The following is a 72,089-nucleotide window of genomic DNA, read 5'->3' as shown; positions in this document are numbered from 1 at the left end:
AAAATAATCATAGGTTCCCATTAACAATGTTTCAGGAAATTCCACTGTCTGAATAAGAATATGTAGCTAGATATAAAAATATCTGTTTCCTGTTTAAAGACTCAGTACTACGGGGAAATCAGTATCGGCTCCCCGGCTCGACACGGGGTCAGCTAACCTGTGGGTGCCCTCACAAAGCTGCTCTCCTTTCTCCACGGCTTGCTGTAAGTATTACGCACTTTGACCCAAAGTGAAAGTGTCCCACCACTTCAGTCAACTACAATGAATTGCGAACTTTCAGTCACTCATAATAGGTATGATGCCTCCCCGTCAGAGCCGGCCCAAGGCATAAGCGTACTAAGCGCTTGCTTAGGGCCCCGCGGCCACCAGGGGGCCCCCAAAAGCAATTAACAAAAATTTCTTATTTTTTGCATGTACGAGTCTGACTGATGATTTCTAAATGATCAAAGATATATTATTGTACAAAAACACAATTTTAGGTCAACAGAGTGCTGCTGCTGATCTAGGCCTAGTGATTCTTCCTGCCTCTCTTTAAATGTAAAACTGCCTCTGCTGCACCTGTGACGTTTGCCGCCCGCCGTGCAATGCCAGTGCGCACTGGGCATCAAAAGCGCAGATAGAGGCAAAACAATGTCACAAAAAAGGACATATCCTTCAGGTGCAGAAAAAAGGAAGAAGAAGAAAGTGGAAGAGGAGAAAAAATGCCATGATAAAGGTATGTTTGCATGACTTGGTAATAAAAAGTTTATCAAAGAGATTTGTAGCTGTAATTAGCTTTAGCTAGGTGACGTTAGCTAGCTAGCAATATGTTTTTAGCATCAGGTGCTAGCAATATGTTTTTAGCATCAGGTTACTAGTGAGATATGTTGTTTGCACAAATTGTTTGCAGCAGAGCACGGTAATTTATTTGAGTAAAATAAACATTATTTTTTACATCAACTCATAAGTTATGTGAAACTTCCCCAGGAGCATTGTTAAAATACTTTGGAGGCTCAGAATCAGCCCAGAGCCAGTCCACATCCTCAGGCTCAACTGTGAGTGATGAATCAGGTGAGGAAAAGACTGTCACGGTATACATTTAATTTCTTAGTATAAACATTACACTTGAAGGGAAATTAATATAGTCAAAGTATCTCATTAATATGTGTGCCTATATGTATGTATGTATGTATTTCATCTTAGGTCCATCTCCATCCTCTACAGTGCTCTCTCACACACCTCCACCCTCTGTGCCCACTGTCCCCTCCATGTCTGAAACCACAGCTGATTTATCTAGTAAGTTAACTGCAAAACACCCTTTGTAATTGCTCATTGTACTGCAGAACATTCTGAGATTAATAATTATGTCCAACAGTGCAATTTAATGACCTTATAGGTCCTTCTTTTTTAGTCATTGTCTTTCTTTGGTCACTTCCTCAGCAACTTCCACCACAACGTCCCCTTCACATCATGGACCATCATCAGCTCCGCCAGTTGACCCAGCTGAGTGGCCTTCTTTCCTCTCAGATTCAGACAGGACTGAGCAGGTGATCAGAGGACCACTGTCTATTAAGGAGAACTTTTCATTCCCCAAATGGCATGATGGCCGAAGTTTTCATTATCATTATACCTACAGACAGCTAGTCAATGGAGAAAAAGTCAAGCGTAGCTGGCTGACTTATTCAAGAAGTAAAGATGCAGTCTATTGCTTTTGCTGCAAATTATTTTCCAAAAAGTCCTAAAAACTGGCAGCCGAGGGACAGCTGGATTGGGTCAACATAGGTGCACTGCTGAAACAGCATGAAAACAGTGAAGATCATTGTAGCAACATGGTGAAATGGAAGGAATTTCCCTTGCGTCTTTCAAAGGGGAAAACTATTGAGAATTTAACTTCAGTAGACTGCGCTCTCTTTGTACAAAGTAAACATTAAATATGAACAATTAACTAAAAATATAAACTAGTAATTAAAGACTAATATGTACAAGACTGATGAGACAAGATGACACTTTTACCGTAAATGCAAAGCTTTATCACTTGGACTGTTCAACCCCAGGCCACTCTTGTAGCTGAATGTTTTCTACATTTTAAGATTAGGAACCATATGTGGCACTCTGGACATCATTCGTTCATTCATTGGTATTATTTATGTTATAAACTGGGCCACCCCCATATCTTTATAAATGACATGTCATTTGTAAAGACATGCCAGGCTGACAATAGGATAATGTAAACAACACTGCCAGAGCCGCAATGAGTTTATAGTAGGTGTGTGAATGATCAATCAATATTATTGGCAGAAATAGAGGGCCCCAAAATCTAATTTTGCTTAGGGCCCCATGGAGGCTTGGGCCGGCACTGCTCCCCGTCACGCACCTACATGGAAAACGGAACAGGATTTTCTTTCCAGTATGCTTCAGGAAACGTCTGACATGTTTAGTAACTTTCCCAGTGGCAGTAGCTAGACAAAGATGGCGGTGCGTAGCTAGCAACCTGGATGTGACACTCACAGACTTTCTAATTGGTTAAAACGGTGGAGGACGGGAGATCAAAATTAAAACAATAACAACATTTCGGGGCTGTAAATCTAATTTTGAAATGAGCATATCCCGGCTGAACTACTCTTATCAGTTATAAAGGTATTCGAAAATAACATGATTTATTAATGCCTTTTGACATACCGTATTTTCTTGAATTAGCGCACCGGCGGTAATTAATTTAAAACCTTTTCTCACTCCGGCGCTTACCAAAGGCATGCGGTAAATTTAGGCATGCGCTTATAAATTTGAGTGTGATGTAAGGATAATCATGACATCGCTTAATGCCGCAATAAAATTTAAAGCGGGAGTTCTTTTTGTTTGGGTCTGAAAAGGCAATTATAACGTGAAACTCTTTATTTTTACAAGGGGTCATCCAACAATTACGTACGCATTTTTCTCCAGGATTTTGACCCCACGCAAAATTTACTATACAAATGATGGTACTTTACCTTTATGCGATTTTAAATTATTTAAATTAGCCTCCTCCATTTTGAAAATGATGCCTTGAATGGTGATGTGTAACTCGTGACATGTCACTCGTTTTGTACTGTATACCAGTGCAAAAAATACGCTGAACGAACATTTGCAATACCGCGAACTGCCGGGTAGCGCTAAAAACGTAGTAGGTACCTGACTTACCCGGCGGTAATTCTAGGCATGCGCTAATTATTTTGCGAAACGAGTTTGACCCTGCGGTAAATCGAGGCATGCGCATACTATACACCCGGCGGCAATTCAAGGAAATACGGTATCAGTGCCATTTAATGATGACTTTACATGCAATTCTTACATATGGCTCCTTTAATGCATGTTATGCTAGGACTTGCACTTCTGCATTTACTAGTGTATAATATGTACAGTACTGGAGAGATAAGAGTTCCTTGTGGGGCTCCTGTAGAGATGGTAAGTGATGTGCTGAGATGACCTTGACCCTGACCTTTGACTCTGACCCTTTGATGTCTTCCTGTTAAAAAGGATAGGACCCAAAAAATCTGGTGTGGGTTAACCTCCATCTGAAGCAGCTTATGTCCCATCAGATGAAGTTGCACAATGTTGAATGCATTGGAGAAATCCACAAACACCGAGACAAGCGACATGGGCTTCTCAAGGTGGATGTAGGCTCCATGTTGGCGCGTCAGCACAGCATCATCCACGCCCCTGTGCTGCTTGTAAGCAAACTGGAGTGGGTCAGCGTGTGTGCTTGTATCACTTCGAGGGTCGTAGAGGACAGACCTCTCAAGAGCCTTTAATGATCAAAGATGTTAGTGCAACAGGACGATAATCGTTATTGCAGGTGAGGTTGTTATTTTTGGCATATGACTGAATATTTCCACAAAGAAGGGGATTGAGTGCTTAGTTAGAAATTGATTGAACAGAGGACAAAACACATCTGCCAGCTGACTCGACCAAGCCCTCAGCAAGCATCCACAGATTTGGATCACAGGATCCTTGTTGGTTTTAGTCCTCGTCGCGCCCTCGACCTCCTGTGGACTCAACTAAATATTTGAGGTGATGACATCTGGGGTGTGGAATGCAAAAGTTCAGTCACATTTTTCTAGCAGATATTTTTATCACATTTAGCTCACTTTTCTCACATTTAACACACTTATCTCACATCTAGCTCATTTTCATCACATTGAAGTTTAAATTAAATGTTGACTCTAAATGTTAAATCTAAATGTTTAATCGAAGTCTAAATGTTCATTCTAAATCTAAATGTTAACTCTAAACCTGAATCTTAAATATTAATCTAAATGTTAAATCTAAAGCTAAATGTTAAATCTAAATCTAGATCTTAAATCTAAATGTGAATGCTAAACGTTAAATGTAAACCTAAATGTTAAATCGAAATGCTAAATCACTGGCCAAGCGTAAAGATATTATATTTTTAGAATGTCAATATTCCACCAATCTGAGGTCTCTCGCCCACATCTCTGCCTCTCAGTGCACAACACTACTACAACTTTCTTACTACAGAAGAATGAAACATGACAGATGATTAATGCCAATAAAGTTGCATATTGTTAAAAATGTTGGCTCCAGACATGGGAGTTTGCATGTGTAATCACCCTGAGAAGGGAGATGTTTGAGTATACAGATACGAGGACACAACATCGTTCTGCTCACGTCTGTATTGACTGCCAACAAATCAAACACCAACCATGTACAAGTACACGGTATTGTAACAAACATAAAAATGCACTCCAGTATTATCATACAGATTTTACATTCAAATAATCGAGTAGGTTTTCCTGTTCTTTGCACTAATAGACTTTACCTTAGTGTAACAGTATTTGAAGATGTCTCAACAAGTAACTACAAAGGTTCACCCACTACAGTAAGCCTATATTGTTTTAGTAACAAAAGTCACTTATCATTACTTAAGATTCAACAAACTACACTGAATTAGTTCCAGAAACTGTAAGATGTCTCAACAAGTAAATACACATTTCATCAGCAATATACACAGATTAATAATTAACTACGCACAGTACCTTTCTATATATTTAACACTGTTGATGCAGTTAGAATCTGCTTCGTCATCGGCAGTGCTATTAGCTTTAGCATTAGCTTGGTCATGTATAAAGCCTTGTCGACTGAAAAGACACATATCATAAAAATACACTCTTTCAAACATGTTTAAACTCTATAAAGATACATTCGGGGGTAAAACTATTTACATAAAGACACTTGTACCTGAGAAGGGAGATGTTTGAGTATACAGATAAGAGGACACAACTTCGTTCTGCTCACATCTGTATTGACTGCAAGCAGGAAGTCAGGTGTCCTCTAGTATAGCTCCCAGCACAACGCGCCCCCTGCTGGAGCCGTCCAGTACTACAATGGCTCTTATTAATGCTGGCATTACAATAACATTAGCTCCATATTCTACAAATAACGGTGCTTTACTGTTGTCATTAACAGTGTTGGGTACAGTTACTAGTTACTTCATTTCAAAAGTAACTCAGTTACTAACTCAGTTACTTACACCAAAAAGTAATGCGTTACTGTGAAAAGTAACTATTTAGTTACTTCTTTTTTTCTTCTTTTTTTTTTTTTAAAGCTCCCATTAATGCCCTTTTAGCCTTCATTTCAGTACTGTTATTGCACTGGAGAATAATACAATCTGTTGATCAACTTGACATGCATTTGCATCACTGAACTCTGCTAAGCAATGTGCTCTACATGCAACACACAAAGACAAAGATATGTTACAAAGGCCAATTTGTTTCTGGCCAGAACAAATTGACAAAACTATTTTAAATAGCTGCAACATAACGTACATAAGTAACAAACAGCATAATAACAGCATAGATGTAAACCAAGAAAGGCACACGCTACATACACAAAGCCTAACCAGGCATTTTCTTTACTGAGCAAAACTCTTTATTGTCGGCCATAAACACATCACCAAAACATTAGTAAAAAAAATGATATCTAGCAAAAGTGGTAATTTTCTGCAGTACAAACCAGACCAAAAGCTACTTTGTTATCTCAACAGCAGCCACTCGCTCTTTCTCACGTGTGCCAACACTTGCACATATGGGACTTAGCCAGTGATGCGTTTACAGCCACACAAAAAGTCGGACAACTCCAACACCACACATAAAGTGTAATTCCAGGTCGTTACACTATGATTTACCAATCAAATGTGTGCTTATTCTAGTGTCATTTATTAGGAAGCTTAATTTATAAATATTAATCACTAAATGCTGTTAGTATATTAAATAAATACTAATAAAAATATATTTTTTACAAACAGGAAGTTGCAGGAATGTACACATGATCCCCTGCTTACATCTCATTGTGCAACATGTGAATGTTTTAATGGGAACTAAATGAAAGGGGTACAAATTATTTCCAATGCAGGACCTCCACCCAGACAAACAATACAAGTACACAGTTCATGAAAAACAATATTTGTTGTTATTGTCATTGTAAGTGGGCCTAGACACTTATATTAGAAATGGAAATGACTGCTGTCATTTGATTATAATAATAAGAGAATGTTGTCTGTGTATCTGTGTTGGCCCTGTGATGAGGTGGGGACTTGTCCAGGGTGTACCCTGCCTTCCGCCCGAATGCACCTGAGATAGGCTCCAGCGACCCCGAAAGAGACAAGCGGTAGAAAATGGATGGATGGATGGAGATTGAACTTGTTATTTAGTCAGGTTTGGGACAGGTGTGCTGCTGGTGTAGCCACAGTGTGCACGTCTAAAGTTGCTCACATGGGCTCCACTCAATGCTCAGGGAGTTTTTGCGTTTGCTCACACACATGAACAATTAGAGGGAACATTGATTGACAGAGTGTGTACCTTCAGCGGTGAATGATGATGAGCAGAGGCAGAGTTAATCCTTAAGTGGTGGAGGTGAAGTGGCATCAGAGTCTCTGTCTCTCTTTACTAGCTTCGTCAAAGCATGTTGCTATGTAGCTTGTTTCAGCAGATTTGAATTGCTGTTTTGGGCAGTAGATGGGATCTTTGATCCAAAGCACAATTTACATTTAACTAAAATGTTCTTTTCTTTGTGCTCGACAAAAGAAAAGTAGTGAAAATATCTCCATGTTAGCAAACTGGACTTCTGGCTCCGACATGATCAGACACGCCCCCCTCCCCTCCCTCCCTCTCTTCCCTCCCCACACACCCACACAGAGCGCACGTCTCTCTTCTCCGGCTTGTGACACAAGAAGAATCAGAACGATGACACAGCAGCGCTCCGATAAAACACACTTTATACTACATTTATAACATAAAATAACGCAGTAACGCATCATGTAGTAACGGTAACTGAGTTACTGAATATAAAAAATAACGCGTTAGATTACTAGTTACCGCCGAAACTAACGGCGTTACAGTAACGCGTTACTTTGTAACGCGTTAGTCCCAACACTGGTCATTAACAATAAACATTTTTAAGTTGCGAATATAAAATGACATAGTAATACAACTCAAGAGCTTACTTTGCTACTTACAATCACTGTATTCTACTAGTAACTAAATTTACATCCTGTCACACATGGTGTGCTGCATAAAGATATATCTGAAATCAAAACGCTGAAACAATTGATCCCTTCACTTCCACGTTTGACAATTAATGGAATTGATTCTTACACCGAGGCAGTCTGCATGAATACAGTTATTTGTATTTGTGTCTTTCATCATTTCGCTGCGCTGTTGCCTCATGATTGTGTCTCATATGAACATTACTTTGCTGTAAACAACAGTTTCTGCAGCAGCCAGTTCACACGCTCGCTTTGCATCCGTTCGAAAGAATATGTATTAATTGTGAGCTAAATGGTCAAATCAAGATCGTAGTGAGTGTGATCTGGCGCATGCTCTCATGCACATTTTGTCCAATCAGAAGCCTGGAAAAAGCAGCTACAGATGACTTGGTGGCATTACACCTGTGTTATTATGTTTATTTTGATATACTAGATGCACAATGGCATGTACATGATCTTTAAAACCAGCCTGCACTTACACAGAGCCCTGGAAACATTATGAATCTTTTTTTTTTTTTGGTGTTCAAAGCGCGCATACGTGCTGCTGAAACCCAACACTCGTGGACTTATAACAAGTTTAATCAGCAACATGGTGATATATTACATGTGCAGTGAAGTGTACATTATTTCTAAAATCAGCACACACTAACAAGGAGTCAAGGAAACTTCTTGTCTGTTTAAGTGCCTAAAGCCCACAAACATGTGTGCCGCTGCAAAACTCTTGTGGAATTATAATGCATTTATTCAGCAATATAGTGTTACTTGTACAAATTAAGTGTATATTGTCTTTAACATCAGGTTTTTTTTTAACCAACACATGTAAGTTAACTTCATGATCTGTTGTTAAATAAGGATTAAAAACATGAGATAATGTTGCACCTTTCTTATGGCACAAAGCAAAAAGTCTTGCTGGTCGAAGTTTTCCATCAGCTCGAGGTCCGACAGCAATCTTATCCAAAACAACTGACTGTCATAGGTGCTGGCGGGAGTGTCGAAACGTCTTTCAAACTCCATTTGCTGCGCTTTTTCATCAATGTTGAGTGAAAATAGCAGTCTGTTTAAGTTCAAACATGCAGTAAGTCCTTTTGTAGGAAAGAACACAAGGACAGAGCTCAACACAATTGTGTCTCTTTACCTCACTTGCCACTCCCAATGACATCTTGTTTCGTAATGTGGAAAAGTTATGGCAACTTGATGTTTTGCCTTTCAGGAACGAAAAGATGGTTGTTCGCTGTGTTGTCAGAATGCTACGAGCTAACATCTCCCTGTTAAGGATAGCATTGCTGCTGCTAATGTGGCTAGCTCACATGCCATTGTGAAAATGCAATATATTATGTCTCTAGTACTTAACTTTGAGCATATATATAGGCATATATATTTATATTGTTGTTTAGTTAAATGACATAAATGTTGATGGGTGTTTGCTTGTGGTTTACAGATACTAAATAAATGAACCTAAACCAATATGCACCATTAAAGTTGGTGGAGTCCAAATGATGACTGTGTGTTCTCTGACCGGAACCCCAACGTGGTCAATATCCGAAAAAAACAGTCGCATAGTTTAATACTCAACAGTGTGTTTAAATCTAGCAAAGCAGTGTTGTTGAGCTTTGAGCCATTTTCTACAGCTTGTCCTGCTTGGGGTTGCGGGGGTGGCTGGAGCCTATCCCAGCTGCATTCAGGCAGAAGGAAGGGTTCAAGTTCATGAATATAAGACACCAGCACAAATACATCTCTTTAAAATATTTAGAATCACTGCAATTAAACAGATAACAAAGACAAAAGAGTATTTTCGTGGCGTTCCTGTGTAATATTACCCAGAGGTGATTATACATTAAAATTCATATACAGTGCCCTCCAAAGGTATTGAAACAGTGAGGCCAATTCCTTTATTTTTGTTGTAGACTAAAAACATTTGAGTTTAACATCAAAAGATGAATATGAGACAAGAGATCAACATTTCAGCTTTTATTTTCAGGTATTTACATCTGGATCTGATACACAACTTAGAAGATAACATTAATTGTAATGGAACACAACATTTTTAGGTGAGCAAAAGTATTGGAACATATAAACTTCAAATAGATTAAAGTGAATAAGACTTAATATTTAGTTGCAAATCCTTTGCTTTCAATAAGGGCATCAAGCCTGTGAGCCATTGACATCACCAAACTGTTGCATTCTTCTTTTGTGATGCTTTTCCAGGCTTTCACCGCAGCCTCTTTCAGTTGTTGTTTGTTTTGGGGGGTTACTCCATTCAGTCTCCTCTTCAGCAGGTAAAATGGATGCTCTATTGGGTTTAAGTCTGGAGACTGATTTGGCCAGTCTAAAACCTTCCACTTCTTGCCCCTGATCAACTCCTTTGTTGTTTTGGCAGTGTGTTTTGGGTCGTTATCTTGCTGCATGACAAAGGATCTCCCAATCAGTTTGGTTGCATCTTTCTTTAAAGTAGCAGACAAAATGTTTCTGTAGACTTCTGAGTTCATTTTGCTGCTGCCATCATGTGTTACATCATCAATGAAGATGAAAGAGCCCGTCCCAGAAGAAGCCATGCAAGCCCAAGCCATGACATTACCTCTGCCGTGTTTCACAGATGAGCTTGTATGTTTGGGATCATGAGCAGATCCTTTCTTTCTCCAAACTTTCACCTTTCCATCACTTTGGAAGAAGTTAATCTTTGTCTCATCAGTCCATAAAACTTTTTCCCAGAATTTTTGAGGCTCATCTCTGTACCTTTTGGCAAATTCCAGCCTGGCCTTCCTGTTCTTCTTGCTAATGAGTGGTTTGCATCTTCTGGTGTAGCCTCTGTACTTCTGTTCATGAAGTCTCCTGCGAACAGTAGATTGGGATACCTTCATTCCTGCCCTCTGGAGGTTGTTGCTGATGTCACTAACAGTTGTTTTAGGGTCTTTCTTTATAGCTCTCACAATGTTTCTGTCATCAAGTGCTGATGTTTTCCTTGGTCTACCTGTTCCATGTCTGTTGCTTAGTACACCAATGGTTTCTTTCTTCTTGAGGACATTCCAAATGCTTGTATTGGCTATGGCCAATGTTTGTGCAATGGCTCTGATTGATTGTCCATCTTCTCTCAGATTCACAATTGCTTCTTTTTCACCCATAGACAGCTCTCTCTTTTTCATGTTGGTTCCACCTCTAAATGCAGTCTACACAGGTAAAACCTATCCTACCCAATCTGAAACTGAGCTCAGACATTCAGTGATATTTATTGTTTGAATAATCAATGTAATTGGGAGACACCTGGGCAACAAAACACACCTGTCAGTCACATGTTCCAATACTTTTGATCTGATGAAAAATGGGTAGTTTCAAACAAAATGTGCTATCTTCTAAGTTGTGTATCAGATCCAGATGTAAATACCTGGAAATAAAAGCTGAAATGTTGATCTCTTGTCCCATTGTCATCTTTTGATGTCAAACCCAAACAAAAATAAACAAATTGGACTCACTGTTCCAATACTTTTGGAGGGCACTGTATATTCACTGTTACAAGCGGCCGTCTCAGAGCAGCTACAACTGCGATGTGGCCCTAAATGAAAACGTGTTTGACACCCCTGCTTGAAATGGTGCAGGAACTCACATGCTCTAACACGGGGGTTGGCAATCCGCGGCTCTAATGCGGCTCTTTAGCGCCAGCCTCGTGGCCCTCTGGAGCTTTTTCAAAAATGTATGAAAATAGAAAAAAAATTAGGAAAAAATATATTTTTTGTTTTAATATGGTTTGTTTTTAAATGGTTTCAGGAACCCCTAAGCGTCGTGGAACACCACCTGGCTCCAACAACATTTGCAGTCGCCCACTGAGTGCATAGTCAATTCTATTTTTCTTTCTTACTTTGCACCTACCCATGTGATCACAGCACTAGTGCCTTGTGGATTGGAATGGTGCCTGGTCCCTCCCAGATAAGAACTCTTATTGTAAGAGTTCAAACATGGACAAGTGTTGCTTGCAAAGGAAGGTTGCTTTGGAGGGTTAGGATTTCAAGAGCAGATGTTTTTTTATGACTCGCTCCAGGGACGGACTGGGACGAAACATTATGGGCCTGGACTTTTTCACCTAGACCTACCAAGGCCGCCTCATTGTCACATACAGAAAAAAAATAGACTAATAGGTATCTCTTTATATATTGCAATAATGGCAATACGAGAAACTATAATATTGTTACTACAAATGTACAGTTCATTCACTAACTGTACTACAAATAAAGGTCAGTGTTAAGATAATCCACAGTGCTTGGTAAAAACAAAACCTTAATTCCTAAAATCACTAATATCACTGATGTGGTACACTTTCAAACAGCTACATTTATGCACAAAGCAAACAATACCTGGCTGCTACCCAAAAATGTAAAACTCCTTTTAAACTCCTATATATATATATATATATATATATATATATATATATATATATATATATATATATATATATTTATATATATATATATACATATAGTCATGGTCAAAAGTTTACATACACTTGTAAAGGACATAATGTCATGGCTGTTTGAGTTTCCAATAATTTCTACAACTCTTATTTTTTTGTGATAGAGTGACTGGCACAAATACTTGTTTGTCACAAAAAACATTCATGAAGTTTGGTTCTTTTATGAATTTATTATGGGTCTACTGAAAATGTGACCAAATCTGCTGGGTCAAAAGTATACATACAGCAATGTTAATAATTGGTTACATGTCCCTTGGCAAGTTTCACTGCAATAAGGCGCTTTTGGTAGCCATCTACAAGCTTCTGGTTGAATTTTTGACCACTCCTTTTGACACAATTGGTGCATATCAGCTAAATGTGTTGGTTTTCTGACATGGACTTGTTTCTTCAGCATTGTCCACACGTTTAAGTCAGGAAGGCCATTCTAAAACCTTAATTCTAGCCTGATTTAGCCATTCCTTTACCACTTTTGACGTGTGTTTGGAGTCATTGTCCTGTTGGAACACCCAACTGCGCCCAAGACCCAACCTCCGGGCTGATGACTTTAGGTTGTCCTGAAGAATTTGGAGGTAATACTCCGTTTTCATTGTCCCATTTACTCTCTGTAAAGCACCAGTTCCATTGGCAGCAAAACAGGCCCAGAGCATAATCCTACCACCACCATGCTTGACGGTAGGATGGTGTTCCTGGGATTAAAGACCTCACCTTTTCTCCTCCAAACATATTGCTGGGTATTATGGCCAAACAGCTCAATTTTTGTTTCATCTGACCACAGAACTTTCCTCCAGAAGGTCTTATCTTTGTCCATGTGATCAGCAACAAACTTTAAACGAGCCTTAAGGTGTCGCTTCTGGAGCAAGGGCTTCCTTCTTGCATGGTAGCCTCTCAGTCCATGGCGATGCAAAACACAGTTGACTGTGGACACTGACACCTGTGTTCCAGCAGCTTCCAATTCATTGCAGACCTGCTTTTGGTGGTTCTCGGTTGACTCTTGATCATCCTGACCAATTTTCTGTCAGCAGCAGGTGATAGCTTGCGTTTTCTTACTAATCGTGGCAGTGACAAAACTGTGCCATGCACTTTATACTTACAAACAATTGTCTGCACAGTTGCTCTTGGGACCTTAAGCTGCTTTGAAATGGCTCCAAGTGACTTTCCTGACTTGTTCAAGTCAGTGATTCATTTTTTCAGATCTGTGCTGAGTTCCTCTGTCTTTCCCATTGTCCTGTTTGTAACCGAGTCTAATGACTGCATCACATGAGCCCTTTTTAAATGGGCTCAGAGAAGTCAACAGGTGTCGTCAATCATAATCACTCACATGAAGTACAAACCCCGTTTCCATGTGAGTTGGGAAATTGTGTTAGATGTAAATATAAAAGGACTACTGTCAATACGTGGACTATGGTATGGTTGTTTTCCCGAGATGCAAGTGAACTTGGACCGGACATGGCGTGAAGGTAATGACATCTTTATTTTAACACTAATAAAAGGAATAAACAAAAGGCGCGCACAAGGGCGGAAGTACAAAACTTGGCTACAAAAACAAAACTAGTACAAAGGCAGAACTATGGACAAAAAACAAAAGACACTAACTGTGGCATTAATAAACAAAACTTACTTGCGATGACGTGAACAGGGCAGCATGGACTATGAAACAAGCAGCGTGAACTAAGCATGAAACCGTAAACATGACATGAAGCAGAGTGATGTCGCCAGAAAGACAGCCTGGCAACAATGGGTTTAAATAATACAGACATGATTGACAACAGGTGCGCGAGTGCAAAACGTGAAACAGGTGAAACTAATGGTCGCTATGGTGACAAAACAAACAAGAGTGCCCAAAGTGTCCAAAAACTAAACTGAGCATAACCAAAACAAAACATGATCACACAGACATAACAAATACAATGATTTGCAAATCCTTTTCAACCCATATTCAATTGAATGTACTACAAAGACAAGATATTTGATGTTCAAACTTATAAGCTTTTTTTTTTTTTTTTGCAAATAATAATTAACTTAGAATTTCATGGCTGCAACACATGCCAAAGTAGTTGGGAAAGTGCATGTTCACCACTGTGTTACATCACCTTTTCTTTTAACAACACTCAATAAACGATTGGGAACTGAGGAAACTAATTGTTGAAGCTTTGAAAGTGGAATTCTTTCCCAGTCTTGTTTTATGTAGAGCTTCAGTCATTCAACAGTCCGGGGTCTCCGCTGTCGTATTTTACGCTCCATAATGCGCCACACATGTTCGATGGGAGACAGGTCTGGACTGTAGGCGAACCAGGAAAGTACCCGCACTCTTTTTTTACGAAGCCACGCTGTTGTAACACGTGCTGAATGTGGCTTGGCATTGTCTTGCTGAAATAAGCAGGGGTGTCCATGAAAAAGACGACGCTTAGATGGCAGCATATGTTGTTCCAAAACCTGTATGTACCTTTCAGCATTAATGGTGCCTTCACAGATGTGTAAGTTACCCATGCCTTGGGCACTAATGCACCCCCATACCATCACAGATGCTGGCTTTTCAACTTTGCATCAATAACAGTTTGGATGGTTAGCTTCCCCTTTGGTCCGGATGACACGATGTCGAATATTTCCAAAAACAATTTGAAATGTGGACTCGTCAGACCACAGAACACTTTTCCACTTTGCATGAGTCCATCTTAGATGATCTCGGGCCCAGAGAAGCCGGCGGCGTTTCTGGATGTTGTTGATAAATGGCTTTTACTTTGCATAGTAGAGCTGGCACTCAGCATCAAGGGTTGGAATTGGGGGTTAAATCACCAAAAATTATTCCCGGGCGCGGCCACCGCTGCTGCTCACAGTTTCCCTCACGTCCCAGGGGGTGATCAAGGGTGATGGGTCAAATGCAGAGAATAATTTCGACACACCTAGTGTGTGTTTGTGACTATCATTGGTACTTTAACTTGTACTTACATATGTAGTGACAAACTGTATTTAGTGACAGTGGTTTTCTGAAGTGTTCCTGAGCCCATGTGGTGATATCCTTTAGAGATTGATGTCGGTTTTTGATACAGTGCCGTCTGAGGGATCGAAGGTCATGGTCATTCAAGCCGCTTACGTGGAGTGATTTCTCCAGATTCTCTGAACCTTTTGATGATATTATGAACCGTAGATGTTGAAATCCCTAAATTTCTTGCAATTGCACTTTGAGAAACGTTGTTCTTAAACTGTTTGACTATTTGCTCACGCAGTTGTGGACAAAGGGGTGTACCTCGCCCCATCCTTTCTTGTGAAAGACTGAGCATTTTTTGGGAAGCTGCTTATACCCAATCATGGCACCCACCTGTTCCCAATTAGCCTGCACACCTGTGGGACGTTCTAAATAAGTGTTTGATGAGCATCCCTCAACTTTATCAGTATTTATTTCCACCTTTCCCAACTTCTTTGTCACGTGTTGCTGGCATCAAATTCTAAAGTTAATGATTATTTGCAAAAAAAAAAAACGTTTATCAGTTTGAACATCAAATATGTTGTCTTTGTAGCATATTCAACTGAATATGGGTTGAAAATGATTTGCAAATCATTGTATTCCGTTTATATTTACATCTAACACAATTTCCCAACTCATATGGAAACAGGGTTTGTAAAAAGGCCATGCAATGAAGCTAATTTGATTTGATTGTAACTTTTCTACATCACCAAAATTGATAATGTATGTTGCTGTATGTATAGTTTTGACCCAGCAGATATGGTCACATTATGAGTAGACCCATAATAAATTTATAAAAGAACCAAACTTCATGAATATTTTTTGTGACAAACAAGTATGTGCTCCAATCACTCTATTACAAAAAAATAAGATTTATAGAAAATATTGGAAACTCAAGACCGCCATGACATTATGTTCTTTACAAATGTATGTAAACTTTTGACCACGACTGTGTACATATATATATATATATATATATATATATATATATATATATATATATATATATATATATATATATATATATATGTATATATTTGTGAATGTATGATTGTTTGTATATAGCTATGTAGAAGTATGTGTATGTATGTCTATGTATATGTATGTATGTATTTGTGTGTGTATATATGTGTAACTATATGTATATATGAATATATATGTTTGTGTATGTGTGTATGCGGATATATATGTATATGTGTATGCACTGTATGTGTGTGTGTGTATATGCATGTGTACATATATACTGTATATATATATAATTATAATTTTTTGGGGGGGTGCACTTGGGGCCTGGTTGCCTGGCGGGTGCCAGGCTGGCACCTAGGTCCCGCCGCCTATCCACTTCCCGATGCCCGTCTTGGTTGGGTCCTACTGAGTCTGCATCTATCGTGGGACCTCGTGCGTTGCATGGAATTCTGCGGTGTTGCATAGCGGCCAGCTGCTGTTGTAGTGACCTTGTGTGTCGGTGTGTCTGTGATCTACTTCTTTCCTTTCCTCCTTTTTTTAACCTTTCTTTTCTCTTTCCTCAGAGAGAGGATCCACCAGGGTTGTTGCTGGATGTTCCATCTCCATAGTTGGGGTCCCTGCAGGTGGGGCGAGTGGTTCCCGTGGCCTCATACTGGGCGGTCCTGCTGCGGTCGACTTGAGTGAGGCGCCTTGGAGCGGGCCCCGCCGTCGTCTCCTGGGGGGATGGGCTTGTGGGGGCCCAGTTACTTGAGGGCGGGGAGGTCTTACCGTCCGACTGGGTAGAGTTTCTGGGCCTAGGCGTAACGTCTTTCTGGCCACGTGGGGTGTCGTCTGTGTCTTGTCCTCGGCATTAAATACATCCATTTAATAAAGTCAAATACTAATAGAGCAACAAGAGAAGTATCCAACACTTCTCTTTTGTAAAGCATTTATGTACAACAGATATGGGCTGTACAGGACTCTGATGCAAACCTTAACCTTAGGCCAAGCCTAAGTAATAATAAACAAAACTAATTTGAGGTTTTTACTATAAGGTCTTTTACTCCACTATCCCTCCATCGAGCTGTTATCTATTGCCACTCTGGGCCTTATTCAGACTTTATCAGCAAATTCTCCAAGTTTATTACTGACCTAGTGTATGGAAGTATTATTGTAGCAAAATTATTTGCAAATGTTTATCTCAGTCTAATCCAATTTGTGTGTGTGAGTGTACTAATTTGTGTCTCTGTATATCACTTTGAATTTGTGTATTCAGATCAGCGTACATGTGTTTCAGATCTGCGTACTAGTGTTTTAAGTTGTCCGTCTGTCCCTAATCAGAAAGAACCCTCCAACCCGATATGCTGTCTACTGTGGTTGGTTAAATGTAGGCACAGTGGATTAATAGCTTGGTCTGGGATTGGTTATTTCGATCTGTCTATACAGCGATATGAACGTGTAAAAAGAGTTGTTTGTGTGGAACTCACCCTTGCCTTTCCATATACTCACCACTAGTCAGTGCCTTGCAGCCACTGATCATGTTATTCTGCGTTGAACTCAACAACAATGAACCACACTCAAACACTTGCTCAGAGCTGACAAACTTTAGGCTTTGAGCGTGACCGTCACGTAATATATAACCCTTTCTCACGTGACACGCCACACTTGACATTTCTCACGCTTATATTCTCCATTCAAAACTCTATAATTTTTTCAAAATAATTATCTTAGGTTTTTGCAGATGGCCGTATTTCGAGTAACTCTGATTGCTTGATCGAAATAACCAATCCCAGACCAAGCCATCAGAATCAGAATCAGAATAGTTTTTATTGCCATTGTTTGAGAACGGGTTTACAAACTAGGAATTTTTCTTGGTGCCATCGTGCAAAATAAAACATATAACACGGAATAGGTAATACAATGAGCTGTAACTGAGCTATCAGATCTTGTTATTGTTCATTAGGGATGGCGTGGCGCAGTGGAAGAGTGGCCGTGCACGACCCGAGGGTTCCTGGTTCAATCCCCACCTAGTACCAACCTCGTCATGTCCGTTGTGTCCTGAGCAAGACACTTCACCCTTGCTCCTGATGGGTGCTGGTTATCGCCTTGCATGGCAGCTCCCTCCATCAGTGTGTGAATGTGTGTGTGAATGGGTAAATGTGGAAGTAGTGTCAAAGCGCTTTGAGTACCTTGAAGGTAGAAAAGCGCTATACAAGTACAACCCATTTATTTATGTGCCTGATGGCCGAGGGGAAAAAACTGTTCAGGTGGCGGGAGGTGTGGGTCTGGATGGATTGTAGTCTCCTGCCTGTGCCATTGGTTTAAATTGCGTGGTGTTTTCCGTGGTTGGTTAATGTAGGCACTTGGGAATGCACACGCACACATTGTATTACACGCTCGTACACGGCAGAAGTATAGCAAAAGTCATGTGTAAGTAGACAGCGTATTGAGGGTTCTTTCTGATTAGGGACTGATACACAACTTAAAACACATGTACGCGGATCTAAAACACGTATGCGGATCTAAAACACACATACTTGGATCTAATTACACACACTCGGACTGATATACAGGCACACAAATTAGTACACTTGCACGCGCACAGATTGAGACATACGTTTGCAAATAATTTTGCTACAATAATACTTCCATACTAGTGACTCATGCAGATAATATAGATAATATGGGAATTTTTTTACTCAAATATTACATGAACCCACACATCTCAAAGTTATTAAGATATATCTAGTCCTAGTCAGGGGTGTTAATGCCTCTAAAGGTTTGGTACTGCTGTACACCAAAGTAATGTCTGATCGCTACCTAATAAAATGTGAAGTTCTGACCTATTGTCAACGTACGAGAAAAAACAAAGCTTTGTTGCTGTTACAACTAAGGCTCTCTCTGACCTATTGCCCTCAGTAATGGCACTGTTCCCTAATTATGTTTGTCTCATTTTGTCCACCAACATTTTCATGCTGTGCGTGAATGCACAAAAGTGCGCTTTGTTGATGTTATTGACTTGTTGGAGTGCTAATCAGGCATATTTGGTCAGTACTTTTCATTTTTTGCGGATCCAGACAGATTGTTTTTTGTATTTTTGGTCCAATATGGCTCTTTCAACGTTTTGGGTTGCCACGGCCCGAGCGCACCCCTGTGCGCATTCATCTTCCCCTGTACACACGTAACAGTACGTTCTGGCGAATAAATTAGGAACCAGACGGCACAGAGCCCCTTTTCTCGACCCCCCACGGGGTGTATAGACATTGTGAATTGCCCCGACCTGGCGGAGTGTATCTCTCCGACCAGCAAAAGAAAAAATGTTTTGCAAAATTGAAGGCAGACTCGCTGCCAATTTGGTATTCCTCAGAAGACGAAGAGGAGGAATCATGGAACTCCTTGGTGCCCGATCCCCGCGACTCTGACTGCGGAAATGTACCCGGAATGTGGTGTACGTTGGACGCGATAATGGCGGAGACCCTCAGCTATTCACCCGAAGAGCTGGAGAAGATGATGTGGGGCCACGAAGGTTTGCTGGTCGCCATCGACTCTGTCTGGCCCGGGAACATCGCCTCACGACCGTGCCGGTCGCGCCGGCGAGGACAAAGACATTTCAGTGTGGTGGGGTAGCACAGCTGCGGCCAGCAAAACGGATACCCCCTGCTTGACCGTCTCTGGCTCCGACGAGGAGGACGATGCCATCCCCCTTGTCTCCAGCATTGTCGTCCCCGCGACCTCCAGCTGGCCGGCCGCACAGGCGGTCATCAGGCTTAAGCTTGTTCAGGATCTAAGCACTATATGGAACAGCACATTTCATATGATTTATTTTTAAATAAAATACTGGAAAGGATAGAAATGTAGTTTGTCTCTTTTATCCGATTATTAATCGATTAATCGAAGTAATAATCAACAGATTAATCAATTATCAAATTTGTTGTTAGTTGCAGCCCTACCTGAAATATGTGTTCAGTGCTGTCTGCCAAGACGGGCTCTGTCTGCATCCCAAGAAATGGCACTTGTTCCAATTAGAGACAGCCTTCTTGGGAAACATTATCAATGCCAAGGGGAGGGCCACCCGAAGGGCACATATAAGACCCCAACCCCCTGCAATGCCATCAGATGAGAGCACCCAAAGAGCGGGTGGCTGTTGACATCCTGAGTGAATTCCTGGTCAACAGCTCCATCCTCCGGGCAATCGACTACTTCACCAAATGGCCCAAAGCCTATGTTGTTCCAAACTATGGTGTCATCAACACTGCATAATACCTGGGTAATTAGATGTTCTGCAGGTTTGGTATGCGGGAGAAACGCCACAGTGACCAAGGCCCAGGTCTTGACGACATTCATAGGTGGGCAGTTGTGGGTCTACTCCCCACAAAGGAAGAAGGAACTGTCGCCCAAGCTGATGAACCACTGGGTGGGACCGTGCACGGTCTTCTCTGACGTGATGTTCCGGCTGTGGCTGCAGCCACGGAACAGGGTGATGGCCATCTATCGCTATCGTCTGACCCCATACCAACCCCTGATGATGGCCGAGCAGGAGGCGCGGCTGGCAGGTCCGTTCTCAGGCATGCCAATATACCCAATGGTGGTCAGGAGGTCGCCGGTTTCAATGACTGTGTTGCTGGCGACAGGTAACCAGCTTGGTGGATGCTATGTAGCAGTGCTGGGTGGGGTTCCTTCTGCATTCCCATCTTGACTTGCCGCGTATATTATTAGGCAACTGCTATGTCAGCGTTATTTGTCTTTTTGTGTGTGTTAAGTGCGCTTAGTTGCTTTGTTACAACTTTGCGTCAGTTTAAGTGTACCCCAATACCTTTTATGTGGTTATTTCCTGTCACATGTGTTCCTTTATGCTTTGTGTTGCACTGGGACATTGGTGTTCTGTGTGATGACCCTCCTGTCATGTCCCATTGTGTGTCACGCTTCCTGTTGTGTAGTGTCAGCATTGCTGTAATAAAGCTTGCATATATGTTCAAGCCAAATAAAATTGCTTCTGTGAAATCTCTAATGGCTAGCCAGTGCCACAATAATGAATCTAGTTCCATTTTTAAACTAATTATAGTTTCAAAATCTTTTTGTAATATTATTTTCCACAGGGAATTCTTGTTAAAAATACACAAAGTTTTTAAAAGTTATTGTCATTGTGATTTTTCTTTGATCTGACCCAGAAAATCTAGCCCAAAACCACACCAAGAGTTATTATGCTCAACGAAAGATTTAATAGCTTATTGACTCTTATTCATTGTGTAATGGACCCGAGTGGTGGAATATTAAAATCTAATACAATTTTGCTTAAAACAAATGTAAATATTAAGAACCCAATGTAGTGAGAGCAGCCGTCCAAAATAAGGGAAGATGATTATGCTTGTTCGCACTTTATTATAATCCAAATTACAGCCACGACAGGAGAAGTGAGTCAATGTCCTGGCTCCGCCCACTTCCACGGCATCCTCCTGCGCACAGAATTAAAACGGAGGCAGGCCACGAGGAAAAAATATTCTAAAACCACGGAGACGCTATCCGAGCTGACGTCACACTTACACGCAAGGCAGGGTTCCCCCTGCCTCTGCTGTAGTTCCGCGTCGAAGTATTGGGTACGCCCACTCTCCTCACCAGTCTCTTGTGGGACCTACGTGGCCGTACTCGTCCCGTCTTGCCCCGCCTCTTGGTCGCTCCCGGGGGTCACTGCAGGTCTGTGGGTCCAGATCGCCCCTGTCCACAGGACCACACAGCCAGCGCACAACGCACGAGCCAGCAAGCCCACAGCCCAAGGCAGTTGGATGCCCCCACAGATCCACAATACACGACACTTACTTCGGAGGCAGAGTTTCCTCTACCCCTGCGTGTTGTGGGCTTCTTGGGGTTCGCTCCGGTAGCCTGCGGGGTTTGCTGTGTAGTCCGGTGTTGTGCCGGAAAACGCACCCCTGTTCTCTCCTTTTAAATGTGCAGTCCTAATGCTCCACAGGTGCGTCTAATTTCAGGTGCCGTTCGATTGGGCACCTTGGTTGCTAGGGGCAACAAACTAAAAGGGGCAACGTCTTAAAATGCCAGCAAAGTCCACAAGGAGTAAAAACATGCAATTAAAAATAGAGTCAAAGTCCGCAAAGTGTAAAAACATGCAATTAAAAATACAATCAAATTCCACAGCAATAAAACATGCAATTCAAATCCACAGCAATAAAAACACTAAGACATGCATGGCAATGAAACATAAAAAAATAAAATCCCCTACTTGTGTCCCATCACAATTGTGTCAACAAAAATACATTTTGAAGTTCATATCGGGCAAAAAAAAACCAATTCATGGCACATGGAAAGGCCTGGATGCTGCATTTTGTCCGTGAGAAAAGAGGTGGGGAGTATTTATAAGGGCTGTATGTCTGCTGAAACAGTTAGTCTAGGCAGGAACTCCGCAGGAGGAGCACATCAGCTAGTACGTGAGACCACATTAACGCCACATGACTGACCTGCCAGCAGAGCCCTATGTTTGGAGTGAAACTGAATATATAAGAATAATCGCTTTTCTTCAATGTGTGTGACAGAGGATTTGTTTTTCATTGCTAAACACTTACCAGATGACCATCCTTGTGCAAACCCTGACTCAGAGCAAGGTTAAGGTAGGTGAGAACGTCTCTCATGTTTCAAGCATGTTTTCGCTGCGCTCAAATGTATTTGACGATCATGCATGTGGTTTGATGCATCATGTCTTTGCTGAACAAACTTATGAACAACAGACTGAATGGACAAGACACAACATGAGATTGGTGACATTACATCATGTGCTTCTTCATTTGCCACATCATTAGCTGCATTATATTAAAACAATCTAATTTATTAGTCACTAAGAAGGATCTTAGTGTCTATTTTATTTCTAGAGTTGGGCTCTTTGATGTGTTTTTCCTGCTTTAAAAAGTAAATCTTAGTTTGAATGGTTATAATTTAAAAAAAAAATTTATTTCTACTATTTAAGTATTGCCGGTTAAAATTGGCTCAATAGAATAATAGTACATTTTTGCACTGGACATGCATGAAGGTAATTAAAAACAAACAAAAAACAACAAGTAGTAAAAGTGTAAAAGTTGATTTGTGCTTAACAAAACATGAAAAAAAAAGACTGTTTCTTTTTACTGTTGGCTTTCAAAATAATCTTCTTTTATGTTGTAATGCATGTCATATGTTGACCTGGCTTCAAATAAGTCATGGTTATTGTTTTGTATTGAGTTCTGTTTGTCTGCCTCCCTTGTTGTTGGTGCAAAAACTCCATGAATGTTGCTGGTTATGTGGGTTGCAGTGGTGATTATTGTGGAAAACTTTTAAAAGCAGAATTTGTGTGTGGCACATGTTCTTGTCCTCATGTTCTAACCGTGAGCTTGACAGATTAGGTCCATATGGTGCCAATTTCAGTTGCACTTTACGAAAAGCATTTGGTGGCAGGCTTCATTGGGAACAAAAAGATGTATATTTTGCTTCGAAACAGACAGCACGGTTTGACCACAACTCCTGGAAAATCTATTGCCAAGTTAGGTTAGTTGAGGTCATGAACCATTAAACATCATTCACTGGTAGCCTTCCAGTGGACCCTAGAATGGGTCGAGCAATTCTATGGAACATTTTAGTTGGAAAAAACACTAGTTTTTATTATTTTAAATCCCCTGTTGAAGCTCCGAGACACATTGGTGTTTTCACATCCCATCTCTCTAATACAGGAGTCCCCAAACTATGGCCCTTTTCTTTTCTGTCCCGTACAGCCGCTCAAGCAAATCATATCGTTGATATAGATGCCCATATCTGCTGTACAGAGTTACTTTAGAAAAAAAAGGCTACTTCTCTTGTTGCCTTATTTGTATTTGACTTCATTAAATGTTTAGATATATGTTTATTTAGCGTCTGGCACAGCTGGACCAGAGCAAGAAGGAATAAAAAGAAGAATAAAAGAAGACAGAGGGACAAACTGTGGGGACAAGACGGGAAAAAATACATGTATATATATATATATATATATATATATATATATATATATATATATATATATATATATATATATATATATATATATATATATATACATACAGTATATATTATATTATATTATATATTATATTATCGGTTATTATAAATGGATAAAGATGAATCACAGTGTTTGTTTTGACCGCCAGAAGGTGGTACACGTTGCACAGGCAATTAGTTAGAGCAATGTGCTCTGATGCCCTTCAAAACAACCTCTGACATGAAATTTTGAAAAAATGTAGGTAATAAGTAGGATCGTGGGAAAAAATTGATTCGAATTCGAATCGCGATTCTCACATTGTGCGATTCAGAATCGATTCTCATTTTTAAAAAATAGATTTTTTTATTTTTATTTTTTTATTTTTTTTTAAATAATCAATCCAACAAAACAATACACAGCAATACCATAACAATGTAATCCAATTCCAAAACCAAACCCGACCCAGCAACACTCAGAACAGCAATAAACAGAGCAAATGAGAGACACAAACACGACACAGAACAAACCAAAAGTAGTGAAACAAAAATGAATACTATCAACAACAGTATCAATATTAGTTACAATTTCAACATAGCAGTGATTAAAAATCCCTCATTGACATTATCATTAGACATTTATAAAAAAAAATTAAAAAAAGAACAATAGTGTCACAGTGGCTTACACTTGCATCCCATCTCATAAGCTTGACAACACACTGTGTCCAATATTTTACAAAGATAAAATAAGTCATATTTTTGGTTCATTTAATAGTTAAAACACATTTACATTATTGCAATCAGTTGATAAACCATTGTCCTTTACAAATATAAAAGCTTTTTACAAAAATCTACTACTCTGCTTGCATGTCAGCAGACTGGGGTAGATCCTGCTGAAATTCTATGTATTGAATGAATAGAGAATCGTTTTGAATCGGGGAAAAAAATCGTTTTTGAATCGAGAATCGCGATGAATCAAAAAAAATCGATTTTGAATCGAATCGTGACCCCAAGAATCGACATTGAATTGAATTGTGGGACAACCAAAGATTCGCAGCCCTAGTAATTACTATTAGAGCGACAAACTTTCTGATCATCACCGCACATAACGTTTAAAATAGGATCTTAATGTACCAGTAGAGTGGAAAAACAAGTTGCCTCTGTATTGAAACTATTATCATATATATCTGATGTATGACACCGAAAGACTTCCAAAGTGTTGCGAGTAAATACAAAACGGCAGCAACACATTCCAAAAAAGTTGGCACAGGGGCCTTTTTACCACGGTGTTTCATGGCCTTTCCTATTAACAACACTCTGTAAACGTTTGGGAACTGAGAAGACCAATTTTTGAAGCTTTCCCGGTGGAATCCTTTCCCATTCTTGCTGGATGTACAGCTTAAGTTCAGTTTTTCAACAGTCCGGCGTCTCCGTTGTCGCATTTTACGCTTTATAATGTGCCACACATTTTCAATGGGAGACAGGTCTGGGCTACAGGCAGGCCAGTTTAGTACCCACACTCTTTTACTATGAAGCCACGCTGTTGTAACACGTGCAGAATGTGGCTTGGCATGGTCTTGCTGAAATAAGCATGAAAAAAACGTTGCTTGGATGGCAACATACACTATATTGCCAAAAGTATTTGGCCACCTGCCTTGAATCACATATGAACTTGAAGTGCCATCCCATTCCTAACCCATGTTGGTCCACCTTTTGCAGCTATTACAGCTTCAACTCTTCTGTGAAGGCTGTCCACAAGGTTGCGGAGTGTGTTTATAGGAATTTTCGACCATTCTTCCAAAAGCGCATTGGTGAGGTCGCACATTGATGTTGGTGGAGAAGGCCTGGCTCTCAGTCTCTGTTCTAATTCATCCCAAAGGTGTTCAATTGGGTTCAGGTCAGGACTCTGTGCAGGCCAGTCAAGTTAATCCACACCAGACTCTGTCATCCATGTCTTTATGGACCTTGCTTTGTGCACTGGTGCACAGTCATGTTGGAAGAGGAAGGGGTCCGCTCCAAACAGTTCCCACAAGGTTGGGAGCATGGAATTTTCCAAATGTTTTGGTATCCTGGAGCATTCAAAGTTCCTTTCACTGGAACTAAGGGGCCAAGCCCAACTCCTAAAAAACAACCCCACGCCATAATTCCTCCTCCACTAAATTTCACACTCAGCACAATGCAGTCTGAAATGTACCGTTCTCCTGGCAACCTCCAAACCCAGACTCGTCCATCAGATTGCCAGATGGAAAAGCGTGATTCATCACTCCAGAGAACATGTCGCCACTGCTCTAGAGTCCAGTGGCAACGTGCTTTACATCACTGCATCTTTGAATTGGACTCGGTGATGTATGGCTTAGATAGAGCTGCACGGCCATGGAAACCCATTCCATGAAGCTCTCTGCGTACTGTACGTGGGCTAATTGGAAGGTCACATGAAGTTTGGAGCTCATTAGCAACTGACTGTGCAGAAGGTCGGCGACCTCTTTGCACTATGCGCTTCAGCATCCACTGACCCCTCTCTTTCAGTTTACGTGGCCTACCACTTCGTGGCTGAGTTACTGTTGTTCCCAAACTCTTCCATTTTCTTATAATGAAGCCGACAGTTGACTTTGGAATATTTAGGAGCGAGGAAATTTCATGACTAGATTTGTTGCACAGGTGGTATCCTATGACAGTTACACGCTGGAAATCACTGAGCTCGTGAGAGCGGCTCATTCTTTCACAAATGTTTGTAGAAACAGTCTCCATGCCTAAGTGCTTGATTTTATACACCTGTGGCCGGGCCAGGTGATTAGGACACCTGATTCTGATCATTTGGATGGGTGGCCAAATATTTTTGGTAATATAGTGTACGTTGCTCCAAAACCTGTATGTACCTTTCAGCATTAATGGCGCCTTCACAGATGTGTAAGTTACCCATGTCTTGGGCACTAATACACCCCCATACCATCACAGATGCTGGCTTTTGAACTTTGCGCCTGTAACAGTCTGGATGGTTTGTTCTTTTCCTCTTTGGTCCGGAGGACACGACGTCCACAGTTTCCAAAAACAATTTGAAATGTGGACACGTCAGACCACAGAACACTTTTCAACTTTGCATCAGTTCATCTTAGATGAACTCGGGCCCAGCGAAGCCGGCGGCGTTTCTGGGTGTTGTTGATAAAAGGCTTTCACTTTGCATAGTAGAGTTTTAACTTGCACTTACAGATGTAGCAACCAACTGTAGTTACTTAAGTGTTTCTGAGCCCATGTGGTGATATCCTTTACACACTGATGTCACTTTTTGATGCAATACCGCCTAAGGGATCGAAAGTCATGGGCTTGCCGCTTACGTGCAGTGATTTCTCCAGATTCTCTGAACCTTTTGATGATATTACGGACCATAGATGGTCAAATCCCTAAATTCCTTGCAATAGCTCGTTGAGAAATGTTGTTCTTAAACTGTTGGACAATTCGCTCACGCATTTGTTGACAAAGTGGTGACCCTCGCCCCATCCTTGTTTGTGAATGACTGAGCATTTCATGGAATCTACTTTTATACCCAATCATGGCACCCACCTGATCCCAATTTGCCTGCCCACCTGTGGGATGTTCCAAATAAGTGTTTGATGAGCATTCCTCAACTTTCTCGATCTTTTTTGACACTCGTGCCAGCTTTTTGTGTGACTATCAGTGATACTTTAACTTTTTTTAAACATGTTGCAGGCATCAAATTCCAAATTAGCTAATATTTGCAAAAAAATAACAAAGTTTACTTGTTGGAACATTAAGTATCTTGACTTTGCAGTGTATTCAATTGAATATACCTGTAGGTTGAAAAGGATTTGTAAATCATTGTATTCTGTTTTTATTTACCATTTGCACAATGGGCCAACTTCACTGGTTTTGGGTTTTGTACACGAATGGTTACAAAAGTTGCTACTGACACTATCTTCTGTTGTAGAGTGTTCGTCTCCATCTCCTGGTATGAATTGAATGTCACAGATGAACAACATTTAGATTAATCGCTAAATTCTCCTATTATCCAGATGTGACGCTTGATTTATAATCTACAATACTTTTGACGAGTCGAGACGCGATGCAGCAGTTGCAGAAACATCAGCAAACAAGACATCGCTGGCTCAAAGCTGCAGTGCTGCGTAAGCTTTTTCTTCTTCAAAGTTTTACGGCAGTTTGCATCCTAATATGTTGCATTACTGTCATCTTCAGTTTCATTTTATAATTATATTAAAGTCCCTCCCTGCGTCCAATGCAGCATAAACAATAGTTAGCTCTCGGTTATCCATCCATCCATCCATTTTCTACCGCTTGTCCCTTTCGGGGTTGCAGGGGTACTGGAGCCTATCTCAGCTACAATCGGGCGGAAGGCGGGGTACACCCTGGACAAGTCGCCACCTCATCACATAGATAGACAGACAACATTCACACTCATATTCACACACTAGGGCCAATTTAGTGTTGCCAATCAACCTAGCTCTCGGTTATCAATGCTAAAAATACTTTGTCTGCGTTAGCGCTTACAATAACAACATTACTAATATTTGGTTAATATTCAGGTCACGATATGTAAATAGAGTATTGTTTGCGGGTTTGGGTGGTTATTTAGAATTTTGTGGGCAAAATAGAGAGCCCCTATTGATTCCATTGTTATATTAGCTGACTTTTTAAAAATGTATTTATTTATTCATGACTTAGAATGCATTAAAAATGCAAAACATATGATTTCATGTCTTATATAGAGATTATAAATGACAGACAGCACATCTCTTTTTACATGTCTTTCTAATTTTTGCATATTTCCATTATGACTGATCTGACTATATGGTCAGAGTGCAGAAGTGTTCCTCCAGAGATGTCAATCTCCGGAATAGCCGAAGGCCTTCAGAGCAGAATATTTAAAATGGCTGACTGAATTTGTGGCACTTTGTGACGTTACGACAGTATGTTCAAATACTTTGCGGGTTGTACACACAATCAGATATGGTTTAATGGATAATATGAAACACAATTAGGCATATAAAGTCAACTTGTTTTTCAACTCTACTGGTAGTTTAAAGCCAAACATGAACGTTAGGAGGGCGTCGCTAGTATGAATGCTACATGGAAAATATACAATGTTAGTGGCAGTTTATCTGCGTTAACCACAGATGCATGTAAGTTAACACAAGTACAGTCTTTTCTAAATGAACGCCGCTTGCAGTGCTTGGAGACCTTTTTTTGTGAACAAATCAAGGGACTTTTTCCGGTGTTATTAGAGACTTTGACACACAGCAGTACTGTCCTCAACGAGCAGTGCTGCTGTGAGTCTCTCCCCCATTCCAAAGCACTCACAGGCGACCAGCGGTGTTCCTGCTGTGCGAGCAGAGCGGAGACCCTCACAGGACAGGAATTGCAGCGGTTCGCGCATTCGCAAATTATTTGCAGTCTGGACTTTCATGGTGCGTTCCATATGACATATGTACTTAGTTTGCTGTATTATTGCAAATATTTTCAAAATGTACGCTAAATTCTTAATGTACTTACCGTATTTTCCGCACCATAAGGCGCCCTGGGTTAAAAGCCGCGCCTTCAATGAACGGCATATTTCAAAACTTTGTCCACCTATAAGCCGCCCGGTGTTGTAAGCCGCATCTAACTGCGCTAAAGGAATGTCAAAAAAACAGTCAGATAGGTCAGTCAAACTTTAATAATATATTAAAAACCAGCGTTTTTACAACTCTGTTCACTCCCAAAATGTACGCAAATGTGCAATCACAAACATACGTATATCAACATGGACAGAGCTGCGTGAAAAAAGCCACCCGGCCTCTTCGCGTAAACTTAAACTTACCTTAACCACTCGCTCATCTTTTCTTCATCCATGCCTTCGAGTTAGCTTTTATGATGACGCCGGCTGGAAAGGTCTCTTTTGGCAAGGTCTTCCTTTTGAATATCACCATGGGTGGAAGTTTCTGGCCATTAGCATGGCAAGCTAGAACCACAGTGAAGGATGACTTCTCATTCCCTGTGGTGCGAATATTCACCGTACGTGCTCCCGTTGAATCCACAGTGCGGTTCACAGGAATATCAGTTGCTGTGAAATAGTAATCCGTGTGCGGATGGAGAGATTGCGTCTTTTCATGAACCGGATCCCTGACGCTTAGTAGGAGCCATTTTGTGGTCTTTACAGATGTAAACACACAAAGGAAATGAAACGTACGGTATATCCGCGCGCTTTTTCTTCTTCTACGCGGGCGGGTGGTTGCTTACAGTAGAAGAAGAAGCGCTTCCTGTTCTATGGGGGCGGGTGCTTACCTTGGCGGTTGCTTGCGTAGAAGAAGAAGCGCTTCCTGTTCTACCGGGAAAAAAGATGGCGGCTGTTTACCGAAGTTGCGAGATCGAAACTTTATGAAAATGAATCGTAATATTAATCCATATCTAAAGCGCACCGGGTTAAAAGCCGCACTGTCAGCTTTTGAGTAAATTTGTGGTTTTTAGGTGCGGCTAATAGTGCGGAAAATACGGTACTGTCACCGCGTTTTGAGAAAATTAATGATTTGTAGTTTAGTAAAACATTTAAAAAACATTCCTGTATGACTTCTTAATACCAAATTGCATTTGTACCTGTCATGTCTTTGTGATCATGTTTTGTTTTAGTTATTTCCTGTTGGTTTAAGACTTTTTAGTTCCTGTTTACGCTTCCTGGTTTGGTCACCATGGCAACTTATTAGTTTCACTTGTCTCACGTGTTGGAATCACGCACCTGTTTGTAATCAAGTGAGAGTATTTAAGCCTGTCTTTTTCGGTTGGTCGGCCTGGCGACATTGACTTCTGCTACCTCTGTCATTATCATGCCCTGTTTATGCTTCATGCCATGCCACGTAAGTGTTTGTTTTTTCACGTCACAGTAAGTGTTTTCGTTTTCATGTCCATAGCTTTTGCCCAAGTGCTAGTTTATTGTTTTGTTCATAGCCAAGTTTTATCTCCGCCTTGTGCGCGCCTTAGTTTGTACCTTTTGTTAGTGTTAAAATAAAATGATGTATTTACCTTCATGTCACGTCCGCTCCAATTCCTTTGCATTCCGGTAAAACAAACCATCCCATAGTCCACGTCATGACAGTACCCAAATATTGGGGTATTTTCTGAAGCAAATTCTATTCATGCAAGCCAATAATAATTGGCGATTAATCATGATTAATCACAGTTTTAGAGTGTGATTAATCTGATTTAAAAATAAAAATAAATCACTTGGCAGCCCTAACTGTACAGTGTACATTCCTCCCAGTGCTAACATCAAAGAAGCCTTGAATGCTTTGTACCGCTCTATCAATGAACTGCAATCTACACATCCAGAGGGAGTTTTCATCATGGCAAGGGACTTTAATCAAGCTAACATGAAAACTGTGTACCCCCATTTCCATCAATATGTGGATTTTGCAACCAGGGGTGGAAGCAAGTTAGACATGATTAACAGCAATATCAAATATGCATTCAAAGCTGCACCCCGCCCCCACCTTGGCTCCTCAGACCATCTCTCTGTGATGCTAATTCCTGCATACAAGCCCCTGCTGATCAGGAAGTAAGCTACAGTGAAGCAGGTGAGGACCTGGCCAGAGGGAGCAATGGAAGCATTACAAGACTGCTTTGAAAGTACAGACTGCGACATGTTCAAGGCTACCGCCACTGAAAATCATCACACATGTGTGGAGGAGTATGCATAGTCTGTGTCCGTATACATTCAGAAGTGCAAGGAGGATGTTAGTGAGATCAAGAACATCCCCAAACAGGCCAACGAGAAACCCTGGATGAACAGTGAGGTATGTGCAATGCTGAAGGCTCAGAAGAACAACACTTTTAAATCTGGAGACATGGTAGCACTTAAAACAGCCAGAGCTAACCTGAGCCGTGCCATTAGGGTTGCAAAACGTGCTCACAGTCAGAAAGTGCAGGACTTCTTCGAGAACCCTACGAACACCAGAGGAATGTGGCAGGGCATACATGTCATCACGGACTATAAAGCTATCCCCGTCCCTGTGAAAACAGCATCAGCTTTCTGAACGACCTCAACAACCACTTTGCGAGGTTTGAGGCACTTAACACCACTCCGGCGAGGAAACCCATCCCTCAACCTGATGAGCAGCCGCTCAACCTGGACACAGAGGATGTTCGGAGAACCCTGAGGAGAGTGAACCCCCGGAAAGCAGCGGGACCTGATGATATTCTGGGCAGGGTGCTTAAGGACTGTGCAGAGCAGCTGGCTGGGGTTCTCACAGACATCTTCAACACCTCGCTGACCCAGGCTGTAGTACTATCATGTTTTAAGACAGCCACAATCATTCCAGTGCCTAAACAACCCACAATCTCCTCCCTCAATGATTATCGCCCCGTGGCACTCACCCCCATTATAATGAAGTGCTTCCAGAAGCTGGTAAAAGAACACATTGTCTCCAGACTTCCCCCCACATTCGACCCATACCAGTTTGCTTATCGCCCTAACCACTCCACAGAGGATGCCATCTCCTCTGCACTCCACCTAAACTTAGAACATCTGGAAGGAAAGGACACACACATGCGGATGTTGTTTCGGGACTTCAGCTCGGTGTTCAACACAATTAAGCTGAATTTCCCTGATGTATGCCAAATTATTGTATTTATTCCATTACTGTAAGTCTAGCATCAAGTTACCACAAACATGCAACTTGATATCAAATCCGCGTTGCACTGAGACCATAGTGAACCGCAAAGTGGCAAAGGAGCACTGCATATTTATATGCTCTGATGATAAAATATATGTCATTAATAAATGATGAGGTTCCAAGATGTTCTTCAGGACAACTTCTGCTTCTGTAGCTTGAGATGTCTTTGTTGAAATACAGTCAAAGTCAAAAGGTCAAAACTATATACATGTATCAGCTTGAAAATTTGACCACAAACAGGGCCACTTTTGTTTATGATCCTCTGGCATGGGGTTTCCTGAAAAACATATTCATGCTGCTCTTGGTTACAACAACTCGGTATCAAATGGTAAGCAGTGTGAGCAAAGCTTTGTGTAAGAAGTACATATGGCTGAGTGAAACAGCAACAACTGGCCACAATAAGCCAATTGGTACACTTACAGTACATGCTATTGATAAATTGAATGCAAGCTCTGTAAAAAAAAAAAGTGCTAATTCTGATTGACAGTGTTCAAGATGTTCATTTTGTCTAGCTTGATAATCAAGGAAACAATGACCTTTTTTTTTTAATACAATGGTTGTTCAAAATATTTGTGCATTCAAAGATCTACATATACAGTATATACTGTAGTTTTCTCAGCCCAAAATCAATAATGTTAAAACATTGTACATTTTTGGAGGAGAATTAAAGGCCAGATTGCTTCATAGCGCTTGGTTGCTGTGAGGACAGCTTTATATCACTCACAACGCTGACAAGACATGTATGTATGGACTCTGAGGTTGCTGTCTAAGTTCCCAAAGTGGGGTGCACAAATACCCCGGAGTAGGCCAATTGTCAAAAGGGACTGGAATAAAAAACAAAAACAGTGTAACTACTTTCATGTTACACAGTGCAATTGAACACCTTGTTTCAACAGTACCTGCACAGCACTAGAAAGCCAGTGTTTTATTTAACCTGCAAAGACTGGATGAAAAGAGGCGGACATGAAGTTGTTCATTGTTGTTGTATGGGTTGTATTACTAAATGAGTGTGTTTGATGGTTATGTTGCAGATTGAGAGTTTTTTCGTAATGATTTAAGTTGTATTGTGTGCTAAATAAAAGCTGGTCTTCTTACGTGGTGCTGTGACGAATTAGGGCATTATATATATATATATATATATATATATATATATATATATATATATATATATATATATATATATATATATATATATATGTATATATATATATATATATATATATATATTCCTATATAGACACAAAATGTATAAACTATATATATATATATATATATATATATATATATATATATATATATATATATATACCGGTATATATATACAAAATGTATAAACAGTATATACATCTATACAGTTCTGAGGTTAGTGTAGTAATATGGAAATTAGGAGTATATGTAATGTAATTAGATAAAGCATCTAAATATATTTGATTTTAAATCACTACACCAGTGGTTCTCAAACTTTTTTTTGTCATCCCCCACTTTGGACAAGGGGGAGTTTTCAAGCCCCACCTGCCCCCATCGCCCCAACAGAACGCTAATGCCAAGCTTAACATTTTCAAATTTATTGAACATCAAGTAACATCAAGTTGTATACATTCAAACTCAATAACATAAAATAACAGTAAGTTCAATAATAAATAAAATAACTGTGCAGCTGTGGTATAACTTGCATCAAGTTCAATAATAAATAAAATAACTTGCATCAAGTTCAATGATAAATCAAATAAAAGGGTTATAACTTGCATCAAGTTCAATAACAAATCAAATAAAAGGGTTATAACTTGCATCAAGTTCAATAATAAATCAAATAACTTGCATCAAGTTCAATAATAAATCAAATAAAAGTGCCACTTTGCAATCTTTGCAAAAAAAAAAAAGAGGAGCTATGCATTTGGCAAGACAGGGCAAGTGACATCACTTTTGCCCCGGGAGAGCCACCTTGCTTCACTGTGAAACAGCATGGCTGTATGACCAGCTCCCATTTCCTCACACAGTGCAGAGAACAGTCGTGCTTTCTGTGGTCGTGTTTTGATCAAATTTTTTGCGCTCACAGCATCTGTTAAAACCTCATTGAGTTCGGGGCTGAGCTGCCTTGACGCGAGTGCTTCTCGATGAATGCAGCCCGTTTCTCGACCCTGCCATGGTCTGTGCGCCATCAGAGCAAAAGCCCACACAGTTTTCCCATTTAAGGTCGTGTTCTTTGAGGAAACTGTCCATTATCTTGAACAGCTCATCAGCAGTGGCTCTATTTTTGATGTATTTGCAAAACAGCAAATCCTCGCACAGTGACTCGCCATTCACAAAGCGGACGTATGCGATGAACAGGCAGTCTTTATTGCTGTCAGTAACTTCGTCCACTTGTAAAGCAAAACGACTTTCTTTTAATTTGTCTACGAGTTGTTCCTCAAGATCACTTGCAATGTCGCATATACGTCTCGCAACTGTGTCGTTTGACAGTGGGACAGCTTTTCATTTTGCTGCGCTTGTCTCGTCAAGCATGACTGACACCATGTCTATTGCAGCAGGGAGAATGAGCTGCTCGGCAATTGTGTGTGGTGTCATGTACTGTTTTGTCATGTCCGAGCCACCGTAGCATGTGTTCAGTGTGTGACGTCACGGGAGGGAGGGAGGGAGAGTTTGGACTCTCGAAGTTGTTAATAAACGGGAGCGATCCGAGGCATTGAGTTGAAACGTGTTGCCTGATTATTATTAAATTAAGACACCTAAATAAGCACATAGGTGAAACCGAGGACATAACATGTGGGTTTTTGCATTGTGCAATTCTGTATGCAACTCTATATGAAGCCATTTGAGCGTTACTGTTTACTGATGCAGCTTTTACCATGCGCTTCTCCTGTTGACGGTGTTGTACCGAAATCTGTTACCCATCGGAATTTGTAATTCCAGGGGGCGATGTTCCCATGGCGTTTGTTTGATGGTTAAATGGCAAGCCCAAAGAGGAGGAGAAGAAGAACGCTTGGGTAAATGGCGCAAACTATCCTTAATGCTGAAACGTCAGTTGTCAGAATTTCAGCATTAATAAATTACACATATTCTGGAAATCAATGACTTGCTTTCATTATAGTATGAGTCCATTGTATCGCGTAAATGGCGTCAACTATCCTTAATGCTGAAACGTCAGTTGTCAGAATGTCAGCATTAATAAATTACACATATTCTAGAAATCAATGACTTACTTTCATTATAGTATGAGTCCATTGTATCAGCTGTTGATTCTCTCTCACACACATACATTTTCCAATATAGATAAGGCTATACATGCACATGCGGTTGTTCTGTTTGTTATGGCTGTATGTTCCCTATTCTTAAGCCAGGAACCTCAACTACCATTCCCTGCCCTTTTTACACCCCCCTCCCTTCATCTCCATTCACTTTTTCTCATTTGGATCCCCAGAATCAGGACGCACTAGGGTTACATTTTCCGATAAACTGTGACTTGGCCGTCAGATTTCGAGACCTTACTGTATGTTCCCTATTCTTAAGCCAGGAACCTCATTACCATTTCCTGCCCTTTTTACACCCCCCCCCCTCCCTTCATCTCCATTCACTTTTTCTCATTTGGACCCCCAGAATCAGGACGCACTAGGGTTACATTTTCCGATAAGCTGTGACTTAGCCGTCAGATTTTGAGACCTTACTGTATGTTCCCTATTCTTAAGCCGGGCACCTCAATTACCATTTCCTGCCCTTTTTACACCCCCCCCTCCCTTCATCTCCATTCACTTTTTCTCTTTTGGACCCCCAGAATCAGGACGCACTAGGGTTATATTTTCCGATAAACTGTGACTTGACCGTCAGATTTCAAGACTTCACTGCATCTTTCAGCATTTATAATACAGATTTTTATCAAAATACATATACTCTAACCATCAAACTAAACTAAGCAGAAACAGAGCTAAACAGAAACCATTTTTCTTTACAATAAATTTTGGAATTCAAATGCAACATACAATCATAACTTATTTTCTAATACAGAAATTAACATGGTATGTTCCTGGCATGCATCACAACTATATCCCTCCTCTTTGGGGTTTCCCACACACAAGCTGTGGTACCATCGCCCGCACCGCTCGCACTGGATCTGAAATGAATGCATTTGGTCAAGTGTATCAGTTCAATGTAAATCAATATGTAAATTGATTAAATAAATTATATTTATTGATATAAATCAATATCAGTATATCAATATCAATTGGCTTCTTTCAGTGGCTGATGTTAAACAAATGTGGCAAGGGAAAATATTGTTTGTTTTCTTATCAAGATATCTTACCCAGTCAGTGGTATCACTTTTGGGGCTCCCACCGATCTCCTCCTCTCCGCAACAGTGGCAGAGCTCACTGAGATCGTCTGCAAGAGATTTTCACTAAGAAAACCTGATTTTCTTTGTGACGTACGAAAGCATGTGACAACACAGCACGCAGATTCTTCCATTTGTAACATTGAGGGACACATTGCTAATCCCAGTAGTTTCATTGGAAATTTGTTTTAAAAGTACACACCAGTTTCCTTGAGGAGCGTTTTTGCAACATCCATCCGATATGCCTCCACCGCCTGGTCAGAATTATCGAAAATGGGTGCCTCCTCTGCCAACACCTTTTCAGCATACTAGGATTGAGTGATTGACAAAGTGATGGTGAATTAATACAAGCTCAATTAGTCTGAAAAAATGTATGCCCCTCAATATATATTCTATCTTGTCCCTTATTGATATTTAATAAAGCTTTGTGGAAATGCACGTAAAATCCATTGCAATTGTTTGTCAGATATAGATGATGTATTAAGTAATCATTCAAGCAAATGTGAAATGAACTTACTTTCAATACAAATATCCCACAGGAGGTACTGTCTTTTTGTAGACTGTGAGACTGTCACTTCTTCTGCTGTTTTAGATTTTAGGGCATATGCCTGTGCCCATCTGGTGCAGTAATCTACCATCACACAAATGTATTGGTTGCCTCTCTTGGTCTTCACCAGCCTGCCTATGAGGTCCATTCCGACCAGCTCAAAGGGGCATTTGGTCTTGAAGATAAGAGTGGAGAACAATGTTAGCGTGGAGTAAACACACAAAAACTCACACAAACACAGGGAGAATTATAGCTGCTGTGAGGCAATGGTTTGGGGACATGAAAATGTAGGCAACATTTGCATATTCTTCACAACTAGTTTGACTTTGGTAGTCTCAAATGATTGACCTATAAACAGCGAGGCCTTATCCCTGCCAGAGTTTGAATAGGGCCACCTTTTCATGGGAGATTGCAGTGCTAGCCACTCCACCTCTTGCCAAGGATACATGCTGCGTAACTAAAATACAAAAGGTGAAGTTCACCTTGATTGGCTTGTACTTGTCAGGCTTGCCCCTGACAGTTTGGTTGTGTTTTAGTTTTTCCTCTGTGTGTAGTATTTCCTGTCAGCGCTCTTGTTTTGGTTCTGTTTCCTGTTTGTCTCCCTGAGTGCTGTGTCCCCTCAGCTGTGGCTGATTGGCACCTGGCCACACCTGGTGTCAATCAGCCAGCTGCCATTTAAACCTGCCTTCCCCTCCAGTCACTGCTGGATTATTGTCGTTCCGACCTGTCGTGTCAATATCAGTGTAGCTGTATGCGGTAAGCTATATTTTGTATGTATTTTTGTTCCTAGTCCCTGTTCACTGTTTCCAGTTTGTCCATTCCTAATTCCTGGTTGGTGTCTTTTCTTTATTCTTTATTTTTTGAACATTAAATAATGTTTTCCCGCACAATGCCTGCCGCCTTCTCTGCATCTTGGGGTTCGTCACCTACACAGCCTGACAGTACTCTGTGCCTGCCTTTAGATCAACCCTGCCCTTCTGTTGACAGGACGTGCATTCAGACACCTGAGTATAGAAAACATTGATCAATACAAAATAATTAACGGCTTAAAAGTTATGTCAGTATGGGTATGTGCAGAGTATGTTATTTAATTGTTTGACAAAGGGGAATGGGGTATAAAGGCCAAAATGGTAAAGACTCATTGATATATACTTGGGAATCAAATTGTTTATTTCAGCAATGAAGGCCAAAATATCTGAATTCTTTGACATTCAGAATTTTTTTTAAATTGCTCTATTATTTTTAATGTTTTTATGACGAGCCAGCAGACGGTCCTTCAAAGTGGACAGTCATAAGTGCCCTTCATAAATAAAATGATGGACTGTATTCCATTTATTTCTGACAAGGCAGCACCTTTCGGTAAGTCAGGCAAGACATGTTGTAAAGGCAAAAATGAGGAAAAACCAAATCTTACCCATTTTTCAATGTCACACGACATGGAGGCCCAGTAACATCTCTTGGAAATTGCATCCCTTGTTTTGATCTGGCCACAATGTGCGCCAATGTCACTTGAGTGGAACTCTCTAAATATGGCATCTGCTTCAGCTGCCCCACACACCACTTTAACTTATAGCTCTTTGGCTGATCCTTTGTGGCGGAGGTAATATAGCTTGCCATCTATGACAAATCAAAGCATTAATTGAAAGCTTATTTCTTACAATGAAAAGTAATACAGTGAAATACAAATATCTCTGATTTGAAATCCAGAGATTGCAGCAATGGTATTTGTTTATTGTAAAAATGTCAATGCTTTACTTGCTGTGCTCACACCTAACAAAGTGAGCGGCCTGATTCAATACAAATTAAATGCAAAACTCACAAATGGCGTGGGGGCAGTGTATATTCATTCATGAAGGATCTATGTATATTAAGATTTACTCTTAGACTATTAAATTAATAAAATGAAAACATGGCTCCGAGACCGTTTATTTATTTATCAAAAAAACAATACACATGAGTAAATCCGCGACAAAAAATATCTTATCCATCACACAATCAACTCAGAGGATATGGGCACGGCCTCAAAGGGTCAATATCCAATGAGGCAGAGAACTGCCATCAACCCAAAATATACAGAAAGGGTTTATTGGAACAAAAAAAGCAAATTAACATTACTTTCACTTTTTCTTCAATTTTCCATGGATTTAGGTTAAAAGGTGTACAATTTCAGACACCATTTATGCACCTGAGTAAAGTTGCGCCGCATTCTCGTGCTAGGTGAGAGTCCATCTTAAGTATGAAAATCTACAAACACTGAACACTGTTGCCCTCTGTGTTTTAAAATTTTGATTTCTATTTACTGTTTTAATTGGTTTCACCCTTAAAATCGTTTTTAATCATTTTTATTTTATATTGTTTTTATATTGGTTTTATATGTATTTATTTTTATTTTTTGTTTTTTATTCAGTCATTGTTGGAGCTCAGGATAGTATTTGAATGTTGTTTTTAATATTGTTGTGCAGCACTTTGGAAACATTTTGTTGTTTAAATGTGCTATATGAATAAAGTGGATTGGATTGGATTGGATTAAATTATGCTGTAGTATAATGTAAAACTGTAAATTTAGAAAGGGAATGCTTTGTTTTTCTTTAAATACATTAACACCATCACATTTTGTTATAATAATACTAAGTCGTTGAACCTCTTGAGGCAATTTGGCATTTGTTGGGGTAGTCATCAAGTGCGATGCTAGGTACCATAACTTGCCTTCCACAATGTAGTTTGCCGCTTTTCTTTTCAGGTTGAAGCGCTCGTATTTTTTGGAATTTGGTGGTACTTTTCCTTCGGTAAGGTATTCCACCGATTCTCTATAGGTGCTTGATTCCATGATTTAGATTGGAGTCAAAATCCGCTAATAAATTGGAAGGTGGGCTTCAAACTGGATAAAGCCAAATGTTTCAAGTACCTTGGTATGGCGCTACCTCCTGTTAATAGTGTGAAATGCCATAAGCTTACGCCTAGTTGGCTGGGCAAAACGCCGACGGGCTTATCGGAAAATGTAACCCTAGTGCGTCCTGATTCTGGGGGTCCAAATGAGAAAAAGTGTATGGAGATGAAGGGAGGGGGTGTGTAAAAAGGGCAGGAAATTGTAATTTAGGTGCCTGGCTTAAGAATAGGGAACATACAGCCATAACAAACAGAACAACCGCATGTGCATGTTTAGCCTTATCTATATTGGAAAATGTATGTGTGTGAGAGAGAATCAACAGCTGATACAATGGACTCATACTATAATTAAAGCAAGTCATTGATTTCCAGAATATGTGTAATTTGTTAATGCTGAAATTCTGACAACTGACCTTTCAGCATTAAGGATAGTTTACGCCATTTACGCAAGCGTTCGGGCGGAAGGCGGAGTACACCCTGGACAAGTCGCCACCTCATCACAGGGCCAACACGGATAGACAGACAACATTCACACTCACATTCACACACTAGGGCCATTTTTAGTGTTGCTAATCAACCTATCACAGGTGCATGTCTTTGGAGGTGGGAGGAAGCCGGAGTACCCGGAGGGAATCCACGCAGTCACGGGGAGAACATGCAAACTCCACACAGAAAGACCCCGAGCCCTAACCCCTCTTCCACTATGATCCCCGCTCCATCAGTTGTGGGGTCCTTGGCATGGAAACAGTGTAGACCTTTGCCTTATACAATATTGTGCGACTTGAAAAAAACCCAATAATAATGTTATAAGTTTTTGCAGGTCTTTCATGTTTTTCTGTAGAAAGTCTCTTTCTTTTTTTTTGTCCAGCTTCTCAGGCAAATCATATAGTTGATGTAGATGCCCATGTCGGCTGTTCAGATTTACTTTACAAAAGAGAAGTGTAGGATACTTCTCTTGTTGCCTTATTTGTATTTGACTTTATTAAATGTATTTATATTATCATTTAGTGCAGCCGGGCCGGAGCAGGAGGGGATAGAAAGAGAAAAAAAAAGAAGACAGAGGGGGAAATTGTGGGGACAAGAGGGGGATTAGACAGAGAGACAAAAACAACAACAGCAAACAACAACAACAACAACAATAGAGCAACATCAGCAAATATGACATGTACAAATATGATGGTAAAAGTAATAGCAAATAAGCAGTTAGCGAAAAATAAAAAATAATACAGAAATGACAATGAGCATTATTACACTACAAATGGATCAATACAAATACCGATAGAAATAGCGCTATTGATAATGAACAATACCAATAATTTACCTTTATTATCAACAATACAGTTGTTTAAATGCAACAATACATATACGTAATGATAACTTGAGATACGAAAGAATGCAGAAAAATGGAGGGGGAGAAAGAGAAGCAACCCACATTAACCTTGTAGATTGTTATAGTCACAATAGGTTAAGCTTTGTCAGTGTGCCATGTGTTACACCCAGTTTACCCTAGGGCAACAACGTTAATATATGTTTGATGAAACGTGATTATGTGCATGAGTGTAAGTATGCATTTGTACTTGTATATGTACAGAATGTGTATATGTGTTTGTACAATGAATGTATATGTACAGAATGTGTATATGTGTTTGTACAGTGAATGTATATGTACAGTATGTGTATGTGTATGTTTGTATATTGAATGTGCGTGTGGATGTACGAACATTAGGTAGGTAAATATGTACTGTATTTGTGTATGTATGTGGGAGCGTAGGTACCTATGTACGTATGTGAGCATATGTGAATTTGCATGTACAATACATTCGACTCCCAGAGTGCGTGGGAGCCAGAGCACGGCCCCATCACCCCCGAGAGCCCAACCCACAAACAGGAGGCGTGGTGCCCAGGGAACCAGGGACCACCGCCCCCACGCAGCCAAGCCGGCCAGCGACAGGAACCCCAGAGCCCGACCCACCGTACCGCCCACAAGGGCCAGCAGCAGGCCGCAGACAGACGCACCCGGCAGAGGACAGGGCACGAGAAAAGCAGGGGACAGCCAGACCCCAAGCCAGCGAGAGACCACACCCCACACGGGCAGAAAGGCGAGACGACCCGCCCGAGGGACCCAGAGACTCCCCGCAACCGGACGGGAAGACCGCCCCCGCCCCACCGGCAACCGGGCCCCCACGAGCCCACCCCCCACCCCCGGAGAGCGCGGCGAGGCCAGCCCCCGGCCACCCCACCCAAACCGGCCGCCGCAGGACCACCCAGGCACAGGGCCACGGGAACCACCCACCCCACCCGCAGGGACCCCAACGATGGAGATGGAACAACCAGCAACCGCCCCGCCGAGCCCCCCCCCTGAGGGAGGGGAAAAATTAAAAAATAATATTAATAAAATATATTAAAAAATAAATAAATAAATAAATTAATTAATTAATTAATTTAAAAAAAAAGAATTAAAAGAAGATCACAGACATGCTGACAAACAAGGTCACTACCCCAGCAACTGGCCGACTCGCAGCACCTCGGAATACCTTGCAGCACCAAGCTACCACAATAGACGCAGGGACTAGGCCCAACAGGCCCCAACCAAGACGGGCACCCGGAAGGGATGGACAGCGGGACCCAGGAGCTCCAGACACGCAGTTCGGATGCAGTAGCCTGAGGCGTCGACCCCCGTCTGACAGGCAGGCCCAGAGCGTACCCCCAGAAATATACATACATACATACATACATATATACATACACATACACACATACACGTATACATACCCACACATACACATATATACATATACATACACATATGTACACATACACATATATAAACATACATACATACACACACATATACATACATATACACAGTTTGTCAGCCCCGACAGCCATCACGCGCGCGCGCTGCCACCAGTCACAACATCAGCCACACCCCTGCACCAGACCCAGCAGCCACGGGCGCCCACACCACAAACAAACGGCAGCAGAAACAGCAGCCGCAATAACCCCAGACAGCCAGCACCAGCCAATCAAATCAAAGCGATCAAAAAAAAACTGCGACCAGCAACCACACGCCACCAGGGCCACGGAGACCAGCCGGCGCCAGCCCGCCGGTCAGCCCGAACGCCAACACGCAAATAAGAGACACCAACAACCCCCCCAACCAAAAGGCCCCCCACCCCAACCCAAACCCGCACAAACACACCACCGCCCAAACAACCGAGACACAGCATCCAGACCAGACACGGGGGCTGCGCCGCCACCACACCAAGTCACCAACAGAGACCCCACAGCGCAAGGTCGGGCCACACGGGCACGGACCCCACCCAACAGGAAGTGAGACCCGCGCGACGCCACACACAAATAAATAATAAGATTAAAAAAAAATAAAAAAATAAAATAAAATAAAAAATAAAATTTAAAAAATAAAATAAAATAAAAATAAGTAAATAATAAAAATAAAAATAATAAATACATTAAAAATAAAAAAATATATATAACAATAATAAATGAATAAAAGCCTGGCAGGCCACCAGACCGCAGTCCCCGCCGGCCGACGAGGCAATGAGGGGTGCGCCGAACCCCAAACCCCCCATGCATGTGTACAAGGCCCCCAGAGTGTCTACTGTGTAGTTAAAATTAGGAGGTCAGCCGTTACAGCCGACCTCCAGTCCCTATTGATGTGTGTACTGTAGCGTGAGTGAGATATGTATGCTTGTGGGAACTAATAATGCGATTAAAATTGGGGGACATCAAGTTCATGGTGGGTCCCAACCAAACCAAGCCCCCCAAATCCTAAGTGTCTAATATGCAGCTAAGATTGAGGGATGGACGAGCAGGGGACAAGACAGGAGGACTGGAGCCCCATTGGAGGCATCCTCAACCCCCCGCCATGCCTCCCCGCAGGACAATCCCCAAAGTCCTATATATGTGTGACTGTGTGCGCTATAAGTAGGAGGAGTAGAGGGCCCGGACATCCCCCCAGTCCACGCGGCCGACAACCAGGAACTACGGCCAGGAGGCCGCCACCCCCCGCCACAGCCCGTGACCCACACCAGACCACTTTAACGTGACGCCACGCGAGCCCCTCCCCCCGCCAAACAAAGCCATCCCCCGCCCGCCCCAACCCAACCCTGCAGAGCCCATACCGGCAACCAAACGCAGAAAAACCGCACAGCCCCCACGCCCAATGCAAACACCGCATCCCGGCCATCCACACAGCAACGTGCCCATACGAGTCCCGGCCAGGGGAAGGAGCCCCCCCAACGGGAGAAGAAGCCAATGCATCCCGTCAGCCCGCCAGCCCCCAAACCAGCCGGCAAGCCAACGCCAGCCAGCCCCACAACCCCACAAGCGCACAGACACCAGCCACAGTCCCCCAACCACACCAACCCAACACAGCGATGCCAACCGCTGGTATCACCGCAGCAACCATCACCACCACCGCCCGTCCGCAGCGTAAACACCCGCGGCCGCCGAAACCAAAACCAAAAAAACGACCGACCCCGTAAACCACAACAACGCACACCCCCGGCTACCACCGAGGCCACCAACCCACCTACCCCAACTCATCCACAGCCAGGCCAATTGAGCCAACGGACATCCACACCCATGCACACACCTACACATTCATATACACATACATACACACATACATATATGCATATACATATACATACACATACACACATATACACACGCATGCATATACATATAAACATACACATCCACACATATATACACATTAATACACCCACACACATATACATAAGCCCACATATACACAAACACATACATACACAACACACACAAAAAAAATAAAAATAAAAATAAATAAATAAAATAAATAAATAAATAAATAAAAAAAATAAAAAAGAAAAAAAATAGAAAGAAAAGAAAAAAAGAAAAAGAAAATAAAAATAAACCCTTTAAATAAAATAAAATTAATAAAAATAAACAAGAGGCCTGGTCGCCAACAGTGCCCAACGCCACCAAACCCCGCAGCCCCTCCCGCACGTCCAGGCCCCCCCCGCCCACCACCCACCAGGCATCCCATCCGGCAAAAAGCCATAAGGGCCCAGCCCTGCGCCCACAGCCGGCATGCCACGGCACCTCAGCAGACCCGGCGCCGCGATCAGCAATGCACACCGGGGCAGCGACACATACATATGTACCTACATACATACACACAGATTTCACCATACATATATACAAACGTACACACACCCACATACACGCGTACCCATATATAATTTAACAGAATAAGTTAAAGTCTCTTTCTTAATGTTGGATTTTCATTTCCACACCACATAGCCCCAAAACTTGGACAGCGCAACAATATTTACTTTGATGTAAATTCTAAACGTTCTCCTTTTGTGCTGACGAGCAAAATACTTTACAGTATCCACATAGCATCGCTTGAGTTCTTGTTTTTCTTTTGGACTAAGACAGCGAATCGTGTGATTTACAGGTGAGCTACAAAATTAGATTACTTGTGTGTTTTTCTCTATTTGGTGGTACCTTGAGGCCACCAGTAATGTGAGATACAATCGGTCACTCCAGAGAACTCACAAGAAACTTTCCTCACTCACTGTACATATTCTCAACAAGTCAACACTAAAGAGACTACAGACGGTACAAAATGTAGCTGCCACACTTTTGACCGGTGCACCCAGAACAGCCCATATTACCCCCATTTTAGCCAGTCTTCATTGGCTTCATGTCAAATTCCACACAGAGTCCTAAATTTCCGTGCGTTGCATGGTGGGGCCCCTCAGTTCCTCACTGACTTGTTATGCCCCTACACTTCAGGGCGTAGCCTCCGGTCTTCAGGCAAGGGTATCCAAAAGATCCCCAAAAAACATTTAAAAACCCGTGGAGACCTGACATTCCAGGCTATAGCTCCTAGACTCTGGAACAACTTACACCAGTCCCTCTGTGATCTTGACTGTGTTGCCACTTTTAAGAAACATTTGAAGGCTTTTCTTTTTAGTAAAACTTTTAGTTACTAAACCTTTTAACGATCATTTTTAATCCACTTGTTATCCTTGTTATGGTGTTGCCCCTGTTATAGTTGAATTGTTGTTTTGATTAACCTATGTTTTGTACAGCGCTTTGTGATTTCATCTGTGAAAAGTGCTATGTACTTACTTACTTACTATTAAATAGAGTTTTGTGTTAACATTGTTGGGTGTATGCAACTGATTAATTTGATTTAATTTAGATTGTTTCCTTTGGGAACATTTTGTTCGTTTTGAATATGATTTGTTTTTCAACATCCCCTTCGAAAATGAATTATGACTTATCAAGCTACCACTGCACCTCAAAGTTACACTTCACTGTAACTACATTTTGTTGGATGATTCACATTGTGGATCCACAGCCCAACATTTGCAGTAAGTACAAACCCCGTTTCCATATGAGTTGGGAAATTGTGTTAGAAGTAAATATAAACGGAATACAATGATTTGCAAATCATTTTCAACCCATATTCAGTTGAATATGCTACAAAGACAACATATTTGATGTTCAAACTGATTTTTGCAAATAATCATTAACTTTAGAATTTGATCCCAGCAACACGTGACAAAGAAGTTGGGAAAGGTGGCAATAAATACTGATAAAGTTGAGGAATGCTCATCAAACACTTATTTGTAACATCCCACAGGTGAACAGGCAAATTGGGAACAGGTGGGTGCCATGATTGGGTATAAAAGTAGATTCCATGAAATGCTCAGTCATTCACAAACAAAGATGGGGCGAGGGTCACCACTTTGTCAACAAATGCATGAGCAAATTATTGAACAGTTTAAGAAAAGCCTTTCTCAACCAGCTATTGCAATGAATTTATGGATTTCACCATCTGCGGTCCGTAATATCATCAAAGGGTTCAGAGAATCTGAAGAAATCACTGCACGTAAGCAGCTAAGCCTGTGACCTTCGATCCCTCAGGCTGTACTGCATCAACAAGCGACATCAGTGTGTAAAGAATATCACCACATGGGCTCAGGAACACTTCAGAAACCCACTGTGAATAACTACAGTTGTTCGCTACATCTGTAAGTGCAAGTTAAAACTCTCCTATGCAAGGCGAAAACCGTTTATCAACAACACCCAGAAACGCCGTCGACTTCGCTGGGCCTGAGCGCATCTAAGATGAACTGATACAATGTGGAAAAGTGTTCTGTGGTCTGACGAATCCACATTTCAAATTGTTTTTGGAAACTGTGGACGTTGTGTCCTCCGGAAACAAAGAGGAAAAAAAACATCTGGATTGTTATAGGCGCAAAGTTGAAAAGCCAGCATCTGTGATGGTATGGGGGTGTATTAGTGCCCAAGACATGGGTAACTTACACATCTGTGAAGGCGCCATTAATGCTGAAAGGTACATACAGGTTTTGGAGAAATGGTAACGTTGCCATCCAAGCAACGTTACCATGGACGCCCCTGCTTATTTCAGCAAGACAATGCCAAGCCACGAGTTACATCAACGTGGCTTCATAGTAAAAGAGTGCGGGTACTAGACTGGCCTGCCTGTAGTCCAGACCTGTCTCCCATTGAAAATGTGTGGCGCATTGTGAAGCCTAAAATACCACAACGGAGACCCCCGGACTGTTGAACAACTTAAGCTGTACATCAAGCAAGAATGGGAAATAATTCCACCTGAGAAGCTTAAAAATGTGTCTCCTCAGTTCCCAAACGTTTACTGAGTGTTTTTAAAAGGAAATGCCATGTAACACAGTGATGAACATGCCCTTTCCCAACTACTTTGGCACGTGTTGCATCCATAAAATTCTAAGTTAACTATTATTTGCAAAAAAATAAAATAAAGTTTATGAGTTTGAACATCAAATATCTTGTCTTTGTAGTGCTTTCAATTGAATATGGGTTGAAAATGATTTGCAAATCATTGCATTCCGTTTATATTTACATCTAACACAATTTCCCAACTCATATGGAAACGGGGTTTGTATGATACTATCATTCAAAATCTCAGACGAGTGATTCCAGCAACATTAGTCAGTTCCAAAAAGCCAAATGGTAAAGATGGAGGTGTATCTAATAAAATGGCCAGTGACATTAGTAGTCATGTTGTCTCTCCTCCTGAGAGATGTTAAACTTTGCTCAATCGCTATCTTTAGCACTATATATATGTATATTTTGTACAACAATTCTTCTCAACAAAAAGAGAAGAAATGTAACTTTAGGAAATATTCAATGTTAAACATTTGTATGCTCATATACAGTGTTGGGTTAGTTACTGAAAACCAGTAACTAGTTACAGTTACTAGTTACTTTATTTCAAAAGTAACTCAGTTACTAACTCAGTTACTTACACCAAAAAGTAATGCGTTACTGTGAAAAGTAACTATTTAGTTACTTATTTTTTCTCCTTTTTTTAAGGCTCCCATTAATGCCCTTTTAGCCTTCGTTTCAGTACTGTTATTGCACTGGAGAATAATACAATGTGTTGATCAACTTGACATGCATTTGCATCACTGAACTCTGCTAAGCAATGTGGTCTACATACAACACACAAAGACAAAGATATGTTTCAAAGGGCCAATTTATTTCAGGCCACAACAAATTGACAAAACTATTTTAAATAGCTGCAACATAACATACATAAGTAACAAACCGCATAATAACAACATAGCTGTAAAGCTGGCTTCACCCAAGGAAAGCACACATGACATACACAAAGCCTAATCAGGCATTTTTTTTCTCTCAAGGAATTGTGAAATAAAATCATGTATTCAGGAGATCAACACTGTAGTGAAGCCCAGAAGACTACACATTTCCCCAGTTTTAGTTTAGAGAAAATAAAAGATTGGCCTGGCCCACTAGCATCCCTCTTTATGTTTGTGAACTTTATAGTCTATACATTTAGAGTGATGTGATAATCAAACACTCTAGAAGTCTAGAATGAAATAGTATATAAGAGAATTGACAGTGTGTACCTTCAATGATGAGCAGAGGCAGAGTTTGGAGTGTTTTCTTTAGCTCGCTTTCCATGTTTATGTACTCACTGTCCAGGTACTTGGAACATGTTTTCTGTGCCATTTGTTGTTTGATGCCGGTATCATGCTATTTAGCTGCCAGAAAACGGGTGACTCCACTGTAGAAATAGCCTGCATGTCTTCTAGCACATACGCTGCAATGGCTCTATCAATGTTGTCCTGGCTAGCAGTCCCTCCGTTAAAATCCTTAGGTGGAGGTGAAGTGGCATCGGAGTCTGTGTCTCTCTTTACTAGCTTCGTCAAAGCATGTTGCTTATGTAACGTGGCGAAGTTGGGAGAGTGGCCGTGCCAGCAATCTGAGGGTTACTGGTTCAATCCCCACCTTCTACCATCCTAGTCACGTCCGTTGTGTCCTTGAGCAAGACACTTCAACCTTGCTCCTGATGGGTCCTGGTTAGTGCCTTGCATGGCAGCTCCCGCCATCAGTGTGTGAATGTGTGTGTGAATGGGTGAATGTGGAAATAGTGTCAAAGCGCTTTGAGTTCCTGAAAAAGGTAGAAAAGCTATACAAGTATAACCCATTTACATTTATGTAGCTGTTTCAGCAGATTTGAATTGCTGTTTCGGGCAGTATTCCCGGGTGCGGTCACTGTTGCTACTCACTGCTCCCCTCACCTCCCAGGGGGTGATCAAGGGTGATGGGTCAAATGCAGAGAATAATTTCACCACACCTAGTGTGTGTGTGACAATCATTGTGACTTTAACTTTAAGTAGATGGGATCTTTGATCCAAGACACAACTTACATTTAACTAAAATGTTATTTTCTTTGTGCTCGACAAAAGAAAAGTAGTGACAATGTCTCCATGTAACTCGACTTCTGGCTTCGCCATGATGTCTTTTTAGTTGTTATGAGAGTATCGTGTGTGTGTGTGTGTGTGGCCCTTTAAGAAATGACAGCATGTGAGGTGAGTGACGTCAGTGAGTGAGTGGGCGAGAGAGGTGAGGGAGCGCAACAGTGGATGCGTGCAGGTGCTCTAGCTTGGTGGATGGCTGCGTGCAAGACACCAATAAAGTCACAAAATTGCAACAAACCGCCGGCCTCGTCATTCACCCTCGAGTCCGGAGCTGTAAAGACCCACTGCCGGGTAAAGTGAAGGGTGTTAGCCCCGAAGTACATAGGCCCTGGAGGAACGTCTCCCCTGCGCTCCGCTCCTCGGTCGAGGAAAGCACGCCTTTTCTTTTCCTTGTGAGACAGAAGGACGACACTTCTTCTGTTTCTAGCCGATACTACATTAAAAAATAACGTAAAATAACGCAGTAACGCATCATGTAGTAACGGTAACTGAGTTACTGGATATAAAAAAATAACGCGTTAGATTACTAGTTACCGCCGAAACTAACGGCGTTACAGTAACGCGTTACTTAGTAACGCGTTAGTCCCAACACTGCTCATATAACACTTACAACCTTTCAGCATATCAGTATGTGGAGTTAAATTATCATCATTATTATAAGCAAAAAAGTTAAACAACGTACTGATGTTTAAGAAACTGATCTACTCAAAGTGTTTCCAAAGTACAAAGAAGAAGAGTCCCGATAAAATATTAAACAACCCTATAAACCTCATTATGTGAATCACAACTTAATTATTTATTGACGAGCAACTTTTTAAAATTTCCTCTTTGTTTGTCTGTTTTTGTTACAAATTGAGCACAGAAAGTAAACAAAAAAATGTGTTAGAAATTGCTATGAAACGAAAAGGATTAAATAAACTCTGTTTTTTCCTACTCTTCGGAGATGTTGTAGTGAGAAACTGGAAATATGTGATGCACTATTGAAAGTAGGCAGCAGGGTGGAACAGGGGTTAGTGCATGTGCCTCACAATACGAAGGTCCTGGTACTCCAGCTTCCTCCCACCTCCAAAGACATGCACCTGGGGATAGGTTGATTGGCAACACTAAAATTGGTCCTAGTGTGTGAATGTGAGTGAATGTTGTCTGTCTATCTGTGTTGGCCCTGTGACGAGGTGGCGACTTGTCCAGGGTGTACCCCGCCTATCGCCCGAATGCAGCTGAGTTAGGTTCCAGCACTCCCCGCAACCCCGAAAGGGACAAGTGGTAGAAAATGGACGGGTGGACTATTGAAAGTTAGCGCCCTCTAGGCATCCGTGTAAAGGTTGCAAACTGCCCCTTTAAGTAGAACCACCAAGACATTAATGACATTTCACTACCAAACATCTATATTGTTTCCATCAGGAGTGTATAGCCATAGTAAATGTCACTGCACATTGTTGTCCACACCCAATGATTGAACAACTAATATCAGTTTTATTTTGGTCACCCTTCAGTTTAAAGGGCTTGCATGCATCCTCATGAAAGTGCATGTCTAAGTGTACTTTTTCCTATGAGTAAACATGTAAATGTTTGCTGGCACAATTTAAACATAAAATTGACTTGTGTCAGTTGCAGGTAAAGTGTCTGTGTGTGGTTATGTTTCTGAGCTTCCCGCTATCCATGGCGGCGGTCCCTGGAACATGCAGACACTCCATTACTAGGGAGCACCTGCTGACACTCAAACATCTGGTAGGTAATATCAAACAGATGGCGCGAGAAACCCTTTTATTCAACAAGTAGTAAAAGGGTGTTTCTGTTTTTGTGTTGCCTCTATAGATGGATAACCAGTTGAGAAGTGGATGCTCGATAACCTACACATTCATAGAACAGAAAACTTTGGTAAAGTACCTTAATATTTCATACTGTTATGTCAATATTTCAATACCAATTTTATTTAACATCAAAAAATAATGTGCCATAGCAGAGGTCTGCTTGGTTGTATCTCAGTCTTCCGTAGCAGATGTTACGTTCTTCTCCTGTAAACAACAAACTAGTTTGAGATTGAATCTACCTCAGATTGTTACTTCAAAATGTGATTGTCAATCAGTTCCACACAACTGTCCAAAATCTTTACTCTTAATTATTCAATGTTACGCCCATATTACCTACTCAGTGGCCTAGTTGTTAGAGTGTCCGCCCTGAGATCGGTAGGTTGTGAGTTCAAACCCCGGCCGAGTCATACCAAAGACTATAAAAATGGGACCCATTACGTCCCTGCTTGGCACTCAGCATCAAGGGTTGGAATTGGGGGTTAAATCACCAAAAATGATTCCCGGGCGCAGCACCGCTGCTGCCCACTGCTCCCCTCACCTCCCAGGCTGTGATCAAGGGGATGGGTCAAATGCAGAGGACAAATTTCACCACACCTAGTGTGTGTGTGACAATCATTGGGACTTTAACTTTAACTATTAATTAGTCATCATTTTACATTTATATGTTTGTGACCCTTATGCTCTGATTTCCTACAGAGCAAATGTTGCTTTGTGAAAGCTGCTCTACCGTGGATATTGGAGCTCCTTACCACCCACTTCCAATATAACAGAGGCTCGGTCAACTATGGCTATGTTCAGTCCCTGAGAACACTCATCCTCAACATGTACTCCCAGAAATGTGTTCCGCAGATAAACGAGGAGATTGAGGTCTGTGTATCTTGTGACCTATGAGTCTATGTGAAAATGGTGTCACTGCCTAGCACAGGGACATACAATAAATCCTAAAACTGATAAAACACACCCACTGTTCCATGACAGGACAAGCCAGAGAGTTTTGAAGCCGTCTACAAAGGGTCTCCTGCAGGGGCGCTGCAGAGAGCTTCAAAGGTGCTGTCTGTTTATTTGGATCTGGTAAAGACACGTGACGCACCCGTCGACTGGAGTTGCCATCATGAATATTCAAAGATGTTCAGTTCTTCCACGGAGCAACCTACAGAGTCCTCCACACAGCACTGTACAGGTGGGATCAACTGTGTTTTGAGGAGTTCTATAATGACCCTTGGACCCTCAGAGGTTATAGATTGTGTGTAATCTTCTACAGACAGTTATGTTACGAGGTCTGTGAAGGCCTCTCAGAGAAGACCATTGAGAGATCTGTACAAGCTTGGCTTCATCATCACCTTCATCTTTGGAGCACTACTACTCATTTTTTCTCTCTTCTGTTTTATCACACAAAAGGTACCAGCATGTCTGTTTTGCTGATATCCAAATCACATGTTCTTCAATGAAGTTTAAGCATGCATTCCTCACATTTTTTGATCAAGCGGGCCTGGCAGCCTGGTTGTACTTTCTGAGCGGGTAAATTACTCATCGTATTCCATATTAAAGACTATTAGTAATGGCTCATTAAGATGATTTGTACAGTATGAAATATATTTGCTTCTCAAATGACTGATGTTCTTTTATCCTCTGCAAGCATGAAGCATGCAGTTGATGTAAAATTCTGCTTTTAACCCACTCACATGCCATGAACTACAGTAGATAAGAATGAAAGCAGAGAGAGAGGAAGGGTATGGTAATTGGCATACGAACAACACCTAATGACATTCAGCAGTGTTTGTATAAAAATAGAAAAAGCAGAAACATGAGTAAGTTTCCTGTGATCTCGATAATGTTAACATTTTTCTTTAAATTATGCATACGATTGCATTGGATTGTAAACAAATAAACAGTTTAGAAGATTGCTCTGCAGTCTGTTTGGCAACTTGTTGAGTCAGATTAACTGTATTGTATTATTCCCTGGCGAAAAGTCTGTTTTCCCAATCTGTGTTACACGACCATGATACTTATTTTTGAACAACAGGAAGCAACAGGAAATACCTGTGGGATTCACTTTGTTTCTGAAGTCAGTGCAAAATGTAAAGTGCTGCAAATGCCCGTGGTCTGCAGCTGTATTTTATCACACAAAATGCAGGCTACAGAAAGAAAGGCCGCAGCTGGAACCTGTGTGCAGTTCAAGTAAGAAGGTCTTTTAGCCTTAAGTTGTGGCGACCCAGAAGTTAGAATTCATCGGGCTAAGAGTGAGGTATGTTCAAAAAGTATGCTGCAGCCCATTAACACTTCTAAGACTTTTAACCAATAAAGTTAAAATATTGGCAACATGTGCCAGCTTTGCCCTGTAGACAACTAAATATAATATGGTTGTACCCGAGCTCTCCTAAAGGAACAGCATGGAAGCCCAAGCATATGGACCCTTTTAAAATATAAACAGGGCCAAATAAACCATCTTTGAATTATTCTGTTTTCCCACCAGTAGGCTACTGCACAGTTTGTATCACAACAGTATCAAAAGTGCATTGACTCTTCAAACATCAGGTTTATTTTGGCAATGATTTACTTGACACAAACCTGCGACCCACTGGGCATAACAGAACCTTGCTTTGCTTTGTCGATGGGCGACACAATATGAGGAAAGTCGCAAGGCCATGGTTCGGCGTTGACTCCGGGCAGACTCAGCCTGTTTACTGTCAAAACTGTGAACTTGTGGTTGTTTCTAGGATTCAAACCGTGCGTTAGCTTGGAGTGTTTCGGACTTTTGTAATTATTCTAATGAATATTGTACCCCTTGCAACAAAGTCTACATTTTGATGCACCACTGTACCAATGCTATTACATGTGATTCATCACAAAATATACAAATCATACTTGCATTCTGATGTAAGGGAACCCCCCTATTGTATTTCATGACCAGTAATGCTAGACTATGCACAATGCAGCATCTGCTCTATTGGGATGATTTAGTTTATCAGGGTACAATAGAAGGAAAATGAAAGATGAGAAAATATAAAATAAAAATTTAGCTTTTAATGAGAATATAGGGAAAAGGGAGGAGGTGAATTTCCCTCAGGAAGCAAGTTTATTACTCCAGTAGACTTCAGACCTGAAACCAAAAACACTGGTGGGCCTATTCTATTTAAAGTGTCCCAGGGTAGCCAACCAAGTACCAGTAATTGTACCTGAAGATAACAGTTTAAAATGTATTTTATTTGTTTAGGCTAACTTGTAATAATGACAACATTGTCTCTGTCAATCCTGTGATGATGGTCTACGTTTGTACATCAAGGGTTCCAAACTCAATTTACCTGTGGGCCGCTGGAGGTTGAGTCAGGGTGAGACTGGGCCGTATTAAGTATTTACTTCAGAATCCTAGGGACTAAATGTGTTGATTACCTTCTATTGTGATCTGAACAATGGTGATTTATAATTTAGGTTTTATATTTTGTAACTTGAAACTTTAGCTTGCTTATAGGAAGTTGCTCTTTGTGTTGCCCATGTGTTTTTTTTTTGTGCTGTAAAAACAAACACACACAGTTTTTGTAGTTTGTGTTCTTCTTTGTTCAAGGTTCTATCCATCCATTTCTACCGCTTGTCCCTCTGGAGCCTATCTCAGCTGCATTCAGGTGGAAGGCCGGGTGCACCCGAGCCAAGTCGCCACCTCATTGCAGGGCCAACAAAGATAGACAGACAACATTCACACACTAGGGCCAATTTAGTGTTGCCGATCAACCGATCTCCAGCTGCATGTCTTTGGAGGTGAGAGGAAGTACACGGAGTGACCATGACCCACGCAGTCACGGGGAGAACATGCAAACTCCACACAGAAAGACCCCGAGCCCGGGGATCGTACCCAGGACCTTCTTATTGTGAGGCACACAGACACTAAACCTTGTGTCACCATGCTTTAACTAAATATAGGGCCACACAATATGGGCCTACCTGGGAGTTTGAGATCCCTGGTCTATTTAATCTAAAATTATATTTTATCTTTATTTTAAGAGGTTCTCCCCAGGGATTTAGCACCAAATGAATATATATATATATATATATATATATATATATAAATATACCGTATTTTCCGCACCATAAGGCGCCCTGGGTTATAAGCCGCGCCTTCAATGAACGGCATATTTCAAAACTTTGTCCACCTATAAGCCGCCCCGTGTTGTAAGCCGCATCTAACTGCGCTAAAGGAATGTCAAAAAAAGAGTCAAATAGGTCAGTCAAACTTTAATAATATATTAAAACCAGCGTGATGTGGGCGCGCATGGAATCGTATATCAACATGGACGGAGCTGCGTGAAAAAAGCCACCCGGCCTCTTCGCGTAAACTTAAACTTACCTTAACCACTCGCTCATCTTTTCTTCATCCATCCCTTCGAGTTAGCTTTTATGATGACGCCGGCTGGAAAGGTCTCTTTTGGCAAGGTCTTCCTTTTGAATATCACCATGGGTGGAAGTTTCTGGCCATTAGCATGGCAAGCTAGAACCACAGTGAAGGATGACTTCTCATTCCCTGTGGTGCGAATATTCACCGTACGTGCTCCCGTTGTATCCACAGTGCGGTTCACAGGAATATCAAAAGTCAGTGGAACCTCGTCCATGTTGATAATGTTCTCTGGCCGGATCTTTTTTTCAGCTATCTTGTTTTTACAATATGCACGGAAAGTAGCCAGCTTTTCTTGAAAGTCTTTAGGCAGTTGCTGTGAAATAGTAATCCGTGTGCGGATGGAGAGATTGCGTCTTTTCATGAGCCGGATCCCTGTCGCTTAGTAGGAGCCATTTTGTGGTCTTTACAGATGTAAACACACAAAGGAAATGAAACGTATGGTAATATCCGCGCCCTTTTTCTTCTTGTACGCGGGCGGGTGGTTGCTTACAGTAGAAGAAGAAGCGCTTCCTGCTCTATGGGGGCGGGTGCTTACCTTGGCGGTTGCTTGCGTAGAAGAAGAAGCACTTCCTCTTCTACGGGGAAAAAAGATGGCGGCTGTTTACCGTAGTTGCGAGACCGAAACTTTATGAAAATGAATCTTAATATTAATCCATATATAAAGCGCACCGGGTTAAAAGCCGCACTGTCAGCTTTTGAGTAAATTTGTGGTTTTTAGGTGCGGCTAATAGTGCGGAAAATACGGTATATATATATATATATATATATATATATATAATCAGTTGTACTATTTTCGAGACCCCTGCAGCTCACCTCTCACTCTGCACTTACATTTGTACTAACATTTCGGTTCAGACTTGTGTGCAGTGCTTGTGCATTTTTGCCTGCACGTTGAAATAAGCAGACAATGCAGACTTTTCTATTTCTAACCATGTCTGACAACAGCAGCATGTTTACCACTTCCTGATTTTGCCACATTGCTTTGGAAGTAAAATTACAATGAACAATCATAGGGAATCAACACTACAAACAGTGTTTCAATTCTGGGAAGACTCCCCGTTAGATGGATGGTAGAAGCAAAAATATTTTTTCTTTTTAACACGATAAGTTAATTCTTTAATAACTGCTGTGATTTCAAGAAACTGAACAAAAATATTGCTGTTTCCTTATTTGAAGTATAATAAACTTCACAAAGTATTATATATGAACCAATTCCTTTGACCGGCATAGGTGCCCTCAAGCACGCTTCCTAAACTTCTAATGGCTCCCGAGACACTGACAAGCGGTTCACTGCTCCAGTGATATAAACTGCGCTGGCAGGGTCTTAAATCTTAAGAAGGTACACTACTTTGGAAACATCTGTACCAGATCAGACAAAAAACTCACAAAGGCACTCTGTCATCGGTTCTCAAACTTTTTTCACCAAGTACCACCTCAGAAAAAACTCCAAGTACCACAGTAATGATCAACATTAAAATACAGTAGTGTTGTAGGCCTAAGTATTTATTAAACACAAGGCAGAGGTTTTATTTAACAAGTATATTTAATATTTTAGGCCACTGTAACATTACACACATTTTGTACAGTAACACTGGGTTTGAGTATGGAAAAATAAAACACTGTACTTCTTTGGTGTACCACTAGATGAAGCCTGCGTACTACTAGTGGTACAGGTACCACAGTTTGAGAATCCCTGCACTATGTTATAGATAATGACATCTGGATTGTTGATTGATGATGATACAGATGCATGATGTGCACATCAGTAAAGGTTTTCTATGCAGTGGAAATTTGCTCAGTAATCATTCCCTCCGTGTTATCTGGATTCCTATGTATGTAGCGTGACGGCTTCTGGAATGTATATTGTCTGGAAGCTGTTGTATTAAAACAAATTTGTCCTTTTCATTGAAAAACAGAGGACTCACCTCCCTCACAGATCAGGATCCTTTATGATTTCTAGGTAAGAGACCATTGCTCAGTGATTTGAAAGTGTATTTGTCATTTGTCATTCATCCTGATGCATGTTTATCATGTGATTCAAAGGCGGGACCAGCAAGACATAGCGATGGAACTACAGTAATGTGAGTAACAGTATTCAAATTACAGTTTAGTGCAAGAGTACATCTACTCAGTAGTCATACAGCATGCATTAAATGTAACAATGCAGTTTATTCAAATTAAAAAAATAGCATAATCCTAAACCCTTTTCAAGAATTAGTACCAAATTATTGACATCACAGTTTGTCAATCTTGAAGAATTTGCCAGATTTTAAATGTACAATATTTTGCTGCTCAATGTAATCCAGGATAACTCCACAAATTGAGCAATAATTATCTCCATTTAAAGGGCACAAGCCCCAAGGCTGTGTTAATGCACAGGTTTATCTGGGCTGAAGCCCAGGGGCCCCCACCCAATTAGGGCTATGATTAGTGTTCATAGCTGTCAATCACAGACAGCCGCTTTGCACAGACGTGCATGCACCCATTGCAAAGGAGTTGTATTCATGAATACAATTATTTTAATAGATTAATGGATGACATAGTTGCCTTGTTGCTGTGCTGGTGAGTACAATTATGATATATATTTTTTTCAAACTGTGTTTTTGTAAGTTGTAACCCTATCCTTTTGCAAAATGCGCGTGTGCAAAACTCCTCAGCCTCGAGGACCCTCTTAAGCCCTCATGCATGCAAACATATTTTGTTGGTACTAAACTGCCAGTTGAGTCAAATATTTCAGAATGTTCCATGATTCCTAAACACCTGTTGCAAATGTTTTGTGGTCCTGGTTCCATGCAAAGATGCAATACTTACTTTCCGCTAATTATGTGCCTGTTGAAACTGCACAACGTGACCAACTATAGTATTCATTTATGTTGATAAATTTGTAGTTAAATGAATTACAGTATTAATAAATATTATTGGACAATGTGCAAGGAATGTTAAAGGGAAATTTCACTTTTTGGGGAATATGCCAATCAATCACGATCACTAAGTGAGACAAGAACACAAATGTTTTTCTCTTTTTAATGCATTCGAAATTGTTATATCCGGCTTGTACTAGACGGCTAACAATTAGGCTAAGGTGATTAAACTATTGCGCCATAAAGCCCTCTAAAATACATCCAAAAACCGCCTACAATACTCCATTTTCATGCCCTGACCTACATATTAACCAAGTATTAGCGTTGTTACACGAGCTAGCGCAGATAAATTATTTTTAGCGGCACCTTGCCCACAGTGAGGTAGCTTGCTTAGGCTTACCTACAATACAATCCAATAAATATTACATCTTATTATGAATGTGCCATTTACTACATTACATATGTACTTACAACATTTACATATAATGTTGACTGAGGTTTTTGGAGGTTTTATAGAGCACTTTATAGGAAAAATAGCTCAAATCCCCATTAGCTACATTGTTAGCCGCCTAGTACGAGTTGTACATTAGAATTTCGAATGCATTAAAGAGAAACGCATATGTCTTCTTGGCTCACATAGGGATTGTAAATGATAGGCAAAATTCCAAAGAAAAGCAAGAGTTCCCCTTTAAAGAGTTCTTACTCGCACGTTAAATGCATGTCTTTGGCAGATTCTTGTTTTCCAACACCTGAGTACTAAAATCTTGAACGTAATTTATGATGACTGTACACGTTTATCTTTAAATTCTTTGTATTTTCAGCTTTCTCAGACAATACAGCGCAACATTTTTGCAGCAGCTCACAGAGCAGCCGTGAAGATCTATGTTTGAGACACCATGAACAATATTCCATTGCAGTAACTGGCCATGATTTATTTAATCTGAAGCTTCGCTTTGACAGGGAGCAATGATGGACGCTGGTTGAAAAAATGATTCTATGTATATTATGTTTGTGGAGTGTCTATTAAAAACATATTTTAAGTTCACTAAAAATATTTTTACATTACCTATGTATGTTGACTAATGTGTCTCTGTTTATTACCTAATCAACTCTTTGTGTTGTTCAAAAATGTATTTATTCGTTGGAGTTTCTACAATGAGTGTATAATAAAAGTCCCATCTATGTGAAACTGTGTGATTATAATGGTTTCCAGCCGTCAGGCCACCGACGCATTCATGCATCACCAATGGAAGAGCACATCTAATGAGCACCTTATTATATGATTTAGACTTTTTACAACTCATTTCCTTTTCGGCATCACATTTTATGAGTCAAAATCCTTTTCATGCTGGTGTAACACGGGTGGGAAATAAGCCATATTTCCTCTCATGGCATCTCCTCATATTACCTGCGCCGTTTCCACGTTTAATCTCGCGAGTTTAACACACGCGCTCACGTGACCCGCTGCTGCCAATCACGCTCTATAAAATCCAGCATTCCAAGATGCCTGCCAAGTGCGGTGGCTAAACCTGGGGACATATGAAGCCGGTATGTTTTAAAGTTGTTGTTTGCCTGCATATTGTGAAAACAACCGTCCAACATTTTACAACTAATTGTAAACTTATAGGTGCCGAACATCAGGGACGTGTTGCGACGAGAGAGTGTGTCGATGATAAGATATTAAGCCTAGTTGGCCAGGTCCCTAAGTCTTGGATGGCGAGCTGTAGATAGGCCTCGAGTCTGAGCCCAAGGATCTCCACCTCTCAATCCCTGAACTCCACCTGCTCTGGTCGGGCCGGTAGGTGGCTTATAGCCGAACCCCTTGCCTCGCACCTCATTGCTCTGCGGCCCTTTGCACTACCTCATACACACCCTGCCCATAAACTGAACTCTCACTACAAACTGCCATATCCACAACCCCAAACCGTGTGGCTGTATGAACTGTGAATGCGCATATGGACTGCGATCAGTCTCATATGACCTTTATGAACTTTAAGAACTTTTGATACTACCTGTTATGAATTACCTGAACCCTTGCTGTTTTTTTCTTTTGTTTTGAATGGCCATTCCTATCAATGTCTGTCCACTATTTGTTGCACTGTACATATTTAAATAACACCAGTATAATTTAAAGCATTTAATTGTGTCTGTCCTACTCTCTCCGAGTCGTAATCTAGACTTCTGATTAGCCCAAATATTGAGAACGTCTACTATACTAGCTAACGTACCTGTTACATAAGTGACGAGCTAGCCAGGAGAGTTTTTTTTGGACAGAACTGGTTGTTATTGTTTTTGTGCACATATATTGAACATTTTGTGGACATGGAAGTATTGGAGGAACTCGGTATTGAAGTACCAAACGCTGTTATAGTGAGAAATGTTGTAAAAGGTGCAGTTGCCAATGAAATTCTCAAGTTTTTGTCAAAATATGGCAAAATTGTAAAAACTGAATTTTGTGATAGATTTACTTTCACACTCCGTAAAGTGCTTATCGTAGAATATGATACCGCTAAAGCTATGGATGAATTACGTAAAACATTGCCACATTCGTGCTTTTGCGAATCCGATAACAAACCACATGAAATTCAAGAATTGTCCATGTTTTGTGCAGATTTGTTGGGCAAACAGCAAACGGAAGTTTACCTCGCTGAATTGTACAATTTAGCTAGGATCACAGGGAAAGACTACGCTGTGGTTTTTAATAATGTGGTGTCTCTGCTTGGCCAATCTTTCCCTGGGCTGGACGCAATGGCTGGGGCAGTGAAGGCTGAAGTGAAGATGGTGGAACCCAGGCACCCACTGAGAATCTTGGAGCCAGCACCCCGATCCAAAGTCCAGCTGCACAGCCAAATCTCCGCTTTGACGCACAACCTCAGCACACACCAGGACCTGCACCTCATCCTAATTTGAACCCACCCGAAATCCAACGCTATGTTGTGGAACACATAGTCAAGAAAGATGAAACGTCAATGCATCTCTCATCACACCGACTCAGGGCATTTTCTGGGAGATCACCTAGACCCCAACATGCATCGGACTATGATACATGGCGTTTGGGGGTAGATCTCCTCCTGAAAGATCCATCTGTTTTGGATCTGCAGCGGTCCCGTAAAATATTTGAGAGTCTTCTGCCACCGGCTGCCGACATGGTAAAGCATCTACAAGCTGACACACCTCCTGCGACTTACCTGCAAATACTTGACTCCGCCTATGGGACGGTCCAGGACGGTGATGAACTGTATGCCAAATTTATGGATACTTTCCAGGACGCCGGTGAGAAACCCTCGATTTACATACAACGCCTGCAGGTCGCTCTAAATCTGACAGTGAAGAGGGGAGGAACTGCAGTTGCAGAAACAGACCGCTTCCTGCTGAACCAATTCTGCCGAGGCTGCTGGGACGATTCACTAATTGCAGAATTGCAGCTGAAACTACGCAAAGTAACGCCACCTACCTTTGCGGAATTTCTGTTGCTTTTACGCACTGAAGAAGATCGAGAAGCCGCTAAAGCAGAGGGAATGAAACAACATCTCGGCTCAGTTAAGGCCAAAGCTGCCTCTCACGTCCAGTATGCCTTCCCAGCTGCAGAAGAAAAGAGCGTGAGTGAACTGACAACTATCACGCAGCAGCTCACCAAGCAGGTAGCAGACATTCAGAAGCAGCTTACGTCCTTAATGGCTGCCTAGTCTGGTTCCACACAGTATGGGTCACCCAAGCCCACACAGAGCAGTAAGCCTGGTGAGGGTCAGAGGGGTGGGAAGTCTGCCGCCCATTCACGAAACAACCCTTCTGGTCCCAAGCCAGGTTATTGTTTCCAGTGTGGCGAAGATGGTCACATCAGACCAAACTGTGACAATGACCCAAATCCGTCCCTGGTGGCTGCGAAGAAAAAACAGTTTGCTCAGAAGCAGCAGAAGTGTCAAAAGCCGAGCGCCAGCAGTCCGTCTTTAAACTAGAAGGATTTCCTGTGGAGGGACGACCAGGAACTATTGAGGACCCACAATGTCCCGCAAACTCAAGATCTGTGAAGTGTGCGAAGTTGAATCAGTCCACCCAAGCAAACCAAGTTCGTCTGCCCAAAGGACTGATTGGATCCAAATGTACCGCTCAAGTAAACGTCGCTGGTCAAGAATGTCAGTGTCTACTTGACACGGGATCCCAGGTGACAACTATTCCTGTATCTTTTTATAATGCACACCTCTCACACCAACCTGTAAAGCCACTCTGTGACGTATTGCAAGTAGAAGGAGCCGCCGGACAATCCATCCCATACCTCGGCTACATAGAAGTAACTGTCATTTTTCCAAAAGACTTTCTCGGCATTGACTTCAATGTGAACACCTTAGCCTTGGTAGTCTCTGATGTGCGTCCGCAGCTGCATTCACAAATTCTAATCGGGATGAATACTCTGGACCCGCTAAATGAACAATATGCAGAAACTGAATTCATAAACTTTCAACCAGCCATGCACGGCTAGCGAGCTGTCTTGAATTTGCTGCAGTTACGGCATCAGAAGGGTCAAAACGGAAGTGATTGAGTTGTGAGGCAGGCTAACGACGCTCCTGTGCGGGTTCCGGCGGGCCATACTGTTGTGGTCGAGGGCTCCGTCCGTGCCATGCCGTCATCTACTGGCGAATGGGCCCTAGTTGAACATCCTACCACTCCGTTACCTGGGGGACTGTGCGTCAGGAACTGTCTGGTTACGCTCCCAAGCTATCCGGAGCACAAGATCCTGGTAGTTCTTACCAATGAGTCGGAGCAGAATGTAACCCTGCTTGTTGTGTCGCCCCAAATCCTGTGTCATCAGGTTGCCTCTGGACCTCTTTCAGCCAAGGACCCTACTCAAAACTCAGTAAAATTTGAGTTTGGGAATTCGCCGATCCCGCCGGAATGGAAGGAACGTCTCATTCAGACACTCAAGAACATGCCTGAAGTTTTTGCACATCACGACTTAGACTTCGGAAGAACAGACAAGGTGAAGCATCGGATACACCTCCATGATGAAACCGCTTTCAAACATCGAGCCCGTCTAATTCATCCCAATGACATTGAGGCTGTTCGGAAGCATCTCCGCGATTTGCTGGATGCTGGTGTAATCCACGAGTCAGAATCACCATTCTCTTCACCCATTGTCGTCGTTCATAAAAAGAATGGAGACGTGCGTCTGTGTATCGACTACAGAAAGCTGAACCTGCAGACGGTGAAAGACGTGTATCCTCTGCCAAACTTGGAGGAGTCATTTTCCGCGCTTACTGGGTCCCGCTGGTTCAGTGTCCTTGATCTTAAATCTGGTTATTACCAGATCGAAATGGAGGAGTCAGACAAGACGAAAACTGCATTTGTGACTCCATTAGGCTTCTGGGAGTTTAATCGGATGCCGCAGGGTGTGACCAACGCTCCCAGTACCTTCCAGCGACTAATGGAGAAATGCATGGGGGACCTGCACTTGAAGGATGTCCTAGTCTTCTTTGATGATCTGATTATCTTTTCAGATACTCTCGAAGAGCATGAGCGTCGGTTGGTGAAGGTACTTCATCGCCTCAAGGAGTATGGGCTCAAACTGTCTCCCGAAAAATGCAAGTTTGCCCAAACCTCTGTTCGATATCTGGGCCATGTGGTGTCGGAGAAAGGGGTGGAGACCGATCCCGAGAAAGTCAGCGCTCTAAAATCCTGGCCAATTCCCCGTACGCTGAAAGAGCTGAGGTCGTTCTTGGGATTTTCGGGCTACTATCGTTTGTTCATTAGTGGCTACGCTACAATTGCTAGACCCCTCGACGACCTGACAAAGGGTTACACACCTGCCCGCCGGTCTGCTCCGAAGAAGTCCACCACACCCAATGGTCTCGATGCCAAGCAGCCATTCGGTGAGGGATGGACATCTCACTGCCAGCATGCGTTCGAGACGCTCATTGAGAGGCTGACGACTGCTGCGGTTCTGGGATTCGCTAATCCACAGCTGCCGTACATTTTGCACACCGACGCCAGTACCACCGGGCTCGGTGCTGCTTTGTACCAAGAGCAAGATGGACAGTTGCAGGTAATCGTGTATGCCAGCCGGGGTCTCTCTGCCAGCGAATTGCGATATCCAGCCCACAAGCTGGAGTTCCTCGCTTTAAAATGGAGCGTGACAGAGAAGTTTCACGATTACATCTACGGTTCCACATTTGTCGTAATAACTGACAACAATCCTCTGACGTATATTTTGACATCAGCAAAGCTGGATGCAGCCAGCCATCGGTGGCTTGCAGCCTTGTCGACATACAACTTTAAGCTTCGGTATCGGGCTGGGAACCAAAATCTCGATGCGGATGCTTTGTCGCGCAGACCACATGGACATTCGTCCGATGAGCATCTCCAGAAAGAATGGAACCTCATCCGGCAATTTGCTCAAGAACATTGTACTGATGAAGCTGCTGAGACACCTGGGGATGTGGTCGCAGCAATTTGCCTCAGCTCCCTGGTGAGAACCTGTCCTTTCAACACCACTGACAGCCTAATCACCTTAGTTGAGTCCATGAGTGTGACAGCTAGTGCAGTGCCTGAAAGCTTCGCCGATGAGACTCAGCATGGACTTCCAGTCATTCCGGCTCTGTCTCATCTGGACCTAAAAGAGCACCAACAGGAAGATCCAAGTATCCGTGAGGTCATCCTTCAGATGGAAACAGGAGAAAAGGTGCCCCCTACAGTGAGAAGTGAACTTCCGGACCTTCCTCTCCTGCTCCGAGAATTCAACCGTCTTGAGTTACATGACGACGTTCTCTATTGGAGAAGACAAGATGGCGAGCAGACTGTGTTCCAGCTAGTGCTTCCAGGAAATCTTCGACCAACCGTCCTCACCTCCCTGCATGACAACATGGGGCATATGGGAGTTGAACGGACCCTTGACCTCATCCGCTCGCGATTCTTTTGACCTCGGATGGCGGTGGATGTGGAGACCAAGATCAAAACCTGTCCTCGGTGTGTACGACGTAAAGCTCTGCCAGAGAGAGTTGCCCAACTGGTAAACATCAAAGCTACTCGTCCGCTTGAGCTACTTTGTATGGACTATCTGACAATAGAGCCTGACAGAGGTAACACCAAAGATGTTCTGGTTCTTACAGACCATTTTACAAAGTATGCGGTGGCTATTCCAACTGCCAACCAGAAAGCAAGGACAGTCGCAAAGTGCCTTTGGGAGAACTTTATAGTACACTATGGTATCCCAGAACGCTTACACACTGATCAAGGGCCAGATTTTGAATCCAAGTTGATCAAGGAGCTCTGTGAAATTGCTGGAATTCAGAAAACTCGTACCACACCCTACCATCCGCGTGGTAATCCAGTCGAACGGTTCAACAGGACATTGTTGAATATGCTGGGCACATTGGAGCATAAACAAAAAGCTACCTGGAAAGAGTATGTCAGGCCATTGGTCAACGCATATAATTGTACACGGAACGAAGTAACTGGCTTTACACCATATGAACTTATGTTTGGCCGTTCTCCGCGACTTCCTGTTGACCTTGCATTTGGCCATCCTGCACTTATACCATTGGCAACATCTCATTCGCAATATGTGCAAGGCCTACGCTCTCGGTTTGAAGAGAGCTATCAGCTTGCTTGCAAGAACGCTGAAAAGTCTGCTGAGAGAAACAAAAGACGATTTGACCAGAGAGTGACGCCGTCAAGTCTTGAAGAGGGGGACAGAGTTCTCGTTCGCAACGGTACGGCTTTGAGGCAAGCACAAGTTGGAGGATAAGTGGGAGAAAGATGTGTATGTGGTCGTCAAGCGCGCTGGAGACTTACCTGTGTATACTGTGCGGCCAGAGAGTGATGCAAATGGACGTACTCGTACTCTGCATCGCGATCTTCTGCTCCCATGTGGGTTTCTCCCTGCCACTGGTGAACACCACTCTCCAATCGTTACACCTGCACGGAAACCTCGAACACGACGTCAGCCACAAGCTGAGGAGTCTGATGGTAGCCCAGAGGAGGATGAGCTAGACGTTCCTTACATTTACATTCAGCCGACAGTGAAGGATGTGGTCCCTCCTCCTGCAGCAACCATCCATGAGCCCCGGTGTACGCGGCCCAGCCCTGTGCCTCCAGCCAGTAGTCCTTTGAGCTCTCAATCTACCTTCTCACCTGTTACCCACCACTTGCCTGATGGAGATCTCTCTGCCGCTCCTGAAGTCTCTCTGCCTGTGGAAGAAACAGAACCAGTACCTGAATCCGATGGAAGTTCACTTACCACTGGAACGGATGATGAACTACCCGAGGATGAACTAAAGCCATCTGGCCAGGCAGAGACACCCCCACATCTGATTGACATACCGTTCAATATGCCTGACGAGCCTGTTCCGGTTGATATTCACTCCAATGCTTGCGAGTCCGATGACAATATCCGTCGTTCTGCTCGTCACCGACAACCGCCTAGGCGTCTCCAATATGCAACCTTAGGTAATCCGCTTGTTTCTGTCGTACAGACATTGTTCCACAGTCTAGCCGATGCGTACAGTGAAGCATTAAGTAGCGCCTCCCCGTCCGTCAACTTCGCCCAACCCCGTATCCAGGTTGTGTAGCATGCACCGGGAGATGCATGGTCTAAAGGGGGAGGGTGTAACACGGGTGGGAAATAAGCCATATTTCCTCTCATGGCATCTCCTCATATTACCTGCGCCGTTTCCACGTTTAATCTCGCGAGTTTAACACACGCGCTCACGTGACCCGCTGCAGCCAATCGCGCTCTATAAAATCCAGCATTCCAAGATGGCTGCCAGGTGCGGTGGCTAAGCCTGGGGACATATGAAGCCGGTATGTTTTAAAGTTGTCGTTTGCCTGCATATTGTGAAAACAACCGTCCAACATTTTACAAATAATTGTAAACTTATAGGTGCCGAACATCAGGGACTTGTTGCGACGAGAGAGTGTGTCGATGATAAGATATTAAGCCGGGTTGGCCAGGTCCCTAAGTCTTGGATGGCAAGCTGTAGATAGGCCTCGAGCCTCAGCCCAAGGATCTCCACCTCTCAACCCCTGAACTCCACCTGCTCTGATCGGGCCGGTAGGCGGCTTATAGTCGAACCCCTTGCTTCGCACCTCATTGCTCTGTGGCCCTTTGCACTACCTCATACACACCCTGCCCATAAACTGAACTCTCACTACAAACTGCCATATCCACAACCCCAAACCGTGTGGCTGTATGAACTGTGAATGCGCATATGGACTGCGATCAGTCTCATATGACCTTTATGAACTTTAAGAACTTTTGATACTACCTGTTATGAATTACCTGAACCCTTGCTGTTTTTTTCTTTTGTTTTGAATGGTCATTCCTATCAATGTCTGTCCACTATTTGTTGCACTGTACATATTTAAATAACACCAGTATAATTTAAAGCATTTAGTTGTGTCTGTCCTACTCTCTCCGAGTCGTAATCTAGACTTCTGATTAGCCCAAATATTGAGAACGTCTACTATACGAGCTAACGTACCTGTTACACTTGCCCAACTGTTTTCCCCTCTATCGTAAGGAAATGTGTTCTGCCTTGGTAGTATTCCAAGTTGCTAACACATTAATATGTGGGACTAGGGAGGCTGACCAAACAAATAAATTCCGTTCTATTCAGGAAATACTGTAAAGTGTGTTAACAAGCATACAGCAGAATATTATGTTCTTGGTTGACAAACAGCAGAAAGATTGATGGAAATAAAAACAAAATAAGTCTCAAGGACTTGACAGGATTTGTTGGAGAAAACAGGCTTGTTCAATTCTGACATTCACTGACTGCTGCATGGAAATAGAAGGAGGCAGTGCTACATATGTTTTCTCTAATGTCATTGTAACATCCATCCATCATTTCTCAGTGATAGCACATTCTTCGGCTTTTGGTAATCACTTTCTATTAAGTCTGAGAGAAACTTGACACATTTCTACATGAGTGTGCAAAGCTCATGTGTAATGGAGCAAAGGAACTGGATAGGAAAACAGGAACAGCCCTGCCCTGCAGTTTTTAGAAACCTGGGAGCTGCAAAATAACATGATCTACAGCACCATTCATTTCACAGGCTTCTGCATATCACTGCTGACTGTTGCTCCATAGAAAATCTATCCCAAGACGCTGGTGTTAAAGAACTAAGGAAATATTTGTTTAATGTTTATGTACAGTGCTTTCAGTGGATGCTCAAAGGGGAACTGCACTTTTTTGATGGGATTTTGCCTATCATTCACAGAGAGAAGAAGACAACTGTAGTTTCTCTTAAATTGGAGTTGAGTTGAGTTGAGTTTGAGTTTATTTTGAACATGCATGCATACAACATGATACATCACAATTTCCAGTTTCTCTATTAGACATGTTCAAAAAGGAGTAGGAAGAAGCAGAGCTTATTTAAACCTACCCCTTTTCCTTTACATAGCAGTTGCTGAAACTTTTGTTCACTTCCTGTTCTCAAATTATTCACAATATACTCCATAAGTTATAACAATAAAAATAAATAAATAATACTTGGTGAAGTAAGTTATATTTCATATGGTGAGATGAGCAAGATTATCTTGAAAATGAATGGATGAGATAAATTCAGAATGTTTATCATGGTTCTTCTTTTTTGTACTTTGTAAACACTTCAAGTTTGAAGAGTTTCTTGAAGTGGATCATATTAGTACATTGTTTGATTTCTTTGCTTAATCCATTCCATAATTTAATTCCACATACTGATATACTGAAGGTCTTAAGTGTTGTACATGCGTACACATGTTTTAAATTACATTTTTCTCTAAGATTATATTCCTCCTCTTTTGTTGAGAAGAATTGTTGTACATTCTTGGGTAGCAGATTATAGTTTGCTTTGTGTATAATTTTAGCTGTTTGCAAATTCACTTTGTCGTGGAATTTCAGTATTTTTGATTCAATAAATAAGGGGTTTGTATGTTCTCTATATCCAACATTATGTATTATTCTAACCGATCTTTTTTTTAACACTGTTAATGAATAAATAGGAGTAATTAGCAGGTCCTCTACTCAGCCCATACAGCTCTCTAAATAACCATCTAAAAACCGCCAGCAATACTCCATTTACATTTCGTGACTTGAATATTAACCAAATATTAGTAATATTGCTATAAGCACCAAAATTAAACTGATTCTCGAGCGCAGCCACCGCTGCTGCCCACTGCTCCCCTAACCTCTCGGGGTGAACAAGGGGATGGGTCAAATGCAGAGGACCAATTTCACCACACCTAGTGTGTGTGTGACAATCATTGGTACTTTAACTTTTTAACTTTAACTTTTAACATAATCCGACAAATTGGTCAACTTTGGCATCCAACTAAAACAAGAAAAGACGCTTGGTTTCACCCTCTTTTTTCTTTGCGAGGATTATGAGTAATTCTTCATTTAAATGGGAATATATCAGTGTCCCATCAGTCGGCATCCAAGTGACCGTAGACATTGGCATGTTTTATTATGTTTGTTGGCTCTCATGAGGTCTGCAGTGAGTAGTAATCAGTGATGTTGTTGAAGGAAAAAGCCAACGTTGTGATGTGTTTGTGAAATTAATGCGCCGCCGTATGTTTAAAATGATCAAAATATGTAAATATTACATGTTATTACGAATGTGTCTGTTACTACATGACATATATACTTATATCATGTATATAAAACCTTGATGTAGGTGTTGGGATTTTTATTTAAGCACTTTACAAGCAGAATAAAGCAACTCCCATAGGTTACATTGTAAGCGGACTTTCGCTTACATTTATTTAATATTTAGAATGCATTAAAGAAATAAAAAACATGTATTGCATAAGAATTTTGAATTGTAGGCAAAATTCTACCCCAAAAGTGCAGTTCCCCTTTAAAGGGGAACATTATCACCAGACCTATGTAAGCGTCAATATATACCTTGATGTTGCAGAAAAAACACCATATATTTTTTTAACCGATTTCCGAACTCTAAATGGGTGAATTTTGGCGAATTAAACGCCTTTCTAATATTCGCTCTCGGAGCGATGACGTCACAACGTGGTGTCACATCGGGAAGCAATCCGCCATTTTCTCAAACACCGAGTCAAATCAGCTCTGTTATTTTCCGTTTTTTCGACTGTTTTCCGTACCTTGGAGACATCATGCCTCGTCGGTGTGTTGTCGGAGGGTGTAACAACACGAACAGGGACGGATTCAAGTTGCACCAGTGGCCCAAAGATGCGAAAGTGGCAAGAAATTGGACGATTGTTCCGCACACTTTACCGACGAAAGCTATGCTACGACAGAGATGGCAAGAATGTGTGGATATCCTGCGACACTCAAAGCAGATGCATTTCCAACGATAAAGTCAAAGAAATCTGCGAGCGGATGAGGGTATGTCTACAAAATATATTAATTGATGAAAACTGGGCTGTCTGCACTCTCAAAGTGCATGTTGTTGCCAAATGTATTTCATAGTTGTTAGTTTCCTTTAATGCCAAACAAACACATGCCAATCGTTGGTTAGAAGGCGATCGCCGAATTTGTCCTCGCTTTCTCCCGTGTCGCTGGCTGTCGTGTCGTTTTGGTCGGTTTCGCTTGCATACGGTTCAAACTGATATGGCTCAATAGCTTCAGTTTCTTCTTCAATTTCGTTTTCGCTACCTGCCTCCACACTACAACCATGCGTTTCAATACATTCGTAATCTGTTGAATCGCTTAAGCCGCTGAAATCCGAGTCTGAATCCGAGCTAATGTCGCTATAACTTGCTGTTCTTTATAAATAAATGATAAATGGGTTGTACTTGTATAGCGCTTTTCTACCTTCAAGGTACTCAAAGCGCTTTGACACTACTTCCACATTTACTTCCACATTTACCCATTCACACACACATTCACACACTGATGGAGGGAGCGGCCATGCAAGGCGCTAACCAGCACCCATCAGGAGCAAGGGTGAAGTGTCTTGCTCAGGACACAA

At 41.7% G+C, this 72,089-nt stretch overlaps 1 protein-coding gene across 4 annotated transcripts; it reads left to right on the top strand.

The window, feature by feature from the left end:
- The first annotated feature begins 22,294 nt into the window (after window positions 1-22,294).
- On the top strand, window positions 22,295-60,340 carry csf1b (colony stimulating factor 1b (macrophage)). Of its 4 annotated transcripts, none has more exons than XM_061981723.1 (9): window positions 22,295-22,502; window positions 51,718-51,837; window positions 51,925-51,987; window positions 52,617-52,787; window positions 52,899-53,100; window positions 53,182-53,318; window positions 58,224-58,267; window positions 58,351-58,388; window positions 59,990-60,340. In XM_061981723.1, exons 1-8 carry the CDS (start codon window positions 22,461-22,463, stop codon window positions 58,385-58,387), a joined length of 816 nt encoding a protein of 271 aa, XP_061837707.1. In that variant the 5' UTR covers window positions 22,295-22,460; the 3' UTR covers window position 58,388; window positions 59,990-60,340. The 4 variants fall into 4 exon arrangements, with proteins under 4 accessions (XP_061837707.1, XP_061837733.1, XP_061837716.1 ...); XM_061981732.1 differs by lacking the exon at window positions 22,295-22,502 and adding an exon at window positions 38,023-38,167; XM_061981740.1 differs by lacking the exon at window positions 22,295-22,502 and adding an exon at window positions 38,124-38,167 and having other exon boundaries at window positions 51,724-51,837.
- Window positions 60,341-72,089: the final 11,749 nt, after the last annotated feature.

This window comes from Nerophis lumbriciformis, linkage group LG01 (genome assembly GCF_033978685.3).
Source record: "Nerophis lumbriciformis linkage group LG01, RoL_Nlum_v2.1, whole genome shotgun sequence".
NCBI classification, from domain to species: Eukaryota; Metazoa; Chordata; class Actinopteri; order Syngnathiformes; family Syngnathidae; genus Nerophis; species Nerophis lumbriciformis.
This window is presented reverse-complemented; position numbering and strand designations above follow the sequence as displayed.

Coding starts and splice junctions, on each gene's coding strand:
- csf1b (XM_061981723.1), top strand. CDS start 22,461: ATGACCATCCTTGTGCAAACCCTGACTCAGAGCAAGGTTAAG. Junction 53,101..53,181: donor CTCCACACAGCACTGTACAG/GTGGGATCAACT, acceptor AATCTTCTACAG/ACAGTTATGTTACGAGGTCT. Junction 58,268..58,350: donor GGATCCTTTATGATTTCTAG/GTAAGAGACCAT, acceptor TGTGATTCAAAG/GCGGGACCAGCAAGACATAG.